We start from the raw sequence: 72,089 nt of genomic DNA, 5'->3' as shown, positions 1-72,089 counted from the left end.
ACCCAAAACAGGATCATACTCCATGTTAACCTTGATAAAATTATGCAAGTATGTGCAAGCCATCATTACCATGTCGTGGGTCTCAACTGGATAATATGAATTACTACGTAAAATGGCCCATAAGCCTTTTAGTTGTCCAAACATACGCTCAATAACAATCATCGCCTTAGCATGTTTCATGTTGAAATACTCTTGGTAATGTTGAGCTACTCTTCGACCGGCCTCCCATTCTCAAATATGGTATCTAAATCCACGAAATCCTTCACAATTTGTGTAACTAGCGTCACACAAATAATAAGAATCTAAATAAAGCCAACAATGATTGAAACTACTATCTTAACTTGTAGCTATGTATAGGACAGATAACTATGTTATAGTCTAACCTATTTACTAGTTGGGACTTTTTAAACCATTCTCTCTACAAATTGCATCTGTCAACACACGCCCATTAGATGCAGACCCTTCCCGTCCAGTTAATCCGTGCACAAACCGCTCATTCCTATAACATACGGCCAAAACATTTATTGCAATATGACCTTTTCTTGAGCGATATCTAGGCTTATCTACTGTCGGGACTAGTAATTGGATGTATGAGCCATCAAGTGCACCTAGGCAACCATAAAAAATGAATACCAATTAAACTTTTCAAACATCCTAGAAGAAAAACTTTTTTCTATCTACAAAAGGCTTGATAGTCTTACCTGAAAATATTTTCATGTACTATCTCTTGAACCGTCCTTGATAAGGCCCATTTCATGCATCGGTTATGGGGTTACATTCTGTGAATTCCATGAGCTAGCACACGTTTTTAAGCTTAGGTGCGTAGAGAATCTGCCAGGCCAAGAAAACAGATGAAAAATCTACCAGGTAGAAGAAGTCAAGGGAAATCAAAGTGAAGAATGCTAGTTCGCAAACTGACCGGGGAGATGGAGGGAGCGATGGCAGAAGTAGCAGCAAAGCAAAGCATCTTTTAAAGGATTTTCTAGGAGGGGCCTAATTGACAAATCAGCAAAGAAGATACCCTAGAAATCTGAGCCTCACCTATAAATAGAGACACAACATGAAGAGAGGCATCATTCATCAATCATCCTAGCTTTGCTCTTAGCTCACTTCACACACATTCTCTCTACGCACTTAGCATATATGGGGTAAATTCTGGGAATTCGTGGTAGTCTAGTTCAGTTCCATGGTGTAACACCGTCCTTACGAAGGGCGAAGATACAATTATTTATTTTCTGTTGTTTTGAGCTGAGACTTCATCGTTTTGGAAGCTCGGCGTTTAATATTTCTGTGTTGAACCTTAATTTCATGGCTATGGAATGTTTCTGTTTTCTATTCAGTTGATTCTGATGTTTGATTGTTGGTTTTTACTGATTTGGATGCTTTTCACAATTGATGTTTGATTTGGAGTTGAGATCAGGTTGATTGGAGTTGATTTATTGTTGAATCGGTTAAATCTGAATTGAGGAGTATGGATCTGAAGTATCAGAGTTAGTTTTTGTTGATCTGAGTTGGATTGAAGTTTGGAGTTGTGGATCTGAGACGTGGTATTCTGATCTGCATGGTTATGGATGTTTACAATTGTTTCCCTGTTTTGCTCGGCCTAGTAGTTTAGATCTAGTAGTTTTGTGTTTAATCGTAATGTTTGAAGCCGGATTTGAGATTGCTCAGTTTTCATGTGTTTGATGCTCTGTTTTCGTTTCTGTTTACTTAGCTCGTTGGAGAAGATGAATGTAGAAGTTAGTTAGAAGTCCGTTCTGTCATTGGCTGTTGTTTACTTTCTGCAGCTTTTCTGTCACAGTAGCTAAAAAAAGGAAAATGGTCCCCACTGCATGTTTACGTATTGTTTAGCTGTTTTTGGAAACCCGTTTGCTTGACCCAGTAGTGTAGTTACCTCATTCCTTTGGTTACTTCATTTTCGTCAATAATGCATGCGTACGTACTTTTACCTGTTTCCCTGGTCTAATAGATAGATTAGTCACATTTCAATTCCCATGAGTCTAGTAGTTAAACAAGTCTTAACCCATGAGTTGCGTGTCAGCAACCAACCCCTTCCAAATCCTCTGAACACTTGCTAATCCCTTCCATCTCTGTGGGATTGATCCTTACTATCCTATACTAGCCAATAGTAAATGGGTTAGGGTTTTGATAGTGATTGAGAGTACCCCAACGAACGGTCAGATAGTTTAGGGATTTCTTAGGCCTAGCGGTTGAGTGAATTCTCTGGACCTATGTGATCTGCACCTGCACACACCCAGAGATCCAGTCACTTCAAATGGCACCGTTGCCGAGGATGGATGGCGTATTTTATGTTTGTGTTTAGAGTGATTTGGTGTATATAGTTTTTGATATGTTTTTATTTTCTTCTTTTTCGTTTTCAGTTTATGAGCGGAGGCTCGAGGTACGGGTACCGGAACGATACATCAAATTGGAGGGATAACCAGACTAGTTGGCGGGCCAAGGAAACAATAGCCCCTGTTACTTCTAGGTCCGGATTAACCACAACAAACAATACCTTCGAGTTCAGAGAATGAGGCAGAGCCAGCCTCGCCCGTAAAACTAGGACCGGAATTACCTCCGGAGTTTGAAGACGAGCAGCCAGAAGTTATGGCAGAGATAGTTGATAATGATCCAGAGATAGGATCGCTGAATGCCCACCTCAATGGTGAGCCAGCCCAGGCAATAGTGGTCACACCAGCAAAGCCGGTGATGCCACACTATTATGGGCGGCCGATTAAGTGTCCATGCCAACTCTGCGGAATCCTGAAGAGACCCGCTGGGTCAACTGAAGAAGATTATAGGTTGCGTGCTCTCCCTTTCGCTCTCAGGGGGAGGCAGACCCATGGCTACTAAGGCTTCCACCAAACTCCATCCGTACTTGGGCGGATTTCCGATTGATGTTCTTAGACTACTTCTTTCCTTCCACCAAGACCAATGCGATTAAGGAAGAGATTTAGGGGGCTAGGCATGACTACGATGAGACTCTTAGCCAATACTGGTTGTGCTTCAAATGATTGCTAGACTCATGCCCAAATAACCGTATGGCTGAAGTAGAGATACACAACAATTTTTATAGTGGGATGACTCCAGAGTGCAAGGATCTTGTAAACACATCAAGCGGAGGAGATTTTGGTAGGAGGCGTGTGAGTGAAGCCAAGGATATCTTAGAGAGACTTATTGGAGCCAAGAAAGCGTATGGTTCCTCTCGTACCACTATTCTTAGAAGGGGAAATGCGGATGCAGTGATGGTGCAAGTTGACTGTCACGACCGCCCTTACTAAGGATAGTAAAGATGGGGAACTCGTGACTATAGGGAAACGATAAAGAACAACATTTAATATGAAAACTCAATTAACTTCAAGAGAAAGTGTTTTAGTCTATAAAATGGTTAAGCAGCGGATAAATGTCTCAAATACTTAGTGACATAAAACTGTATAGAGTAATGCGAAAGACTGAAAAAAAATAGTTTCAAATAAGGCAGTGGAAAACAAGTATCAAAGGAGAGTCATAGGATGACGCCCATGTATGAAGACACGAAGCATCCGGGAATTCCTAAAGCTCGACTCAACATCCACCGCAACATCCCGCTCAACCTGCACATAGGTAAAACATATGCAGGGCTGAGAACTTGGTTTACTCAGTGGGCTCATGCCGAAAACATTTATAACAGTTATGTCATCCATACCACAGTGAACTCAAGTTTTACATTTAAATAAGAAATATCATCGAGTATCACAAAAACAGTTTCATAGTCTGGCCAGAAAATCAATCTCCCCACTTTCTCAACAATCCAACAACCACATCATCTTTCCACAGTGCGACGAAAGTGTGGCCACACTATTTGCCCACGAGACCGGCCGACTAGCAAGGACGGCTCCCTATCCCACTAGTGTACACAGCCTGATAGGGTTTACGGCCCTTCTCAAACCCGAATTCGTTTCACACATAGCCCTATAGCCTAACGGAGCAAGCTCAAACGAACTAGGCATCAGGCAACAATCTCAACATCAAAACAACCATGGCATGACATAACACTTTAAACCACCCTTATAACTCCGTAATCATACTTTTGAAAAAGTAAAAGAGTTTAGTAAACGAAAGCCCACCACACTTGCTTATACAAAATTCACAACTTGCTCTTTGTACCCACGTACGCACCACAATCCTTGTCAACACCATAACACAATCAGTGTTTCAATCAATACATTTGTCATGCATGCCCTATCGTTCCTTCCATCGTTTTCTTATATTGTCCATCCCAACGTTCATCAATTTAAACGAAACGAACACTCAAGCATACCTCAACGTGCAACACATAACCACATCATAGGATACGTTCCTTATTCACATATGTATCATGTAATTCACTCAAACTTGTCAACAAAGTTCATTTCAACAAAACCAGAATCTAGCAGAATAACGCAGTCTTTTTGTAAAAATCATTAAACATCCATCCGACTTCATATGACCCTAAACTTTGGTCACCAAAAAGTAGATACATCAATGTTTATCCAGTTAAAATTTCACACCACAATCACATCTTTAGGTCGGTCAAATCAAAAACGAAACTCACTGGACGAGAACATAAATTCTGGCAGGACTGCGCAGTTCAATTGAAAAATTTGTTAAACATCTATCTTTCATCAATTGAGGCTGAAATTTTGATACAACACAGAAGACACCTAAAACTTCACTCAGTTAAAAATTTGTGCCAACATAAGATCGTTTGGTCGGTCAAACACTCGTCGGAACCTACTGTCCGAACACCACAGTTTTCATGCTCAACATTTACAAACTAGGGTTTGTCTATCATTCATCCACACTTACCTATTCATACTTTCAACACATATTCATGCTTCAAAAATGACCTCACAACCATGACCTCATATTTACACATAACATTCACCAATGAATCATCCACAAACTCACACGCACATACATACATACATACACGCACATACACATACTTCCTCATGCAAACATCCTTCCCAACCGATTAATTTTTAGGTCTACGATTTCTACACTCACTATATGCATGAGGGGACCAAGACACATGGATTCAATGGTAAGAATGAGAAAGATGATTCAATTATACCTTTCTCTTGCAAAAACAATCGGTAGGAATGACGAATGATGCGATTCTTCGATGAATCTTGAGTTTCCAACTCCAAAATGATGCAAGAACAAGGAATTGGTGAAGGATTTGTGGAGAGGGTGAAGAGAGGGAGAGAGGCGTGTGGGAGAGAGGGAGAGGGAGGAAAAACGTGTGAATATGGGCTATGGTTAGGGTTCCTCCCTTTTTTTATTCTAGGATTAATCCCACACTTAAATAAAATAATTATAATTGTGGAGGAATAAAATAGAGGTCAATGAATAAATCCCACAATTTAAAAATAGGCGTGTAGAAAAGGGGGCGTGTACTTTAGGGAGTAGCAAGAAAATTATTTAAATCCTCCAATAAAATAGGAATAGGATTTAAATTTGGTAATTTTTTTATAGAAAAAGACTCCCACAAAATAGGTAACAAATAAATTAATTCCCCAAGGGAATTTATAGGTATATGGGGCGAAAATTATAGGTCTTAAAGAATGAAAGAGTCAAATCCTAATTAAAATAGGATATGGAGGGATTTGACAAAATATGGTTAGATTTAATTGGATTTTAAATTCAAGAAGGAAATTAAACAAGGTACCATTTAAATCTACAAAAATAATTCATTCTCCTAATTAATAGGGGATTTTCGAAAATCTCCAACGAATAGGCTAAGGGTCGAAAAGCATGTAGAATAAATTAGGGATAATTTGGTTTGGATTTAATTTGGATAAATATCCCAAAATAATTAATTAAATCTAAAAAAGAAAATATTAATTCCAATAATTTGAAGGGGGCGAAAATTCCACATAAAATGGCTAGAACAAAATGCATGATCCCATTTAATTAATTTCCCACATTAGAAAATATAGTACATTATTCCACATAACTCACAACAATTAAAACTCACATCGTTAACTCAAACACATAGAAATTAAATTCCACGAATGAAATTCTAAATCGACAACCACATTAAAGAAAACAAAAGTCGCAATTTTCGGGGTGCTACACTGACGATAGGATGGACGCTAGAATGGACAAATTGGAGAAGGCGATTCTGAGTGCTATAGGAAAGAACAATCCACCGACCCCAGTAGAAAACGACAAGCAATTACCTTGTCCAGAGGAGGGATGTCAGAATTATGGTCCACAAGGAGAGATGGAATGCCAAGCCCAAGTAAGTGCAGTGGGTAACTGGAACCAAAACAACCAGAACAGTAATGGGAACCCTTGGAAAATCAAGGATGCTCCATGGAGAGACCATCCTAATTTCAGGTGGGCTGATGGGAACCAGAATCCACCTCCTCAACCGCAGAATACAAATCCATTTGGAGGGCAATCTAACTGGCCTAACGGCCAATTAGTATTAAACCTCAAAATTCTAAAGCTATCACCGATCAAAGATAAACCAATCAAAGCTATCACCGATCAAAGATTGACAATAATCAAGGTAATGGCCAATTAGTCGAACAAAAGCTCAAGAAAAATCAAGTGGAACGAGTTCTGAACATTAAACATAAAAACAACTACACAAAAAATCAATTACTATCAAACCTCAAAATTCTATTATTTAGCAATCCATAGACATGAAATACACAAACAAAACCCAAGGTTGAATCTTAAAGTCTTCATGCTCCTCTTGCCTTGCTTCAATCTCCAAGAATGATGGAATAATTAAAATATGGAGTGGAGAGGGAGGAGCCTTGGAGGCTTCCCTTTTGGGGCTATGGAAGGGTGAATATTATGAATTAGGTTATGGGGTATATATAGGCTTAAAAAGATTTAAGTTTGGTAAAAAGTTTCCTCCAAGCAATAGTAAATAAGGAATTTTCGTGCCCCATAGGTTAAGGAAAAGATTTAGCTTCACAAGGTAATGTCTTCTTTCATTCTTTGAATTTCCGCCTAAAATTCTGCACTTGATAGCTTTGTGCGACTTTGGTAGAACGGCCATAACATTCTCCACAGAACTCCAATTGAGATGATAAAGGTACCAACGCGAAGATCTTTGAAAGATAAAGAGAATGGTATATAGGAAGCCCTGATAGGACTTCAGAATCACTGGAAAACTGAGTTTGAACTGAAGCCGTCGTGCGCAAACATGCCCAGCGGGCGCTGGAGAGAGTCAGAACGTTCTGGATTGATTTTCAGCGACCGCTGGCGTGCGCTAGAGGTCCGCTGGGTTGCCTTCTACTCCAGGTTCAGAACTTTGACATTTTTATGCCATTTTTTAGCTCTATGTTGCACATTTTCACAAAACACGTAAAAATACCAAAATAGATAAAATATGCAAATAATGGACATGTAATGCAATTTGACACTCAAAACGAACCACGAAATGGCCTTAAAATAGTGCAAAACCCGAGCGTATCATACCCCTAAACTTGAATATTTGTTTGTCCTCAAAAAAATAAGAAAGAAACATAAATAGACGCACGGATTGCATAAAGACTAGACATCATAATTGCCTCAAAGTATGGAATATATAGATCAAGCATGTATTAACGCAATCAAATCAAGCAAGACTTATTAGTGCATTTTCATTACTAACTCGTAGAACACCTTTAATTCATGCACTCACATGTGACAAACTTCCAAAGATGAGAAGTGATTTATCTCCACTTTTCTAAAACCCAAGACACTTTTAACACTTTATTTTTCTCCTTCAACTCACTTTTCCAATCCTTTAATTTTTTCTTTTCTTTTCTTCACAACCTTTCTTTTTTTCTTTTTTTTTCTCTTTCTTTTCTTCTCATAAACATCTTTTCTAGATCAAACACATATTTTGAATTTTTCTATTTCACAACTTGCACTTTTCTACAATAAGCACACTACTTTTTATACCTTCCTCCTTATCTCTCCAATTCCTTTACAAAAGATATCAAAAGCTAACTAACCAAAGGAATTGTCCCCATTTATTTGGATTCCAAAGAATAGGATTAAAGGCTCAAAAGTTGGCTCCAAAGGGAAAATTTTTTAGAGGGTCGAAAATTTTTGGGTATAAAAGTAGCTTAGAAAAGATGACCTAACATCCTCCTAAATCAACTTAAACACTATGTAAACTTAGGCAAACTAGGAGCAAGTTCTAGAAACATATACATGAATGCAGATAAATCGCACAAGAAAGAATTTAGGCTCAAATCTCACAAGGTATAAGCATGATTCAAGGCGAACAAGCAATTTACTAATTATGCATCTTTTCACTAAACCATCAAATCAAGACGTCAAGCGATACTTAAACATAGATGAAATTAAATATCATTGGCAACTCGGTTTAATGTGTCCCTAAGCATGTGTGTTTCTAAGTTCTTCATGCTAAGTTCATGACATGGATTCACCTTCGGGTTTTTAAAACAAAAACTTAAACTAAAACCCTAAAAACAAATAACCTAAACTCACGGTCCACTACTTCATCCCCCCAAACTTATTTACAACAAAGTGTAAAATAAGTTTGTAAAGTCGGTAGAGACGTGAGTAAACTACTAAAAAAGAAAATGTACCTTGAAAAATTTCGCGTAGTGGCTGGATGGGGCGAAAATTCAAAAAATTCGAAAAATCGCGCTGGAAACTGCAATTGGGCAGCGGTCGCAGGGTGCCCTCCAGCGGTCACTGCGACGGATCAGAATCGTTCCTGAGAGTGACCACCAGGCCGATGCAGACACTGCAGCGGTTGCTGGTGGAAGTCCAGAAACCTGCGAAATTTTTTTAACAACACAAAAACAAAAATTAAACAAAAAAGGTACTAAAAAACTTAAGCAAAAATTGAAATAAATGGCTGGGTTACCTCCCAACAGGCGCTCTTTTATAGTCATTAGCTTGACTTTACCCCCTTTTTACTCCTTAGGTGGTTCTTCTAGTGCTACTTCATCTTCTACCACATTGTCCAAACTATAGTATTTCTTCACACGGTGGCCATTGGCTTTAAACAACGTCTCATCCGGAGCTAGCAACTCGACCATCCCACTATCATATATTTTCTTGATCATGTACGGACCGGTCCATTTGGACTTCAACTTTCCTAGGAAAAGAGAGAGTCTCGAATTGTGCAACAAAACTACATCCCCCAAGGTGAGCTCTCGTTGACTAATCATCCTATCATGGTAACCCTTCATTCTTTCTTTGTAAGTAGATGAGCTATCATAGGCTTCCATTCGAAATTCATCTATCTCATTGAGAAAGAGACGCCTTTCCTCCCCGACCTTTTGAAAATCTTGATTCAACTTCTTTATCGCCCAATAAGACCTATACTCTATCTCAAAAGGCAAATGACATGATTTTCCAAAAACTAATTGATAAGGAGACATACCTATAGGTGATTTGTATGCAGTACGGTATGCCCACAATGCACCATCCAAACGGACTGCCCGATCCTTTCTATTAGTGCTCACTGTTTTCTGTAGGACGAACTTGATTTCTCTATTTGCAAGCTCATTTTCCCATTGGCTTGGGGGTGATATGGCGAGGTGACTTTGTGCTTAACTCCATATTTGTCCAATACATTGTCTAGCCACCTATTGTTGAAGTGAGATCCTCCATCGCTTATGAGAGCGCGGGGTGTACCAAACCTACTAAAAATATTTTTCCTCACAAAAGCAGTCACAACTTTAGAATCATTAGTTTTGGTAGGAATTGCTTCCTCCCATCTAGACACATATTCAACTGCAAGTAAAATGTATTGGTACTCCCCTGATTTTGGGAATGGTCCCGTAAAGTCTATCCCCCATACATCAAATAATTCTACCTCAATGATGGCATTCACAGGCATCTCCTTCTCTCCTTCTTTAATATTCCCCCCGTGCGCTGGCATTCGTTGCATTGGAGCACAAAACTGGCGGAGTCACGGTAGATGGTTGGCCAATAGAACCCACTTTGTAGTATTTTGATGGCGGTCCTTTGCACACCAAAGTGTCCTCCAGTTGGCGACGAGTGGCACCTTTCTACTATGACTTCCCAATCTTCTTGAGGTACACACCTCTTATGTATAGTATCTGCACATCTCATAAACAAGTAGGCCTCATCCCAAAAATAAGATTTAACATCTCTATAAAATTTCTTCCTTTGATAAGGAGTAAGATCGAGAGGGTGTACCTAGGCTGCTAAAAATAATTAACAATGTCGGCATACCATGGAAAAGTGGCTTGAGTGAAGAATAGATGCTCATTGGGGAAGTCCTCATTAATTTCTCGTGATAGATCTTCTCCTTCCACCGGGTGCTCCAACCGAGGCAAGTGATCCTCCACTACATTCTCACACCCTTTTCTATCTCTTATTTCAACATCGAATTCTTGGAGTAGTAGGATCTACCGGATGAGTCTTAGTTTTGCATCCTTCTTTGCAAACAAGTTCCTAATAGCTGCATGATCAATGTAAACAATGGCTTTAGTCCCAACAAGATAAGCTCTAAATTTATCAAAAGAATAAACTATAGCAAGCATCTCCCTTTCCGTGGTCGTATAGTTAGCTTGTGCAGAATCTAAGGTTCTACTAGCATAATAAATGACTCTAAAAATTTTATCTCTTATGCCCCAATGCGAAACCAATGGCAATGCCGCTTGCATCACACATGATTTCAAATGGTTGGCTCCAATCGGGGGTGATGAGAATGTGAGCACTCACTAAATAAAGCCTTCTTCAAATCTTCAAAAGCCTGCAAACAATCAGAAGTAAAATTAAATTTCACATCTTTTTAAAGTAATTTACAACGAGGCTTAGAGATTTTTGAAAAGTCCTTGATAAATCTTCTATAGAACCCTGCATGTCCCAAGAAGCTTCTCACAGCCTTCTCGTTGGATGGGGGTGGCAATTTCTCAATGGCTGCAATCTTGGCTCTATCAACCTCTATCTCTGCAGAAGAAACTTTGTGACCTAGAACTATACCTTCTTTCACCATGAAGTGACATTTTTCCCAATTAAGTACAAGGTTAGTTTCTACACATCTCTGCAAAACCTTAGCCAAAATATCAAGACAATGACATAGGATTTCCCAAAAACAGAAAAGTCATCCATAAAGACCTTCATCACATTCTCAATCAAATCATGAAAAAATGCCATCATGCATCTTTGGAAAGTAGCGGGAGCATTACATAAGCCAAAAGACATCTTCCTATAAGCATATATCCCATAAGGGCAAGTAAAAGCAGACTTGTGTTGATCCTCGGGGGCAATTGCAATTTGATTATAACTAGAATAACCATCTAAGAAACAATAGTAATCATATCCCCCTAATCTATCAAGCATTTGATCAATAAAAGGCAAAGGGAAGTGATCTTTTCTAGTGGCTGCATTTAACATCCTATAATCAATGCAAACTCTCCAACATGTGGCTACTTTTGTGGCAATCATCTCACCATCCTTTTCGGGCACTACAGTCATCCCCCCTTTCTAAGCTACTACTTGCGTAGGACTCACCCATTCACTATCCGATATGGCATAGATAATCCATGCATCTTGCAACTTAATTACCTCTTTCCTCACTACATCTTGCATAATAGGATTAAGTCTACGTTGGTTTTGCACACGAGGTTTATGCCCCTCCTAAGTAAAATCCTATGCATGCATGTGGTTGGGCTAATCCCTTTCAAGTCACCAATAGACCATCCTATAGCGGACCTATACTTGTTTAGCACACACAACAACATTTCAAAAAACAAATTCACTCAAGGCGGCGGACACGACAACAGGGCAAGTGTTATCTGACCCTAAAAACGTGTACCTAAGGTGTTCCAGGAGTGGCTTCAATTCTACCTTAGGTGGTCCTCGTGGTTTTCCCAATGTTTTCTTCCTCTCTTCTTCTTCTTCTAGGGTGTGCAATGGCAAGAATGTGTTCCCCTTTTGAGGAATTCTTTCGGGAAGAACCTCGAGTTCTGCAATCATAGCACACACATTAGCATCATAAGTAGATGGATCAGACGTAAGAGCGAAAGAATTTATTAGACAAGATTCTAAAGGGTCCTGAGTTTGGTGGTATGTGACTTCCACTTCCCCCACACAATCTGTGACCACTTGGATGACGTTACACTCTTGATAGCCTTCTGCTCCTTCCTTCCCATGGAATTTCAAAGCATCATAGTTGTTGAAGGTGATACTCTGATTATGTAATCACAATGTTAGCTCTCCCTTCTGCACGTCTATCATGGCTCCCCCGGTGGCTATAAATGGTCTTCCAAGTATCAAAGGCACCTTCTTGTCCTCCTGCATGTCCAAAACGACAAAGTCAGTGGGAAAAATAAATTCTCCTACTCTTACCAAAACATCTTCCACAATTCCCCTTGGTGTTGTTGTTGTTCTATCTGCCATTTGCAAGGTGATCGAAGTGGGGTGGAGATTTTCAATGTTGAGCTTCCTGTAGAAAGATAGAGGCATCAAATTAATACTTGCTCCTAAATCACACAATGTCTTTACCTTCTACATTATTTCCCAAAATACAAGATAAAGTAAAACTCCCTGGATCTTTATGTTTGGCAGGAAATCCTTTTCTGAATTATAGCACTGCAATTCTCTGTTAGGCCCACTGTCTCATATTTCCCCCACTTTCTCTTCTTGGCTACCACATCTTTCAAGAATTTGGAATAATTGGGCATTTGTTGCAGTGTTTCCACCAATGGTGTGTTCATGCAGACCTTGCTTATGGCTTCCAAGAACTTGGTAAACTGGGCGTCTAGCTTCTTGCTCTTCAATCGTTGGGGATACGGGATGGTGGCAGTGCTGGGAAATTGCAGATCTGGGGGCTGGCTCTCGGGTAGCGGCAGCTCTGCATCAATATCTGAATCGGACTCGGCTGGCTAGGGGATTTCCGGCGGACCGCTGCGCAGTGGTGCAGAGGACCGCTGGGATTGATCAACGACTGGTGTGAAGTCGGTCGGTGTAACACCCGTACTTTTTATAGTACTTGGAACAACATCAAGTTACGACGAGACGGATAATAAATTGTCTAGACGAAAGAAAACGAGCAAAAAAAATAAATACTCGGGCTTCTCAATTAAAATTTGGGGTCCAAATGTTTTATAAAAATGGCTTTGGGCCATAACAAATAAATAAATAATTTTACAAATTTGGGCTCTGCAACTAAGTGATCCCAAAGAATTTAATTAAAGTTGTAAGAGATGTCTTTGGGCTCAATTTGTTCTTAGAAAATTTTGTACAAACCCAAAATCTTTCTCTCTTCCCCTACGCCATTCTCCACTCCATGGAGACTCCCCATTTTCAAGCAACTTTTCACCTCCCAATCTTCCATCTTCCATCTTTAATTCACAATCTCTTTCTTAATCACTTTCTCAAACTCACAATCAAATGGACGAGAACAGAGAAGTCACCATCACACAACCCCTTTCAAATTCACCAATTCATAAACCAGTGCACCAAGAACACATCTTTAGGGAATGAGGATCACGGAGTTGGCTGCTCGGGATTCTCAGCCACGAGACGTCGCTCACGGCGGGGCAAGGATGCGGCGCTGAGGAGATTCGCGGAACAGCAGCGGTGGCTTAAACCGGGGCTGACGGAGAGACCAGGCTGAATAGCGACGGACGGCAGCCGTGTGCGACCGTTCAGGGACGAGCTTGGAGGCAGCGGCGACGGAGAGACGGGATGGCGAAAGCACCGCGCGGCTGCTCGACGAGTCTCGAACAGCAACGGGCTGATGAAACTCCGATCGTGCAGCGGTTCAGCGAAGGCGGCGTCGGACTTGGAGGGCGAGCAGTGAGCAGCAGCAGCAGCTCCTGCTCCGTCACAGCATTGGTGGCGGTGGTGCTGTTTTTACCGGCGACAACCAGCGAAAGAGAGAGAGAGAGAAAAAGATGGCTGCTTCGGCGGCGGCCGCAACAGCAGCAACGACGGCGGCTGAGCAGCGGCGTGATTGGATACCGGTGATGGTGGTGAAGCCTCCGTTGAGTCTGCGGAGGCGGCTGCGCAGCAAGAATAGTGACAGAGTTGAAGCATGTGAGGGAGAAACACGATGGGGTGGTGAGAATAGGTGCTGTGTGTTTTTAAAATTTGTTGGGCCATGCGAATTAATCATAAGTGTTGGGTAATGTGTTTTAATTAAGGAAATGGAACACATTAAGTCAATGGGTGACGTCATGCACGCTTTTCGAGAACGAAATGGAGCACAAGTTAAGGCTTTAAACGAACGAGGTGGGCTTTATTACTTAAACTCTTTTATTTGAAATGATATGTTATGGTGAAATAAGGGTGGTTTAAAATAGTATGTCATGCCGTATTTTATGTTTTGAATTGCCTATCTGATTGTCTACTGGGATAATATCCTACTAGACTTTGATAGTTAACGAATTCGGGTCTGACTAGGGAGTGAGTCCCTACTCGGACTAGTGCACTGATAGGGATCGTGAGCCATCCCCTAGGTCGACCGGTCCAGTGATCGAGATTGTGGCCACATTCTCGTTTCACACGATAGCTCAGATATGGTACATGATGGGGGATGATGATTGCCTGCAGGCACTATTTTTATTAAAGGAATGATTTAGTGTTTCTCGGCCTTTTTAAAGTAAAACCCGAGATTCACTCGATGATGGCTTGACATGTCTTAAATGATAAATGTATTTTGGGCATGAGTTCACTGAGTACATCAAGTACTCAGCCCCTGCATATGTTTTCCCTATGTGCAGGTTGAGCGTGGACGGGGGACGGAGGATGTTGAGCATTGGACATAGACAGTATTCATTAAATGATCCGGTTACTATTGTGTCTTCATACATAGTAGTAGCTAACTCTCAAATGCTTCCGCTATGTCAAGTTTTAAAATTATGATGTTTTCTGTATTCTGCAGAACTATGTCATTCACACTATGTTACTTCGTGATTTGAAACTTTGATTTGATAATGGAATTTCATCTTTTGATCGATATGTCGTACTCCTTTTGATTGTTCCCCCTTCTTTCCCGCTTCTTAAATCCCCCACGAGTCACGATTCCCCGTGCTTCCTATCCTTAGGAAGTGCGGTCGTGACAGTCGGCCCCTGTTATTTTTCTTTTCTTCCCCTGCCTAGATCCGCTGCATGTGGAGGCTGGTATGTGGTCCCGCTACGAAGTTGCACAACATGACAATTTCCTTTTGGATTGATATCTAGTAGGCTAGAAAGCGTCCCTGGAGTGTGCTTGCTCCCTATTGCTGTGGCCAAAACTCTCATGTTAAATTCTAACTCCCTCACTTGTGCGGCTAGACTTGCCAATCCTTGCTCCAAAAGGCCAGTGTTTCTTTTCCTGAACCTCGATGATACAGATTTCTAGTAGTTCCTCCCATTTGGAGCGGGGTTGTTCCTCCATACCTGCACATGTTTCAGAATTTTCATTAGTATAATGGTCTTGTGCATCGTATGAAAAATCAAAGCAGTCTAGGTCATAATATGATCCCCCTTGGTCGGGGCTATAGCACTCTTCGTAGTACCCTCCTTGCTGCTCATCACTGTAACTGTATGGATTCTCCATTCCTGTGGAGAAATCCATTAGACTAAAAAAATAAAAATAAAAATGAAAATAAAAATAAAAATAAAAATGAAAGCAGTAAAATCCTAATTAGCAAATTCGTTCATTTGAAGATATCAATCACAAAGTGAATGTACTCCCCGGCAACGGCCCCAAAAACTTGATGCACTTTTTATTAGCACTAAATAAACCTGCAAGTATACATAGTACATATAGTATAGCTAAAGGTCAGTACTGGATATCGACACAGGGATTAAAGTCACAGACTGACTACCTTCTATTAAGCTTTGTTCACTATTTGGAAAACCGAGAATTTTGGAGATTTTGAAAACTAAAAACAGTTTGAAAGCAATAAACAGCTAAATGCAAATAATTAAAGAGGTAAAAGTATGAGAGATAAGAGAATTCCAGGGATGTGCGTTCACAGTTATGGTTATATAAATTCCAACTACTATACCCTAGCACAGTTTATACTTCGATAGAACGAGTCACATATGTTTTACCCATGCGGTACAAGCGTAGATTACCAACACTAGGGTTGTCAATCCTTGATCCGTAACTCCTAAAAGCTCCTAAGACCCTTATAAATTCCAGCGGCCGCTACACTGTGTTGCAGCGGTCGCTGTGAATATTCCAGTAGCTTCGAAAACTCTTCGAACGGTCGCTGGGCTTGTTCTTCGTTTCAGCACAACTTTCTCCGGAGCGGACTGCTACTGGTTCGGCGGTCACTGGGCCCCAGCGGTCGCTGTGCATGTTGCAGCGGACCGCTGGGCATCTTTAATGCTCCGAATTTCCAACTTCGACTTTTTGCTGTCTTTTAGGCTCAAATATGCGCAAATCGCACAAAACACGTCAAAATACCAAAATAGAGAAAATATGCAAAATATGGACATGAATTGTTGTTTTGACATTAAAAACGGACCAAATAAAGGCCCTAAAACAGTGCAAAATCCGAGCATATCAGTATAAGCACTCAGATCATGCATCATGCAAAGTTTACCATAGGCTTGCTCAAAGTCTATGTCACGGCCGCCCTTACTTAGGATAGCAAGGACAGGGAAATCGCGACCAAGGGGAGGGACTAAGAAGCGGGAAAGAAATGGGGGACACAATAAAAGTTGACACTTAATTCAAAAATCTAACTAACTCCCAAAAGAACATTTGGTTTAGTCTACAAAAACATTTTAGTTTAACGAAATAAGCAGCGGATTAAAGTCTCAAAGTATTTGACATAATAAAAACCGTACGAAATAAAGTAAACTCTTGTGACATCAGTTTCAAAAGTAGCAGCAGAAATAAGTTATCAAAGAGAGTCATAGGATGACGCCTATGTATGGGGACACAACGCATCCAAAGTTCCTAAGCCGACTCAACATCCATCGCAACATCCCGCTCAACCTGCACATAAAGAAAACATATACAGGGCTGAGTATTTGATATACTCATTGAACACGTGCCAAAATATTTGATAAAAGTTATGTCATTCATACCACAGTGAACTCGAGTTTTACGATTATTTAAGAAAATATCACGAGTATCACAAAAACAGTTTCATATTCTGGTCAGACAATCAATCTCCCCACTTTTTCAACAATCCAACAATCACATCATCATTCAACAGTGCGACGAAAGTGTGGCCATACTATTCGCCCAAGAGACCGGCCGACTAGCAAGGACGGCTCCCGATCCCACCAGTGTACACAGCCTGATAGGGTTTGCGGCCCTACTCAGACCCGAATTTGTTTCACACATAGCCATATAGCCTAACGGAGTAAACTCAGACGAACTAGGCATCAGACACACAATCTCAATCAAAACAATCCATGGCATGACATAACACTTTAAACCACCCTTATAGCTCCACAATCATACTGTGGAAAAATAAAAGAGTTTAGTTAAAGAAAGCCCACCTCGCTTGCTTAGACAACACAATACACAACTCAAAAGCAACTCTCGTTCCTTGTGCTCACGTACGCACAACAACCCTTGTCAACACCACAACACAATCAGCCTTCCATCAATATAATTTATCATGCATGTCCTATCGTTCCTTTCATCGTTTTCTTAAATTACCCATCCCAAACGTTCACCAACATAAGGAAACACACCATAGTATACCTCAACGTATAACACATAACCACGCCATAAGATACGTTCCTTAATCACACATACATCATGCAATTCATTCAAACTTGACAACAAGTTATATTTTAACATGACAGAAATCTGGTAGAACTGCGCATTCGTTTTGTAAAAATCATTAAAACTCCATCCAACCTCCATTGGGGCTGATATTTTACCACAACACAGTAGACACATCAACAATCATCTAGTTAAAATTTCATATCAAAATCACATCTTTAGGTCGGTCAAATCAAAAACGAAACTCATTGGACGAGAATACAAATTCTGACAGAACTGCGCAGTTAACTTAAAAATGCATTAAATATTCATCTTTCGTCAAAAGAGGCTGAAATTTATACACAACACAGAAGACATCCCAAATATTACTCAGTTAAAAATTCGTACCAAAATAAGATCGTTTGCTTGGTCAAAAAAATGTCAGAATCTAATGTCCGAACACCACAGTTTTCATGCTTCACAAATTCGAATTAGGGTTTATCTATCATTCATCCAAACACATATATTCATGCTTCCAACACATAATCATGCTTCAAAAAGATTTCACAACCATGTTCTCATATATTCACATATCATTCTCCAACGAATCATCCACAACCTCACACATACACATACATAAACGCATATCCACATACTTTCTCATGCAAAACATCAATCCCAACCGATTAATTTTTAGATCTATGGTTTCTACACTCACTATATGCATGAGGGAATCAAGAAACATGGATTCAATGGAAAGGATGAGAAAGAGAATTCAAATATACTTTTATTGTTAAAAAACAATCGGTAGGAATGATAATTGATGCGATTCTTCGATGAATCTTGAATTTCCAACTCCAAATTGATACAAGAACAAAGGATTGGTGAAGGATTTTTGGAGAGGATGAAGAGAGGGAGGGAGGTGTGTGATTTGGTGGCTAGGGTTAGGGTTTTAGTTATTAAGGTTTAGGTTAAATTCCCACACTAAATTAGAATAATTAAATTGTGGGAGAATAAAATAGAGGTAAATTCCCACAATTAAAAAAAATAAAGTAGGCGTGTAATGGAGGGAGAGGATTTTTGAAAATTGCTATTTAATTAGCAAGGAATTGATTTGGTATTTACTTGGAGAGAAATATATTCACAAATTAGGCAACAAGATAATGAGTATTTCATAAACAAGGTAACAACATAATTTAAAATCTCCAAGTATAGCACAAGGGAGGGGGAGGGGGCGTGTACTATGGAAGCATGGAAGGCAACAATATTTATATCCTCAATTAAATGGGAATATGATTTAAATTTGGTAATTTTTTTGTAGGAAAAGACTCCCACAAAATAGGTAACAAATAAATTTATTCCACAAGGAAAAAAAAGAAGGCATATGGGGCGTGTGATAGGGAGAGAATTAAAAGGAAAATATTCACATTCCCAATGAATTTGACATAGGAAATAATTTGGTATTTATTTGAATAGAAGGGATTTCACAAAATAGGAAACAAATATAAATTCCTCTACAACAAGGGAGGGCCGAAAATTTGGGTTATATTCCCACGAGGAAATAATTCAAATCTTAATTTAATTAGGGTAAGGAAACAAAATGTGGCAAGATTTAATTGGATTTAAATTAAATGACAGGAATCAACAATGCACCAATTAAATCAAAAATAATTCATCCTCCTAATTAAATAGGGGATTTTTTGAAATCTCTCAAGAATAGGCTTAGGGTTCGAATTCCATGTAGCACAAATTAGGGATAATTTGATTTGGATTTAATTTGGATAAATATCCCAAAACAATTAATTAAATCCAAGAAAGAGAATATAATTTCCAATAATTGAAGGGGCCGAAAATTACCACTAAAATAGCTAGAACAATATGCATGATCTCATTTAATTATTTCCCCACCTTGGAAAAAAAATATGACACTTCATTCCACATCACTCACGACAATTTATTTCACATAATCAACTCAATCACATAGGAACAAATAAATTCCATAAAAGAAAATTTTCCACTCGACATCCATATTAAAACAAAAGTCGTAGAAATTTTTGGGATGCTACAGTCTAATCTCTCCTCTACTAGATGTGATTAAGCATCAAAAGTCCGAAATGTCTTTATTTTTTGTTGTAATGTAGGCTCTTTGGTAGGTGAGGAATATTTGCTAAAAAGTAACTCAAAAATAAAAATTTCCCAAGTAGAGTTAAATTAACTCCACTTTTCTAATAACCAAAAATACTTTTAACTCTTATTTTTCTCCTTCAACTCACTTTTCAATCCATTGATTTTTCCTTTTTTTTTTCATAAGCATCATTTCTAGATCAAGCACACATTTTGAATTTTCACTATTTCACAACTTGCACTTTTCTACATTTAAGCACACTACTTTTTATAAATAAATACTATACTAACCCAAGGAATTGTCTCCATTGATTTGGCTTCCAAAGAATAGACTTAAAGGCTCAAAAGTTGGCTCGTCGAAAATTTTAGGTATAAAAGTAGCTAAGAAAAGATGGCCTAACATCCTCCTTCATCAACTTAAATATTATGTAAACTTAGATAGACTAGGAGCAAGTTTTAGAAACATATACTTGCAGATAAATCACACAAGAAAGAATTTAGGCTCAAATCTCACAAGGTATAAGCATGATTCAAGGCGAGCGGGCAATTCACTAATTATGCACCTTTTTACCAAACCATCATATCAAAACATCAAGCCATACTTAATCAAATATGAAAAGAACTTAATATCATTGGCAACTCAAGTAGTGCAAAATCCGAGCGTATCAAGTAGCATGATGGTGTGAGGAAATGAATACTCAAGAATTGACAGATGAGGAGTTAGCAGAGGCAATCGAGGAATTTTGCAAGAATCCGACGTCTGCCAGGTCAAAGGGATCTGCCTATCTGGCCAATGTGGAGAAACTGCCTGACCTAGAGGATTTGACCATGAAGTAAATGGAAAAGAATCCACTACCCCAGGGGGCAAGTTCACCAAAGAATGAATTGAAGACATTTCCCCCGGGTCTGAAGTATGCTTACCTGGAGAAGAATGAAACATTCTTTGTTATCATCAACAACAACTTGACCCGAGAGCAGGAGGAAAAGTTATTGGATGTGCTTAGGAGGAATAGGAAGGCTATAGGGTGGACGTTGTCAGATCTGGTAGGTATCGGCCCCGACCTCCGCATGCATCATATCCGTTTGGAAGAAGGTGCAAAGGCCCACCGGGATCCACAAAGAAAGTTGAATCCGAACATGAGAGAACAGGTCCTGAAGGAAGTGTTGGAACTAGTATCCTTGGGAATTATCTATTCGATCCTAGGCAGTGAGTGGGTGAGTCCGGTACACATGGTGCCGAAGAAATCTGGAATACAAGTGGTGAACAATGAGAAGAACAAACTGGTGCCCACGAGATTAGTCACGGGATGGAGAATGTGTATCGATTACAAAAAGTTGAATACAGCCACGCGGAAAGATCATTTTCCCCTACCTTTCATCGACCAGATGCTGGAGAGGTTACCTGGGAAACAATACTTCTGTTTTCTCAATGGTTACAGTGGCTATTTCCATATTTATGTGAATCCAGAAGAACAAGACAAAATAACTTTCACCTGTCCGTTTGGCACGTATGCTTATCGGAGAATGCCCTTTGGACTCTGTAACGCACCTGGAACCTTCCAGAGGTGCATGATGAGCATGTTCTCCGACCTACTAGAGGAGTGTATAGAAATCATCATGGGCGACTTCACTGTATATGGGGATTCATTTGAGTCGTGTTTGGGGCATTTGGATGTTGTACTAAGGAGATGTCAAGAAAAGAACCTCGTCCTCAACTTTGAGAAATGCCATTTCATGGTCCCTGAAGGCATCGTCCTAGGCCATGTGGTATCTTAGAGAGGAATTCAAGTGGACAAGGCGAAGGTGGATATGATCTCGAGCTACCTTACCCTACAAATCAGAGAGAAGTAAGAGGGTTCTTAGGCCACGCTGGGTTTTACCGGAGGTTCATTAGAGATTTTGCAAAAATTGCACAACCGCTTACCCGTCTCTTGCAGAATGATATAGATTTCGTCTTTGACGAAGCATGTCAAGGGGCTTTCCAACTTTTGAAAGAAAAGCTAGTATCAGCCCCAATCATCAGAGCTTCCGACTGGAATCACCCATTCGAAGTGATGTGCGACACCAGTGACTTCGCAGTTGGAGCAGTGCTAGGTCAAAGGATTGACGGGAAAAGCTATGTAATTTTCTATGCCTCAAAGACTCTCAACCAGGCTCAGAAGTATTACGACACTACAGAGAAAGAAATGCTAGCTGTTGTATACTCATTCGAGAAGTTCCGACCCAAGGGTAATTGTGTTCACATATCATGCAGCTATCAAATATCTGTTGGCTAAGAAGGAGTCTAAACCGAGATTGATCCGTTGTGTCTTGTTACTTCAAGAATTCGATTTGTAGGTCAGACACAAGAAAGACACTGAGAACGAGGTGGCTGATCACCTAAGCATGATACTTCAAGGTGATAATGAAGAAGATATACCAGATGTATTCCTAGAGGAACTTCTGTACTATGTGGTGGAATCTCCTAGACCTATCAGTTGGGCGGCAGTGTTAGCGTTAACCGGCCCAGGGGATTCAGACAAAGGAAAGTATAAGTTGAATACGTAACCTTGGGTTGATGACCTAGAAAATTACTTGGTCACGGGAGAGTTTCCTAGTACTCCAGAAATTTCCCGGGCCCAGAGGATGAAACTAAAGAGTGAAGCCCGGTATTATATCTGGGACGACCCTTACCTCTGGAGGATGGGTTCAGATCAAGTGATAAGGAGATATATCCCTGAGTGGGAGCAAAAAGATGTTCTGACTCATTGCCATACATTGGCGTGTAGTGGTCACTTTGGACCAAGAAAGACGGCTCGGAAAGTTTTAGATAGAGGGTTTTACTGGTCCAACAGACCGGGGAATTTCTGCGAGGGATGAAATGCCGCAGGTTCCTATAATTGTCTGTGAGATTTTTGATGTTTGGGGGATGGACTTCATGGGTCCCTTCCCATCATCATAAGGCAACACCTATATACTGGTTGAGGTGGACTATGTGTCCAAATTGATAGAGACCAAAGCTACAAGCTCGTGTGAGTCGAAGGAAGTAGCGAAATTTCTAAAGGCCAATATACTCAGCCGATATGGAGTACCCCGAGCGATCATCACAGATCAAGGGACTCATTTTTGTAACCGGACGATAGAAGCTTTAATGAGGAAATATGGTGTTCACCATCGGTTGTCTACTCCTTACCACCCCCAGGTAAATGGTCAGGCAGAAGTCTCGAGCAGAGAAATCAAGGCTATTCTGGAGAAAATAGTGAATCCATCAAGGAAAGATTGGAGTAAACGGCTCGATGATGCTTTATGGGCCTATCGAACTGCGTTCAAAACTCCCATTGGAATGTCACCCTACAGGCTTATATTCGGAAAGATGTGCCACCTTCCTGTCGGAGTTGAGCATAAAGCTTATTGGGTTGTTAAGGAGATGAACATGAAGCCCTAGGCCTGTGAGGAGGAGAAAACTACAACTGCAAGAGCTGGAGGAACTTAGGCTTGAGCCATATGACACCGCGATGTGGTACAAGGAGAAAACCAATCTATGGCATGATAAAAACCTCCGGGTCAAGGAATTGCAGGTCGGTCAAAAAGTGCTTTTATTCCAATCAAGGCTCAAACTGATGCCCGGGAAGCTAAAGTCCAAGTGGGTAGGACCCTACACAGTTGTTGGCCCCCGAGCGAATGGAGCCATATAAATTCAAGGAAGTACCCCTAATAACTCTATCCCATTTCTTGTTAATGGTCACAGAGTTAAGGTGTTTAGGGATGGTTCAGAGATGTGCGTAGTGGAAGAAATTCCACTACGTATGCTCTCCACTATTGCCTAACTGGTCAAGTTGCTAGGTATTCTTCGGGAATTGGTGGGCCAGATAGATAGGAAATGAGTTTTTAAATATGTAAACTGAACTAGCACACTCCCAAGAATACCTATTCATATTTTAAAAATAATGTAAATATGTCTTTTCTGAAATTCCTTATTAAAAATCCAAACAAAACAAAAAATTTAATTTTCCAAAAACATTTTTTGAAACATCGAGCATATCTGGACGAGCCGTTTGAAATTGAAAATATTTTGGATTCGCATCCACTTGGCCAGGTTGCTCAGATGTCTCGTTTTAGTTTAAATTTTCTCTAAGTGTGGTTATGTGAAGAGTGAATGTCGAATTCTGCGAAAAATAAGGGAGAAGTAATTTTCGGTTGGAAATTGGGGGGGGGGAGTTTCAAAATTTCAAAATTCAAATTTTAAAAATATGGGTGATGAGGCGTACGGTTGCTGACTGCTTGCATCAGCATGCAACTGTCGCTCTTCCATCTTTTCCTTTTATTTTCTATTTCCTTATTTTCCTAAAATAACTTCCCACATACTCTTTTAACTTCCTCCCTCACAATATTTTCTCTCACAATCAAATTTCGAAACCCTCAACTCACCGTTCCAATTTCCCTTGTGACAGTTTCCGGTGAAACTACCCGCAACCACCACCAAACTCTGATCAATCAACCATGGAGAACAAACCACCACAACATAAAGCCCAAAGAAAGAACCCCCACCCGATCAAGTCCACGGCTGACGAGTCGTCATCAAAACCGCCACAGAATTCGCCAGCGAAGAAGCCACCGTCTGCTCCTCAGACAGAGGCGGTGGCGACTTCATCGTCTCAAGCTGTAACAGCGCAACCAGAAACAAAAGCTACGGCAGCGACAATCTCTGTCACTCCGTCTACAACCTCTCCCGCTACACCTTCAACCACAGCCCCACCACCGGTTGACGAGTCCGATCAAGACCAAATAATGAAAGAGTTTATGAAGAAATTCGATAGAAGGGAAAAGGCTAGCGATTTGTTCGCTCGAATTGCAGAAAAACTCAAGAAGGAGGAGGCCGTTTCTACCTTAACTCCACTCGAAATTCCACCCCATCCCACAACTTTCACAGAAACACCAGCATCACAAACCCAATCCTCTCCCGAAGAAAACCCCCAAACTTTACCAGAAACACTAACCGAAACCCCAGCCTAGACCAAACCCATATTATCTGATCCTTCTCCCACCATACCACATACATGCACCGCTGAGCGCATCCAAGAGGAGGAGGTAGTGGAGAATCAGGAGGTTCAGGAAGAAAATGGGAGGGATGAGAAGCAGAGTGAAGCGGGGGATGATGAGGAGGGTGATGATGAGGTTGTGGAGAACGAGTCTGTGGGTGTGGAGAATACTGAGAATGAAGAGGGCGACAGTGAGGGCGAGGGTAGACAGGTGGTGCAAGAAGCGAGTGATAGGAATGTCGAGGGTAATGATGAGAGTAATGAGGGAGATATCCATGAAGAAAAGGTCGCTAAGGAAGAGGAGAGCGTTGATAAGGACAATGGTGATGATGTTGAGGGATAGAAGGTTGTTGATATGGAAGTTGATAGGCCCGTAGTTTCTGGAGGGTTAAAGGACATAGTAGTACTGGAGGATGGGCCGGAGTTGGAGGAGACACCAGCCGATGAGAGGACAGCAAGAAGGAACACTAGGCGAAGTACGATTTTGGAAGGGACACGGACGTCTACAAGGTCTAGGCCTAGTTTTGCTCTTAGCTCACTTCACACACATTCTCTTTGCGCACTTAGCATATATGGGGTAAATTCTTGGAATTCGTGGTAGTCTAGTTTAGTTCCATGGTGTAACACCGTCCTTATGAGGGGCGAAGATATAATTGTTTATTTTCTGTCGTTTTGAGCCGAGACTTCATCATTTTGGAAGCTCGGCGTTTAATATTTCTGTGTTGAACCTTAATTTCGTGGCTATGGAATGTTTCTGTTTTCTATTCAGCTAATTCTGATGTTTGATTGTTGGTTTTTACTAATTTGGATGCTTTTCAAAATTGATGTTTGATTTGGAGTTGAGATCGGGTTGATTGGAGTTGAGTTATTGTTGAATCGGTTAAATCTGAATTAAGGAGTATGAATTTGACGTATCGGAGTTGGTTTTTGTTGATCTGAGTTGGATTGAAATTTGAAGTTGTGGATCTGAGACGTGATATTCTGATTTGCATGGTTATGGATGTTTACTATTGTTTCCCTATTTTGCTCGGCCTAGTAGTTTAGATCTAGTAGTTTTGTGTTTAATCGTAATGTTTGAAGTCGGATCTGAGATTGCTCTGTTTTCATGTGTTTGATGGTCTGTTTTCGTTTCTGTTTACTTAGCTCGTTGCAGAAGATAAATGTAGAAGTTAGTTAGAAGTTTGTTCTGTCATTGGCCGTTGTTTACTTTCTGCAGCTTTTTTGTCACAGTAGCTAAAAAAAGGAAAATGGTCCCCACTGCATGTTTACGTATTGTTTAGCTATTTTTGGAAAGCCGTTTGCTTGACCCAGAGTTACCTCATCCCTTTAGTTACTTCATTTCCGTCAATCATGCATGCGTACGTACTTTTACCTATTTCCTAGGTCTAATAGATAGATTAGTCACATTTCAATTCCCCTAAGTCTAGTAGTTAAATAAATCTAAAAACCCATGAGTTGCGTGGCAGCAGCCAACCCTTTCCAAATCCTCTGAACACTTGCTAATCCCTTCCATCCCTATGGAATCGATCCGTACTACCCTATACTAGCCTATAGCATATGGGTTAAGGTTATGATAGTGATTGAGAGTATCCCAACGACATGGTCAGATAGTTTAATTATTTCCTAGGCCTAGCGGTTGAGAGAATCCTCTGGACCTATTTGATCTGCACCTGTACACACGCACATCACACACACCCAGAGATCCAGTCACTTCAGTCCTCAACTGCTTGAGGTGTGACTAACATATACCAACGCACAGTCATGACAGCCCACAAGACATTTTTAATGTATTTACTTATCGTGTCGTATGACCTCATGTAACAAAAACCTATTACTCAAATCTTAGAGCATCCACAATAGCGGACGTCCGCGAGGATGTCCGTCGGGTGAGCGGCGAGCTAACGAAAATGACGGACGAGAGGTCGTCCGCGGGTGTGAGCGGATGTCCGTCGGGTCGTCCGCTATTGTGGTGCGATGACGGACGTCCTGGCAGACGTCCCATTTTCTAATTTTTTTTTTCCAAAACTCTATATATACGGCTCGTTGCACTTTATTTCATTTGCACCATTTGTATTAACGAGTTTCTCTTCTTTCTCTCTACGTTTCTCATTTCATCGGTAGATCCAATAATGGCTTGTGGTAGTGGTGCGGGTGGTTGTGGTGGGGATGCTGATGACATAAGTCAGCGAATTAATGAAGAGTTGCGGGCTTATACGTCCGTCGAGATAAATCGCTTGATACAAGAGCACTTGCAGCAGCAGCAACAACATCCAGCGGTACCTCACCCCATCCATCGTCGCGTTGTAGTACACCAGGACCACATCACTGCACACCAACGGTTGTGGATAACTTTTTCCGGTAAGGTTTTAGGATGCACCGTCCGCTATTTATACGTATCACAAACTCTTTAGTGCGTCGATACATGTATTTCAGGTTCAGGAGCATGCGAGTGGTAGACCCGGCCACACGCCTATATAGAAGTGCACAGCTGCAATCAGGCAATTGGCCTACGGAGGCGCGACCGACATCGGTGAGACGACTGCCTGAGAATGTCTCAAGTATTTTTTTCAGGGCGTATTCAGGGAGAAGTATCTTCGGAAGCCTACCCCCGAAGACTGCCAAGCTCCAATGGATATGCACGGGAATGTGCACGGTTTCGGGGATGTTGGGCAGCATAAACTGTCTACCTTGGGAATGGAAGAACTGCCCCACCGCCTGGAAAGGGCAGTACACTATCGGCTTCAAAGGCAAGAACCCCACGATGATCCTCGAAGTCGTAGCTGATTACCGGCTATGGATTTGGCATGCGTATTTTGGGGTAGCCGGGTCGACCAACCACATCAACGTCCTCCAGTCATCGCCTCTTTTCAACGAGCAGTGCATAGGCGTTGGTCCAACCATCAATTTCGTCACCAACGGCAACCAACACGATATGGACTACTATTTGGCAGATGAGATATACCCTAGGTGGCCCGTCTTTGTGAAGACGATCAGATTCCCAATAGATCCAAAGAAGATCTACTTTACGCAACGTCGGGAGGAGGCGCGCAAGAATGTGGAGTGGACATTTGGTGTGCTACAGGCTCGATGGGCGGCAATGAAGGGTCCAACACGGATGTGGTATACTGACTGCATTGCTGATGTCATGTACGCATGTATTATCATGCACAACATAATTGTTGAAGATGAAGGTCCAGAACTGACTGATTGGACCAATGAAGATGTTGATGCTACATGTCCAAGCCATGTCATGACCACCGCCAATGTACGAATGGGGACACCTCATGGGGACGCCGATCTGGTTCGTGCATTTGCCGATCTTCGACAACAAGAAGCCCATATTCGACTCCAAAAAGATATAGTTGAAGAGTTATGGGTGCGGAGGAGTACACATTGAACTATGCATTTTTTTTGGTTAACTATGTATTTTTTTTAATTTAAATATGTATGTTTTTTAATAAATGGTTGCATTTTCCCCGTATTCGTGTCGAAATTTTAATTCCCCGTAAATTGCATATTTGTGAATTTGGGAATTTTTATTATTGTGCATGTCCACCGGGATGTCCTTGGGGATGTCCGCTATTGTGTAGTGGGATGTCCTTATGATGTGGCAGTGCAGTGGGATGTTCTTATAACGTGGCAGGAGGTGTTTTTGGGATGTCTGTGGGCTTGTTCGCCTGGACATCCGTCCCTATTGTGGATGCTCTTAGTATGATGAGCTATAACATTTAGAAATATAGCCACTTGTTCTTGAATAGGAGCATATTTGGAATAACGAGGTTCACCATGAGTTTGAAGTAACTTACACAATCTATTAAAACAACTGTCCATACAAAGCATAATGATGCATACAAGATCACTAGTTTCAATTAGGTTGTGCAAAAATATCTTTAGGGCAGCATTTGCTTTATTAAGCTATACCTAATTTGAGTTTTTTTTTTAGTACAGAAGCTTCTTCCCCATATAAAAAAATAAGCAAGCAATATCATGAAGAAGAATGAATTTTACCCTATTAGATGGGGAAAAACAAGAGTCCAAATACTTTCTCGTGTTGGTCCATATGTGACTACTGTGAGTTCCACACCCTACGCATATTTGAAACATCATGGTCAAGTAAAAAATATGAGCACTTGAACTAAATCAGTAATGCACAATCTTTTGTAGTGTGTTGATAGTGGATTATGAACTACTATGAAATAAAGAACAAATAATTTAAATCATAGGAGCTTAAAAGAATCAGCACAAGATAGCATCATAGAGGAATGAAAACAATCAAAGAAATCTGTAAATGCATATTTTGTCTTATCAAACGTATATATTGCACATGTTTATGGGATGGAATTATTACTAGTGTAATTCCCCGTTTTTCTAAACCTAATTTTTGAACCCTAAAGTACTTGCTTTTAATGCTATTAATATTGCGAAGTCCGTGAATTAATTGTTGAGTGGAATTGTGGCTAGACTGGGGATTTGTGAAATAAATTACTGCGCGGATTTAAAATAATTCCTTTCTGTGAGGAATAAATATATTGGCCTCAATCCGCGAGTTGGATCGGATAAATTGAATAAATGATATAAAAATTTAGTTCGTGATAAATAAATTGTGGGCTACACAATTTAAATAAAATACAAAGGGACCGCGAATTAAACTAATCTAACTAAATCTTCTCCATGTTGACTTGGTCAACGGGCTGCATTAATTCAAATTTCTAATTAAAGATTCTGCAGAGTTTTTCCTCGAGTTTTTCCTCCTCCGTGATAAGTTTTTCCTCTTCCGTGATCTGCAAATAAATACCAAATAAATTTAATAAAAAAAAATAGGGAAATTCGAATTTCACCCATCAACCCACTTCTACAACCGTTCCTTCTCTCCCTCCCTAAGTCTCTCCCACGACCAAACAAAATCATCTTCCACAGCCAAACCAAATCATCTTCCTCTATATTGTTCACGGCACAATCAAATTTCTCCTATTCATTTTCTGCAACAAGAAAAACAAGCTTCATTCTCTTAACTTCAACTCAAGGTAATTCTGCTGAAGTTCCCTCTATTTCTCATGATTCAAACCAACTCATTTAATCTTCTTCCGGCAGAAACCGATAACCCAACGCGAAGGAGGGAGCTATCGATTATTCTTTCGAAACTCTGTTCAAGGTATACTCCCTCCCAACTCCAATTCCTATTTAGTATATATCCTACGGAAGCATACCATATAGTTGGAAACTCAATATCTGCTAGAACTTATCACTTTGTTGCACCAATCGAAACTCGAAATCGAAGTAAAATAAATAAAAGAATTGAACCTTGTTTCATTAAATCAAAAAGTAAGAACTTTTCTGCAAGATTTAAATCGGGAATTTTTGGGGTAAATCAAAAAGTACGATGGTTGGATTGGACGGACAGCAGCGGCTGCTCTCAAACCCAGGCGAACGGCGGACCCAGGCGAACGGCGGAGTTCAGCGGGGACGCAGCGGCGCTGACGGCGTGTGCAGGGTGACGACTTGGAGAGACAGTGGACTCCGGGTGTATTCAATTTCGTGATGTTGGTGCGTGTGTGTATTGTCTGCTTTGTTCATCAAAAGAAATTGGGTGTGCTCCATGTTTGAAGAAATTACAGTAGAGAGAGAGAGAGTCACGATAGGTTGGGGAAAGGAAGTACTTGAATTTTTTTTTGTTACTTTTTTTTAGTTAATCCCTTAATATATTGAAAGTGAATGGGAGTGTACGTGTGTTACATTTGAAAACTAAGAGTAATTCTTTTAATTGTTTTGGGCCAATTAGTTGAGTGGTTCTTTTTAAAAAAAAACTTGGGCCTCTACCCATTTTCTTGTTTTGAGAAAAGGAAGTGTATGTGTAAATTGTTTTTGAGAAGGGAGTATACACAATATCACATATGTGGGATGGGAGTAATTGTTTATTTCTTGTTTACTATAATTTCTATAATTTGAATCGTGATACCAAGGGGAAGAAAGTACTTGAGAGTTAAGCAGTCGAGGTGGGCTTTCTTTTAAATAAGGACGATGTCCTAAATATTTTATCGATGGGAATGAAACTGTATTTATCATGCCGTGATTTGATTTTTACCGTGCCTATCTGATGTGGCTTTATGCCATTATTATAGAAATCGAATTCGGGTCCTCGTAGGGCCGCAAACCCTACTTGGACTAGTGTACACCTATGGTAGACTGTGTGCTAGCGTACGGGCTGGCCGGTCTAGTGACTTGGTTTGTGGCCACATTCCAAGTCATGTATTGGCAGATATGGCTAACGTCTATGGGAAAATGACTGATTAGTCGACTTTTATAATGGGAAATGATTTTGAGTGCCTCGGGCCTTTCTAAAGCTAAACCCCGATGGTTACTTATGTATGGCATGATAAATAATATTTTTATTGAAAATGTTTTCGGCAAGAGCCCACTGAGTATATTTTATAGTACTCAGCCATGCATGTGTTTTCCCTCTGTGTAGGTTGAGCGGCGACGAGCAATTGGTGGTGTTGAGCAATTTAAAATTGAAGTATTGTTTGATTAGTTGTGAACTACGAGTGTCGTTGTGTCTCCATACATGACGTCACTCTTTCTCTTGAACGCTTCCACTGAGACATTGTTTTTACTCATCATTCGTTTAGCTTTGAACCTAATTATTTGGATAATGTCAACCTCTTGGCCCTTTTATTTTATTTTATTTTTATTAAATATTAATTGTTGGTCAAACTCTTTATTGAAACCCTAGTTTTCTTCGTCTGTTTATTAATTCCTTTTAATCACGATCGCCCGTATTTATTAACCCTAAAGGGCCGTCGTGACAGTTTGGTATCAGAGCCAGGTTTCTTTCTGCTCTGGACACAAGAGTCTTTTGAGTTATCGTCTACCCTTGTATTGATAGACTAAACTGTTAAACGTCGAAGGCTCAACACCACAACTCGTCACGCCCAACCACGAAAGAAGAGTTAAGAATATTTTGGCGACTTTTTAAATGAATTACTTAAATTTTTGAAATTCGATGGAAAAAAATGGTTCCTTGGGAAACTCGCAATTTTGGACCTATTGGAAATTTAAAGTAAATGCTATGGCTCTTGGAAAATGTTGTGGTCATACGAGGCGTGAGACACTATGGGAGTATGTGATTGAAGGTGTTGAAGGTTATGGATATTGAAGTGTGAATATGAATCGCATGCTTGAGGCGGAGACTTGTTATTACATGTTTGAACTGCGAATTTAACTTGAAGGACATACATGTTGATTACTTGAACGACAAATTATTTTTTTATGCATATGTGGTCGAAATTGCATGATTACGAAACTGTGAATGCAAAGCATGATGAGTGCAAAGTTGCAATTTTGTGATTGTGATAAAGATGTCCATGAACTGTATGATTTACGAAATGTGATTCCATGGACGATGGATTGACTGAGTTACTATTTTAAATATTAATATACGCTGGATGAAATGCTATGGAATGCCAAATGGTTTATATGGATAAACTTGTTTGACTGTGCAATATATGAATGACGTTTTATGTGATGATAATTCATGATTGATGAAGTATGAGGTATCGTATAGAATCATTATGAAGGTGAAATGTGGAATTTTGAACTTTGTTGCAAACGTAGAATCCATATGAAGCTTGAATTAAGCAACGATCGAATATATGTTGAAGTATGAGACTATGAACTATGTCTGGAAAACATAGAGTGCCTAAGAAGTATGCTAGGCTGAACGTGCTCGAACATAGTTGTAAACTGATAACTACAATATCACTTTCCTGAGTGATGGGACAAACGAAAACATATACTTTGAACTAGACGTATTTTTTTTATAGCTGCCTATTGTTTTCCCTGGATGATAAGGACAAAACGAAAGGAGATTTCTAACGAGATCAAGACAAGAAGAAATGGTAGGTGATGTATCCTTACAACGACGAGAAATTGTGCATGCCATCAGATAAAGTGAATGCAAACGTGCATAACATGTTAATGCGACGACGCGTTACAAATAAGACAACATTTGTGACACGTTAAGGCCAGGAGGGTTATTACCATGTTCTAATGAGAATGACCGCTATGGCGTGCAAAAAACAGTATGAAGATGTGACCTTCAAGGACAGTTAATTGTTGTAATGACACCAGGAATCTTGACTTAGAATCTAGAGTATTCGAGAACGCTTCTATTATCTTCGGGAAATGACGGAGTGCCACCTTTGTAGCTAGAATGGATGAATTTAATTGACATTACTTACTTGGATTCTCAGAAATTTCTTTCTATAAAGCTCCTTAACAATGATATTCTTTTCCTGCATTAAAAACTTTTGATTGACCTGCAATTTGCAAGTGATGCATCACTGTTTCCTTTTAACGAAAGTAGTGACTCATTCTTATTCCTCTTGAGTCATTTTCGGAGCCATTCTAATCGAGGGCAATTTCAATAGTGCTCCTCATGTTGAAACTCGTTCTGATCCAAGTAAGACTGTTAAATAGATTTCTAAATTCTTGATACAAGACTCTCAAGAAAGACAATGACTCGATCTCTACAAACACATATGAGGAATAAGTTTCAAGAGACACATACAAAAAGATGATACACCAACAACACGAGGAGTTGAATATTTTTGCATCTATGCTTAGTTGTAGCAAGCGGCCGAAGAATCAAACGTTATTCCATACCTAGATATTAGGTCTTGAGAAATAGAAAGTTGAGAGAAGCCGTGTACACCAAATTATCACGTTTTAGGGCTCAGAATTTATGTAAGTGGTTGATCAAGGGATATACGGATAACAACAAAAAGTTGTGAGTCAGAGTATTCAAGATCGTCGCATAAGAACATCACTGTACGATAGTATTGGAATGAAAGTACGAGCACCCTGATAGATTAAGATATACGAATGAAGGTCGTCGACGAGAGGCAATCATCTAGCAAGTGGCAAAATTGAATCAACTAAAATGTGAAACAATCGAAAGGAGAAACGCGTGCAAGCACCATCACCATCACCTCCTCCACCTAAGCCAGAATGGCATATTGAATAGTTTTTGCTAAAGCAAAATCCTCCTATCTTCGATGGGATAGGAGAGCCAGTAAAGGCCGAGACTTAGATACGCGCAATGTAGAGGATCTTCAAATTCTTCAAGTGCACTAAGGAAGAGCGTTTGATTTGTGTAACCTACCAACTCACGGATTCGGCCGACTTTTGGTGGGACAAGCAAAGGACCATGACCACTAAGCAAGTGGATACATTGACATGGGAGGACATTAAGGCGGAGATATACAACAAGTATGTCCTAAAAAGTTACCGAAAGGCAAAGACGGCTGAGTTTTACAACTTAACCCAAGGACGCATGTCGGTGACGGAATATGATCGCGCGCTCTGCGATATGATCCAGTATGCACCTGAACAAGTTGACACTGAGTAGAAACTGGCCGAAAAGTTCCGTGAGGGTCTAAGGCATGAGATAAAGATGTCATTAGCCAGTCGTGGAAGACTTACATGCGCTGGATCGTTGACCTGCGTACTAGACGTGGAGGAAGCTATGTCCAAGGAGAGGGCGATGTGAAACACTACACTGGCACTGCCTCCACCACATTCTTCTCGAGAGAAGAGAAAATGGGATGAGAATAAGGCTCCCTATGAAAACAAGGGATACTAGCCCACCCAAAACCAACCAAAGTATAGGGGAGTACAGGCTGCACCGAGTCAGATGGGTGATTTTCAACCCAAACCCCCTCAATGCATCGTTTGCTCATACTATCATTTTGGGAAGTGTAGAATTCATAATACTATCAAGTTTTTTTAACTGTAGTAGATATAATCACTTTTCTAGAGAGTGTCCAAGCTAAAATGTGGGGACGGAGTTAAGGGAGAACAATCAAGGACCCCGTTAGCAGTTAAGAGGGGATATTGATATAATTTTGGGAATAAATTGGTCACCCTTGTATTTTGCCACTAATTGTTGTAAGGGGAAACAAATATCATCACAAGCCCCGGGAAATGAATCATGTGATGCATTTTGGATTAACAAATGCCCCGGTTGTATTTATGGACCTTATGAATCATGTGTTTCATCCATACTTGGACAAGTTCGTCTTACTCTTCATAAACGATGTCCTTATCTACTCAAAGAACGAGGAGGAACATGAAGAACATTTGAGGACTACCTTGGAGACGTTAAGGACCGAGAAACTCTACGCCAAGTTCAGTAAGTGTGAGTTTTGGCTCAAAGAAGTGAATTTCCTTGGGCACATAGTGAGCACAGATGGAATTCGAGTAGACCCCGCAAAGGTAGAAGCTGTACAGAAATGGAAAACACCAACCACACCTAATGAAATTCGGAGTTTCCTAGGACTGGCGGGATATTATCGGAGATTCATCGAAGGATTTTTAAGATAGCAAGGCCAATGACTCAACAACTCAAGAAGGGGGTAGAAGTCAATTGGACCCCAGAGTGTGAGGCAAGTTTTTGATTGTAAGGAAAAGCTAACTAGTGCACCGATTCTAGCTATGCTAGAACCTGCAGTGAACTACGTGGTATACACTGACGCTTCGAATGTGGGACTTGGATGTGTGTTGATCCAGAACAACAAAGTGATTGCTTATGCATCACGACAATTGAGGCCACACGAGTTGGACTATCCAACCCACGACTTGGAGTTAGCAGCGGTAGTACACGCTTTAAAGATTTGGAGACATCACATCTACGGAGTTCGATGTGAGATCTTTACGGACCACAAAAGCCTGAAGTATTTCTTCGAGCAGAAAGATTTGAACATGCGGCAACGAAGATGGATCGAGTTGGTGAAAGACTACTACGATTGTGGTATCAACTACTACCCCGGCAAAGCAAATGTAGTGGCAGATGCTTTGAGCCGGAAGGACCATTCCCAACTGGCTACTTTTCTCACCAAAGAAGAAAGCCTGATTCGTGAGTTTAGCAAGATGCGTTTGGAAGTGGTGAGGGCACCTGTGAAACAGTGGAAGCCTAAATCGCCACTTTAGCTATTGAACCTGATCTAAGGTCGAGAATCATTGAAGTACAACGGATGGATGCGAAATTGGAGGAAATTCGTGTAGAAGTGCGAACCGGTGAATCTGGGAATTTTAGTGAAGAAGATGACAATACCCTTACTTTCGAAGGAAGACTATGCATACCGAATAACGAGGAACTCAAAAATGAAGTTATGAGTGAAACACATGAGACTCCTTACACCGCCCACCCAGGAAGTACGAAAATGTATCAAGATCTAAAGAAGTCCTTTTGGTGGAACGGTATGAAGAGGGACATAGCGTCATTCGTCAAAAGGTGTTTAGTCTGCCACCAAGTAAAGACTCTACGTCAACGGCCGTATGGAAAGTTACAACCGCTAGAGATTCCTGAGTGCAAATGGGAACACATCGCCATAGATTTCATGACGGGATTGCCGAGGATTCTGAGAGGGAATACCTCTATTTGGGTAATTATAGATCGACTTACCAAGAGTGTGCACTCCATACCGATTCTCATAAGCTATGGATCCAACAAACTGGCTCAAATTTACATAAAGGAGATAGTTCGATTGCATGGAGTCCCAGCGACTATCACGTCCGATCGTGACCCGAAAATCACCTCAAGATTTTGCATAAGTCTACAGAAAGAGCTTGGAACCAAATTGAACTTTAGCACAACGTTTCACCCGCAAACCGATGGACAGTCTGAAAGAACGATCCAAACTCTCGAAGATATGCTGGGAGCCGTGGTGCTCGACCGAGGAGGAAGTTGGGTGGCAGCACTACCACTAATTGAGTTCGCCTACAACAATAGCTTTCAGGCAACGATAAACATGGCGCCGTATGAGGCATTATACGGAAGAAAGTGTAGATCGTCGCTTTACTGGGACAAAGTTGGCGAGAGAAGAATACTTGGACCCGATGCAGTTGAAGAGATGGTGGGAATCGTGCGGCAAATTCGTGAAAGGATAAAAAAGCTTAGGACAGACAAAAATCATACGCGGATGTCCGACGAACTGACTTACAATTCCAAGCTGGCGACAAAGTTTTCCTGAAGGTATCCCCGTCAAAAAGGATAACACGATTTGGCGTCAGGGGCAAATTGAAGCCGCGATTTATTAGGCCTTACGAAATTCTTGAAGGAGTGGGCCCCGTCGCATATCGACTGACGCTACCACCAAGTCTTGGAAATGTGCACAACGCTTTTAATGTGTCGCAGGTACGAAAATACGTGTCCGAACCGAAGCACGTGATCCATTACGAAGAAGTCGCCTTAAATCCAAACTTGAGTTACGCGGAGAGACCCCAATATATTTTGGATCGAAAGATCCAGAATGTGAGAAATAAACCTGTTGCTTGTGTGAAAGTACTTTGGGAAAATCATTGGCATGAAGAAGCCACGTGGGAGAATGATGACAAGATGATGGAATTGTACCCAGAACTCTTTACTTGAGGGTAACAAATTTCGGGACGAAATTTATGTTAAGGTTGGTAGGATGTAACGCCCCATTTTTCTAAACCTAATTTTTGAACCCTAAAGTACTTGCTTTTAATGCTATTAATATTGCGAAATCCGTGAATTAATTGTTGAGTGGAATTGTGGCTAGACTGGGGATTTGTGAAATAAATTACTGCGCGGATTTAAAATAATTCCTTTCTGTGAGGAATAAATAAATTGGCCTCAATCCGCGAGTTGGATCGGAAAAATTGAATAAATGATATAAAAATTTAGTCCGTGATAAATAAATTGTGGGCTGCACAATTTAAATAAAATACAAAGGGACCGCGAATTAAACTAATCTAACTAAATCTCCTCCATGTTGACTTGGTCAACGGGCTGCATTAATTCAAATTTCTAATTAAAGATTCTGCAGAGTTTTTTCTCGAGTTTTTCCTCCTCCGTGATGAGTTTTTCCTCCCCCGTGATCTGCAAATAAATACCAAACAAATTTAATAAAAAAAATAGGGAAATTCGAATTTCACCCATCAACCCACGTCTACAACCGTTCCTTCTCTCCCTGCCTAAGTCTCTCCCACGACCAAACGAAATCATCTTCCACAGCCAAACCAAATTATCTTTCTCTATATTGTTCACGGCACAATCAAATTTCTCCTATTCATTCTCTGCAACAAGAAAAACAAGCTTCATTCTCTCAACTTCAACTCAAGGTAATTCTGCTGAAGTTTCCTCTATTTCTCATGATTCAAACCAACTCCTTTAATCTTCTTCCGGCAGAAACCGAGAACCCAACGCGAAGGAGGGAGCTATCGATTATTCTTTCGAAACTCTGTTCAAGGTATACTCCCTCCCAACTCCAATTCCTATTTAGTATATATCCTACGGAAGCATACCATATAGTTGGAAACTCAATATCTGCTAGAACTTATCACTTTGTTGCACCAATCGAAACTCGAAATCGAAGTAAAATAAATAAAAGAATTGAACCTTGTTTCATTAAATCAAAAAGTAAGAACTTTTCTGCAAGATTTAAATCGGGAATTTTTGGGGTAAATCGGGGCTACCGATCTCGACGGTACGATGGCTGGATTGGACGGACAGCAGCGACTGCTCTCAAACCCAGGCGAACGGCGGAGTTTAGCGGGGACGCAGCGGCGTTGACGACTTGGAGAGACAGTGGACTCCGGGTGTATTCAATTTCGTGATGTTGGTGCGTGTGTGTATTGTCTGGTTTGTTCATCAAAAGAAATTGGGTGTGCTCCCTGTTTGAAGAAATTACAGTAGAGAGAGAGTCACGATAGGTTTGGGAAAGGAAGTACTTGAATTTTTTTTTGTTACTTTTTTTTAGTTAATCCCTTAATATGTTGAAAGTGAATGGGAGTGTACGTGTGTTACATTTGAAAACTAATAGTAATACTTTTAATTGTTTTGGGCCAATTAGTTGAGTGGTTCTTTTTAAAAAAAAAACTTGGGCCTCTACCCATTTTCTTGTTTTGAGAAAAGGAAGTATATGTGTAAATTGTTTTTGAGAAGGGAGTATACACAGTATCACATATGTGGGATGGGAGTAATTGTTTATTTCTTGTTTACTATGATTTCTACAATTTGAAAATGTTTGATTAATGTAGAAAGTGGTGGAAGGGTATGTACGTGTGTTAGTTGGTGTGGGAGTGTAATTGATTTATTTTCCTTCCTCCTAGACCATCTAAATTATTTGGTTTGGACATGTTTCTAATATAATTTGTTGGGGCCTGAGTGGCCGGAATAAATCAAAAATACCGTAGCCTCTAATTGTGGAAAATTGGTAGTCTTGACCGAGGAAAATAATTGGAGACTTAGGATGCATGCATTTTTTTATTTATTTATTTGAAAAGTGTGTTGATATATATTATCTAAATGTTAAAGGTGAATCATTGCAAGTGAATCCTGATACCAAGGGGAAGAAAGTACTTGAGAATTAAGCAGTCGAGGTGGACTTTCTTTTAAATAAGGACGATGTCCTAAATATTTTATCGATGGGAATGAAACTGTATTTATCATGCCGTGATTTGATTTTTAACGTGCCTATCTGATGTGGCTTTATGCCATTATTATATAAATCGAATTCGGGTCCTCGTAGGGCCGCAAACCCTACTTGGACTAGTGTACACCTATGGTAGACTGTGTGCTAGCGTACGGGCTGGCCGGTCTAGTGACTTGGTTTGTGGCCACATTCTGTCACGACCGCCCCTAGGGTTAATAAAAGCGGGCGATCGCGACTTAAAGGGGCTTAATGGACAGGCATAGAAGACTAGGGTTTTCAACAAGAGTTTGACCAAGAATTTAAGTTTAATAAATAAAACAACCAAAAGTATTTATGTTCAACAAGTAAATGACTAAGGGTTTAGCATTTATTCAAAATAAGTAACGAGTTTGCAAATATCCCAAATGAAACAGTTTTTGAATTTAAATAAAAAGTATGTAAAGCAAACATCACAGCGGAAGCATCCAAGAGAAGAGTGATGTCATGTGTGAAGACACGACGACACTCGGAGTTTCAAAACGACCATAGTTTATTATTAATTCCTGCTCAACACTACCAACCGCTCGTCGCTGCTCAACCTGCACATAGAGAAACCATATGCAGGGCTGAGTACTTTTGAAAATACTCAGTGGCTCACGCCGAAAACAATTTTAATAAGAGTACATATTATCATGCCATACGTAGGTAACCATCGGGGTTTGAGCTTTATAAAGGCCCGAGGCACCAAAATATTTTCCATTGTTCAAAACAGCGACTGCGCAGTCATTTTTCCCCATCGTCATCAACCATATCTGCCAATACATGACAAGGAATGCGGCCGCAAACCAGGTCACTAGACCGGCCAGCCCGTACGCTAGCACACAGTCTACCATAGGTGTACACTAATCCAAGTAGGGTTAGCGGCCCTACAAGGACCCGAATTCGATTTATATAACAGTGGCAACAGCCACATCAGATATGAACGTTAAAACAAATCACGGCATGACAATCACTTTAAACCACCCTTATAGCTCCACAGTCATACGTAAAAGATTTTAGTAAAATAAAACCCACAAAAATGTAGGGTAGAAAAGAAGCCCACCTCGACCATTAAGATTTCGACTACTGCTTTCCCTTTGTTATCACGCTTCGCGCACGAGTTATTACCTTTAGATAATATATATATCTTATCAGTCACAACCATCGACTTAATATTATGCATGTCCCTAACTTTCCTTTTTCCCCATCAACATATGGAATTAATCTCATAGCATACCTCTTTGCATATCACATCACTCCATCACATATATAATTCATGTATGTCATTCATAACATAATAATATAGTTGTTTTTGTAAAGGTAGAAATCTGGCAGTACTGCGCAACTATTTTGTAAAAATCATTAAAGATTCACCCGACTTCCGTTGGGGCTAAAACTTTACCAAAATACAGTAGGCTCATCTAATAACTTCCATTTTAAATTTAATATCAAAATACCCCTTTTTGGTCGGTCAAAAAGGACAACGTAACCTACTGGTCGAGAAAACATTTTCTGCCAGAAATGCGCAGTCAACTTTAAAATTTCACCAAAAATCCATCTTTTATCGAAATGAGTTGAAATTCACACACAACATAGATGACATCAATAAATTTACTCAGGAAAAAGAATCTATCAAATCGGAGTTCATTTGGTCGGTAAAAAGAATCTATCAAATCGGAGTTCATTCGAATTAGGGTTTATCCCTATTTATTCAAAATCAACCTTTTCATGGGTTTAACACACAAACATGCTCAAAAGGGTCCTTATACTCATGCTCTCATAACATCATACATCATTCACCATAGATTTATTAATTCATCAAACAAATTCATTCAAAGCGCAATCAAACATACACACAAATTCCCACCGATTGAATCCCTTAGATTTGAAATCCCTACACTCTCTACATGCATGAGGGAGTCAAAGAATGTTTAGATGGGGAGGAATGAAGAATAGGGTCTGATTTTTACCTCTCTTGGACGAAACATACGGTAGGAACGAATAAAAATCTTGCTTCTTCAACAATCTCTTGGAAACTTCGAAAGGATCTTGAGTAGAGTAGAAGAACAAGTGTGGGAGAGTGGAGAAGAGGGAGGGGGCGTGTGATTGAGGTGGGAGGCGTGTAATTTGAGGTAGGGTTTAGGGGTCTTTTATTTATAGAGTTTAGGGAATAGAATATCTCCCAATTAATTAGGGAATAATTGGAGAATAATCACAATAATGATGGGAGAGATTTGGGGAGATTTGATGGAGGTAATTGGCGTGTAATTGATGGAGAAATAAGGAGGATATTTCGAATATCATGGCTATTTAATTAGCCTTTGATTTAAATTTGGTGTTTTCACGGAACAGAATAAATAATACGGAGCAGGAAAATTAATAAAAATCCTCCCAAATAATATGATAGTAGGCGTGTGAAATATTCCTCCCACAAGGAATAATTTCGAAATCTTTAATAAAATAGAGTAGGGAAAGATTTGCTAGGACATTCCAATTAAAACATGGAAAGAAATAATTAAGGGATCAAAATAAATAATGAATAATTTCCTTCTCCTACAAATTAGGAGATTTCGAATCCCCCTAAGAAAATAATAGGGGTCGATTTTTATCAAGAAGGAAGTAAGGTAATTAGGCTTTAGGATTTAATTTGGATAATTATCCCAAAACAAATAATTAAATCCAAGAAATAGAATTTCTCTCCAATAATTTGGTAGTGGCCAATATTTCCACAATAAAAGGACAAGGTAATTATTTATGATTCTATCTTAAATCTCACTCCCCTTAAAAATATAATTCACCGCAATATATTTCATTCCACATCAATTAATTTAAGCCACGCCATAAAATCAACGAAATTGACTAGGTCAAATCAAAATTAGGTCATCGAATCAATCACATAACAGTTCATCATTTAATTCGTGACAATCAAAGCAATAAATGCAACGTCTTAGGGTTCCAAAATTAGGGTTCGAAAAGTGGGGCGTTACATCCTACCACTCTTAAAAGAAATTTCGTCCCGAAATTTGGTACTCTCATGAGAAGAGTTCTGGGTATAGATCCATCATCTTGTCCTCAAGCTCCCACGTGGCTTCTTCGTGCTCATAGTTTCTCCACTGCACTTTCACGTACGCAACTGGTCTATTCCTCACGTTCTCGACCCTTCGGTCTAGAATCGTTTGGGGTCTCTCCTCGTAGTTCAAGTCTGGGTTCAACGCGACTTCTTGGTAGTGAATCACGTGCTTTGGGTCAAACACGTATTTCCGCAACTGCGACACATGAAAGACTTTGTGCACGTTCCCAAGGCTCGGGGGTAGCGTCAAACGGTAAGCAACAGGACCCACTCCTTCGAGGATTTCATAAGGTCCAATAAATCGCGGTTTCAACTTTCCCTTGACACCAAAACGCGTTATCCCTTTCGACGGGGATACTTTGAGAAAAACCTTGTCGCCAGCTTGAAATTGTAAGTCGGTTCGTCGTACATCCGCGTATGACTTTTGTCTGTCTTGAGCTTCTTTTATCCTCGCACGAATTTGTCGAACGATTCTAACCATTTCTTCGACTGCGTCGGGCCCGAGTACCCTTCTCTCACCAACTTCATCCCAATAGAGTGGGGATCTACACTTTCTCCCGTACAAGGCTTCGTACGGAGCCATGATTATCGTTGCCTGGAAACTGTTGTTGTAGGCGAATTCGATCAATGGGAGTGCGGACTCCCAACTCCCTCCTCGGTCCAACACCACGGCTCTTAACATATCCTCGAGGGTTTGGATAGTTCTTTCGGATTGCCCGTTCGTCTGCGGGTGAAAAGCGGTGCTGAAGTTCAGTCGAGTGCCTAGCTCACGTTGTAGGCTGATCCAGAATCTCGATGTGAATTTCGGGTCACGGTCAGACGTGATCGTCACGGGGACTCCATGCAGTCGTAATATTTCCTTTATATACACTTGAGCTAGCTTGTTTGATCCATAGGTTATGGGTATCGGTATGAAGTGTGCACTCTTGGTGAGTAGGTCTATAACTACCCATATGGCAGTATTCCCTCTTTGCATCTTTGGCAAGGCTGTCACAAAGTCCATGGCAATGTGCTCCCATTTTCACTCGGGGATTTCTAGTGGTTGCAACTTCCCGTAAGGTCGTTGATGTAGAGCCTTCACCTGTTGGCAGGCTAAGCAGCGCTCCACAAATGCCGCTATATCCCTCTTCATACCATTCCACCAGAAGGACTTCTTCAAGTCTTGATACATCTTCGTACTTCCTGGGTGGGCGGTGTAAGGAGTCTCATGTGCTTCACTCATCACTTCGTTTTTTAGTTCTTCGTCACTTGGTACGCAAAGTCTCCCTTTGAAGGTAAGGGCGTTGTCAGATTCCTTGTGAAAATCCCCCGATTCGCCAGTTCTTACTTCGACTCGAATTTCCTCAAATTTCGCATCTTTTCGTTGTGCTTCTATAATTCTCGACCTTAGGTCAGGTTCAACAACTAAGTTGCGCTTCCACTGTTTCTGGTGCTCTCACCACTTCCAAACACATCTTACTAAACTCGCGGACCAGGCTTTCTTCTTTGATAAGCAAAGTGGCCAATTGGGAATGACTCTTCCGGCTCAAGGCATCTGCCACTACATTTGCCTTGCCAGGGTGGTAGTTGATGCCACAATCGTAGTCCTTCACCAATTTGAGCCACCTTCATTGTCACATGTTTAAATCCTTTTGCTCGAAGAAATATTTCAGGCTTTTGTTGTCCGTAAAGATCTCACATCGAACTCCGTAGAGATGATGTCTCCAAATCTTTAAGGCGTGTACCACTGCTACTAACTCCAAATCGTGGATTGGATAGTTCAACTCGTGCGGTCTCAATTGTCGGGATGCATAAGCAATCACCTTGTTGTTTTGCATCAACACACATCCAAGTCCCACCTTCGAAGCGTCCGTGTTTACCACGTAGTTCACTCCAGGTTCTGGTACAGCTAAGATGGGTGCACTAGTTAGCTTTTCCTTCAAAAGTTGAAAACTAGCCTCGCACTCGGGAGTCCAATTGACTTTCACTCCCTTCTTGAGTTGTTGTGTCATGGGCCTCGCTATCTTGGAGAACCCTTCTATAAACCTTCGGTAGTACCCCGCCAAACATAGGAAACTCCGAATCTCGTTTGGTGTTGAAGGTGCTTTCCACTGTTGCACCGCCTCAACCTTAGCGGGATCTCCTCGAATTCCTTCTTTCGACACGATGTGACCAAGGAAATTTACTTCCTTAAGCCAAAACTCACACTTGCTGAATTTGGCGTACAACTTCTCGCTCCTCAAGGTGTCCAAGGTGATTCGCAGATGTTCCTCGTGCTCCTTCTCATTCTTCGAGTAAACTAGCACGTCATCAATGAACACCAAGACAAACTTATCCAAGTAGGGATGAAACACTCGGTTCATCAAGTCCATGAATACCGCAGGTGCATTCGTCAAACCGAACGGCATTACGACAAATTCATAGTGACCATATCTCGTTCGAAAGGCCGTCTTTGGTACATCTTCTCGTCGGACTCTCAACTGATGATATCCGGACCTTAAGTCAATCTTTGAGAATACACCGGCTCCTCGAAGTTGATCGAATAGGTCATCTATCCTTGGCAGTGGATATTTGTTCTTGAGAGTCATCTTGTTCAGCTCCCGATAATCGATACACATTCTCATTGATCCGTCCTTCTTCTTTACAAAAAGCACAGGCGCGCCCCATGGTGAAACACTGGGTCTAATAAAACCCAGGTCCATAAGCTCTTGGAGTTGTATCTTGAGTTCTTCTAACTCCTTAGGCGACATTCTGTATGGTGCCTTAGACACAGGTACCGACCCTGGTGCTAGATCGATGGTGAACTCCAATTGTCGATCTGGTGGTGGTCCAAGCAAGGCTTCGGGAAAAACGTTCGGAAATTCCCGTACGACGGCTACGTCTTCCATTTTCCTTTCTCCTTTCTCCTCTCCTTGTAGATAGACAAGATAAGCAGAGCGTCCTTTCCTCATCATCGTACTAGCTTGGAGCGCGAAAATGACAGAGGTTCGCCGATTCATCGAGATTCCATAGCATAAGGTGAGTTCCTTGCCCGGGGCTTGTAGAGATATCTGTCTCTCCTTACAACGAATCATCGCAAAATTCGAGGTCAACCAATCCATTCCTAAAATTATGTCAAAGTCCCCAATCGCCAAAACTTGTTGATGATGAGCGACTATCTTAAGGCTTCCCATCATAATTTCTACGTTCGGGCATGTTCGTGAGATTTCTATTGTCCCACCCACTGGTGAAGACACTATCATCTTATGTTCAGATTTGTTAACAGGCAAGCTCAAAGTATCCACACATAAGTCAGATATGAATGAATGCGATGCGCCCATATCAAACAACACAATGATAGAAATGTCGAGAATTTTACCCATACCTGCCAGGTTTCCGTTCTCCTGGTTCCCTTGTTCGATCTTGGGTTGTTTCCGACTCAAGGCATATGCTCTAGCCTGAGGAGGAAGTCTTGGGCGGTAGGGTTGATGCTGTCGCGGAGGTTGATGCGATTTCCCCTTGACTCTGTTTGTGGTGCTCTTGGCTGCATGCGGGGTCCTTGAGTGTTTTGCCTCGACTCCATTGTTACCCTCTTACTCGGACATTCTCTAGAGAAGTGACCGTTTCCTCCACAGTTAAAGCACTTAGGGGTGCTCTGGATTCTACACTCTCCAAAGTGGTACTTGGAGCACACGTTGCATTGGGGTGGCTTGGGTCGGAAGTCGCCTCTCTGGTTAGATGAGTTTTGCCCTCCCCCATATTGCAGTTGGTTCTGGGTGTGCTGATACCTCTTCTTGTCATATGGGATTCTGTTTCCCTCCCACTTCCGCTTCTCTCGGGAGTGGTGTGGTGGAGGTAGTGCCAAAGTAGTGTTTTCCTTCGCTTTCTCCTTGGGCATAGCTGCCTCAATGTCTAGCGCAAGTGCCAGTGCTTCCACATAGGGAAGTCTCCCACGACTAGCCAACGACATCCTTATCTCTGGCCGTAGTCCCTCACGGAACTTCTCGGCCAGCTTCTCGTCGGTATCAACTTGTTCAGGTGCGTACCGGGTCATGTTGTTGAGTGCACGGTCGTACTCGGTCACAGTCATGTGTCCTTGGGTCAAATTGTAGAATTCTGCCGCCTTTGCTTTCCGATAGCTCTTGGGCACATACTTATTATACATCTCGGCCTTGAAACCTTCCCATGTCATCCCCGTTACTTGCTCTAGGGGCATTGTCTTCATCCGTGTGTCCCACCAGAAGTCAGCAGACTTGGTTAGTTGGTAGGTCACACAACTCAACCGTTCTTTGTCATTGTACCCCAAGATTGTGAAAATGCGCTCCAATGAGCGTATCCATGATTCGGCCTTGGCCGGCTCTCCCATTCCATCAAAGACGGGAGGTTTCTGACCTAAGAACAACTTCACTATCTCACGGTCAACCGGAGGTGAAGAAGGTGGTGGTGGAGGGATGGGTTGCGTCACACTCTCCTCCATCGCCTTCGGGGTAGGTTCGGGGTTCCCACGTCTTATGTTACGTCTTGGCGGCATTCTGATTTATCACAAGAATTATTATTGTATTTATTCGAAATCCCAAGAACAGTTGTGTGGTATAGTTGAAAGGTGGAAATCAAAGGGAAATTGCATCATAGAATAATAAGGAGCTTTTGTAAAACACTGTATCGAATATAACTGCATAAAATGATAGCAAGAGAGCAATCACCGAATGGTTTAGCAAGAGGCAATTGCGTCGCGAGGTAGCAAATGAGTGATTGCTCAACAAGATAGTAAAGGATAGGAGACAATTTGTACAATAGGGTGGCAATCATAGGCTTTCAATAGAATGGTAAAAGACAACGATAGTAGGATATGATTGTGCAATAGGACAACAAAAGACAGTTGTATAATGAGATGGTTAGGATGGTTTCAAATTATGGCAAGAAACAATTGTACCACAATTGTACCATCGAGTAGCAAAGATAGTATGTCACAAATAATTGTGCAATTAGAAAAAGGACGATTACAATGTAGTATAGCAAAAAGGTAATCGCACAGTTTGAACAATAAGAAATGATATCAAGTTATTGCATAATAGAATAGCAAAAGGCAAAAATTTACAAAGAATTATCAAACGTTGCCTCCAAGAGGTCTTAGTTCCATCATCATCAAAACAAAAGGGTAAAACAACGTGGAAAGAGAAAAACTAGAGTCAAGCAAAACGGTAAATTATCAAAAACGTGGGAAATCGAAATAAAATATTCCAGAATTATTATGTTTAATCTTTTCCATCCTTATCCTCCTTCGCCCCGGTCTCTCCAACGCTCTCTCTATTTGGGTCCTCCTCCTCCTCGGGTTCCTCCTCCTCGGGATCCTCCTCTGGATCCTCTTCCTCACTTTCTTCCTCGACACCTACGGGTGGAGGTACTATCCTAGGCATCCCATCGACCTCTCTGTCGATTCTTAGAGGGGCTGAAACGCGCATCCCGAGTCTCATTCTCTATGGAACACGGGAGACATGTGGCTCCCTGTCGCAGCGATTCCTTCGCATGCGGGCTTGAATAGACGGATAGATATGTGGAGGTGGAGCACGTGGCGGTCCGTCAAAAGCAGCTGTCATAGCCGGAAGTAGCACCTCTATAAGGCCAACCAAATCACCCCGCGCGGTGTAGTCAGGCGGGCTATACCATATGAAAAACCGAGATGCCTGAGCGGTCCACTCGTCCCAAGGCGGTGGTAAAGTGTGGATGAGCTTTTGGATCCCCTCATGATGGGTGGCTCCCCCATACGCATAGGCGTTCATCCACTTATCATAAAATCCGATGACATAGGACATAAGGAAAAGCTTCCCATCCCACTTGTAGTCTTGGTAGCGCTCAACTGGGTGGTCCCTATTGCTGGAGTAACGATTTCGCATCGGGGCATAATACTGATGGACCATCTAAAGGGGCAACAAAGAAAACTCAGCATCAGTCCAACGATAGAAGGAAGTAATGGTGTTTAAGTTTCAAAAAGAGATGCTGAGAACATGATGCCTATGAAGATGGCTATGTATAGCAAAAGATTTAGGTATGTAAGTAGCATCATGTCAAAGTTTTGAATATTCCAAGGTTATTGGTTCGTGTGTTTTCGCGTTTCGTCGAGTCGTAGCATGCCGACTTCCCCATAGGCTACTTGCCTTGCACTAAGCATTTCACATCTCTACGTTCATTATTATCGCAAAGTTTTGCATTCATTGCACCAATTTATAACTAGGTATAGTAGCATGCTCAAGTTCACCATCATAGATATTGTTTCACAATGTAATCGCATAAGCATCATCATAAAATTTCATCCATTTCATAGGTTTAACGCATATTCGAGTAACATATACAAGTTTATTTTCATAACAACATTTGTCATCTCGGCATAAGCGCAAATATCAATTTCACATCATATCAATTCATCAACCCATATTCCAATCAAAATTTTCAACATGATATATAATCTCAAATCCCCATAGAAGTACTTTCATTCATGCAAGGGTAATATTCCCATCGATATTCCCAACATTTCACAGTTCATATCAAAATTCCATCAACATACTTGTTACCTCATTCCTCGTGGTTGGGCAGGGACGAGTTGTGGTGTTTGAGCTTCCGATGTTTATCATTTAACCAAATTACACATGCACAGATTTTGACTCAAAAAGACTCTTGGGTCCAGAGCGGAAAGAACTGAGGCTCTGATACCAAACTGTCACGACCGCCCCTAGGGTTAATAAAAGCGGGCGATCGCGACTTAAAGGGGCTTAATGGACAGGCATAGAAGACTAGGGTTTTCAACAAGAGTTTGACCAAGAATTTAAGTTTAATAAATAAAACAACCAAAAGTATTTATGTTCAACAAGTAAATGACTAAGGGTTTAGCATTTATTCAAAATAAGTAACGAGTTTGCAAATATCCCAAATGAAACAGTTTTTGAATTTAAATAAAAGTATGTAAAGCAAACATCACAGCGGAAGCATCCAAGAGAAGAGTGATGTCATGTGTGAAGACGCGACGACACTCGGAGTTTCAAAACGACCATAGTTTATTATTAATTCCTGCTCAACACTACCAACCGCTCGTCGCTGCTCAACCTGCACATAGAGAAAACATATACAGGGCTGAGTACTTTTGAAAATACACAGTGGCTCATGCCGAAAACATTTTTAATAAGAGTACATATTATCATGCCATACGTAGGTAACCATCGGGGTTTGAGCTTTATAAAGGCCCGAGGCACCAAAATATTTTCCATTGTTCAAAATAGCGACTGCGCAGTCATTTTTCCCATCGTCATCAACCATATCTGCCAATACATGACAAGGAATGCGGCCGCAAACCAGGTCACTAGACCGGCCAGCCCGTACGCTAGCACACAGTCTACCATAGGTGTACACTAATCCAAGTAGGGTTTGCGGCCCTACGAGGACCCGAATTCGATTTATATAACAGTGGCAACAACCACATCAGATAGGCACGTTAAAACAAATCACGGCATGATAATCGCTTTAAACCACCCTTATAGCTCCACAGTCATACGTAAAAGATTTTAGTAAAAGAAAACCCACAAAAATGTAGGGTAGAAAAGAATCCCACCTCGACCGTTTAGATTTCGACTACTGCTTTCCCTTTGTTATCACGCTTCGCGCACAAGTTATTACCTTTAGATAATATATATATCTTATCAGTCACAACCATCGACTTAATATTATGCATGTCCTAACTTTCCTTTTTCCCCATCAACATATGGAATTCACCTCATAGCATACCTCTTTGCATATCACATCACTCCATCACGTATATAATTCATGTATGTCATTCATAACATAATAATATAGTTGTTTTTGTAAAGGTAGAAATCTGGCAGCACTGTGCAACTATTTTGTAAAAATCATTAAAAATTCACCCGACTTCCGTTGGGGCTAAAACTTTACCACAATATAGTAGACTCATCTAATAACTTCCAGTTTAAATTTCATATCAAAATACCCCTTTTTGGTCGGTCAAAAAGGACAACGTAACCTACTGGTCGAGAAAATATTTTCTGCCAGAAATGCGCAGTCAACTTTAAAAATTCACCAAAGCTCCATCTTTTATCGAAATGAGTTGAAATTCACACACAACATAGACGACATCAAGAAATTTACTTAGGAAAAGAATCGATCAAATTGGAGTTCATTTGGTCGGTAAAATGCATGTTAGAACATACTGTCTGAACTTACAGCTTTTCATGCCTTTAAAAATTCGAATTAGGGTTTATCCCTATTTATTCAAAATCAACCTTTTCATTGGTTTAACACACAAACATGCTCAAAAGGGTCCTTATACTCATGCTCTCATAACATCATACATCATTCACCATAGATTTATTAATTCATCAAACAAATTCATTCAAAGCACAATCAAACATACACACAAATTCTCACCGATTGAATCCTTTAGATTTGAAATCCCTACACTCTCTACATGCATGAGGGAGTCAAAGAATGTTTAGATGGGGAGGAATGAAGAATAGGGTCTGATTTTTACCTCTCTTGGACGAAACAAACGGTAGGAACGAATAAAAATCTTGCTTCTTCAACAATCTCTTGGAAACTTCGAAAGGATCTTGAGTAGAGTAGAAGAACAAGTGTGGGAGAGTGGAGAAGAGGGAGGGGGCGTGTGATTGAGGTAGGAGGCGTGTGATTTGAGGTAGGGTTTAGGAGTCTTTTATTTATAGAGTTTAGGGAATAGAATATCTCCCAATTAATTAGAGAATAATTGGAGAATAATCACAATAAAGATGGGAGAGATTTGGGGTGATTTGATGGAGGTAATTGGCGTGTAATTAATGGAGAAATAAGGAGGATATTTCAAAAATCATGGCTATTTAATTAGCCTTTGATTTAAATTTGGTGTTTTCACGGAGCAGAATAAAATAATACGGAACAGGAAAATTAATAAAAATCCTCCCAAATAATATGATAGTAGGCGTGTGAAATATTCCTCCCACGAGGAATAATTTCCAAATATTTAATAAAATAGAGTAGGGAAAGATTTGCTAGGACATTCCAATTAAAACATGGAAAGAAATAATTAAGGGATCAAAATAAATAATGAATAATTTCCTTCTCCTACAAATTAGGAGATTTCGAATCCCCCTATGAAAATAATAGGGGCCGATTTTTATCAAGAAGGAAGTAAGGTAATTAGGCTTTAGGATTTAATTTGGATAATTATCCCAAAACAAATAATTAAATCCAAGAAATAGAATTTCTCTCCAATAATTTGGTAGTGGCCAATATTTCCACAATAAAAGGACAAGGTAATTATTTATGATTCTATCTTAAATCTCACTCCCATTAAAAATATAATTCACCGCAATATATTTCATTCCACATAAATTAATTTAAGCCACGCCATAAAATCAACGAAATTGACTAGGTCAAATCAAAATTAGGTCATCGAATCAATCACATAACAGTTCATCATTTAATTCGTGACAATCAAAGCAATAAATGCAACGTCTTAGGGTTCCAAAATTAGGGTTCGAAAAGTGGGGCGTTACACATTCCAAGTCATGTATTGGCAGATGTGGCTAACGTCTATGGGAAAATGACTGATCAGTCAACTTTTGCAATGGGAAATGATTTTGAGTGCCTCGGGCCTTTCTAAAGCTAAACCCCGATGGTTACTTATGTATGGCATGATAAATAATATTTTTATTGAAAATGTTTTCGGCAAGAGCCCACTGAGTATATTTTATAGTACTCAGCCCTGCATGTGTTTTCCCTCTGTGTAGGTTGAGCGGCGACGAGCAATTGGTGGTGTTGAGCAATTTAAAATTGAAGTATTGTTTGGTTAGTTGTGAACTACGAGTGTCGTTGTGTCTCCATACATGACGTCACTCTTTCTCTTGAACACTTCCACTGAGACATTGTTTTTACTCATCATTCGTTTAGCTTTGAACCTAATTATTTGGATAATGTCAACCTCTTGGCCCTTTTATTTTATTTTATTTTTATTAAATATTAATTGTTGGTCAAACTCTTTATTGAAACCCTAGTTTTCTTCGTCTGCTTATTAATTCCTTTTAATCACGATCGCCCGTATTTATTAACCCTAAAGGGCGGTCGTGACAACTAGAGTTATGATAGATGCATTTTTATTTCATTTATTCTATTATAGAATTTTTATATCAAGAACCACTCCTCAAGAATTTTCCATGCTTTAATCTATCAACATTGATATTCATGTATTATTCTAACTCAAAATCTATTGTGCTATAACTTTTTTCGGTCATAGCTCATTATAATTCAACATAGCTGGAAACCAATATTTCCTCAATTGTTCAATGAGTAGAATATGCATCATTTATTCTACTTTCTCCAAAACATTTGAAATATAATTCAGCTATTTAGGCTATCATACATCAAAAGATATGTATAATTAATCAATCAAAATAAAAACATTAGCCCAAATAGAAGTTGTAAGTTGATCATATAAAATAAATTAAAGTGGGTGAATAAGTATAAAGTTGTTCTTATAAAAATTACTCCAGTCAATTCATACATTCGCTGATAATTGGCTTCTAGCATATCAACAGTTCAGAAAACCATGTCATGGCCTTTGGCTCTTTCCTATGCAGTGATTGAAACTTGAAGAAAAATGAGATGTCACCAACTAACTAAACTCAAGTATCAGTAAAATTTTACTTCAATTTGGAAAAGAAGACGAGACTTATCCTCTAAAACCTGTATTGGATCACAAAATTCTAATAGGCAAGACACCATGGAACCAAATTTCTACAAAATATTCACCCAATATTTTATAACGATGATGAGAAAATAGCCAAAATGATGCTGATAAATATCAAACATGTGAAATCATTCCACGTACCAATCAACTAAAACCTTAATTTCTACAAAACGTTTACCCAGATTTTCATATATGAAAAATTAGAATTTATCGCACAATTCGTTAATCACATAATTTGAAATTACCAATGCACGAATTCGTTCATCATTTTCCTCTCTCTCTGTCTCTTCCCAAATCTAATAGCTTTTTTCCACTCTCTCTTCTCAAATCTAATTCTATGCTGCCGATCTTGTAAAATGGAGAATGGCGGTCATAATTGAGAAATTTCAGAACATGAGTTTAAATTCGCTATCCTTTCGAGATAAGGGATTAAATTCGCTTACTTTTGAAATATGGGTCCGATATATACGAATTTTTCGAAATAAGGGTTTTACACCTTTTTATATTTATTCTCTTCATTTTTCTTATTATTTTCTATCCAATAATTATAGATTTACTAAAATATCCTTTAACCAATCTCTCAAATATTTCATTTTACCTCCCTCCAAACGATTTACGCACGCCGCCTCCGCCTCCGCCCCACCTCCACCTCCACCTCCACCCTCCACTTCGCCGCCGCCTCTTCACTGCCTCTGCCTCCGCCCTTCGCCACCTCCGCTTCCACTCTTCGCCGTTCTTCATCATTTATGTTTGGAAGTGGAAGCGGAGGTGGAGAATCACCAGCCGGAGAGGCCTCCGAAGACCGAATTTGAGAGCATCTCGCATCCAGCTCCTTATCTGCCGCAAGACGGCCGCGATCGCTGCCCTCGATGCAGGACTCTACTCCGAAGCCGTTAGACACTTCACGAAAATCCTTGACGGGCGCCGGGGCGCGCCACAGGGGTTTTTGTCAGAGTGCTACGTCCACCGCGCCTCGGCCTTCCGATCGGCCGGACGAATCGCAGAGGCCATCGCCGATTGCAACAGAGCCCTAGTAGCTCTGGACACGTCTTGCATCGAGGCGCTGGCCATTAGAGCAGCATTGTCGAATCGATAAGGTGCTTGCCGGACAGCCTCCACGATCTAGAGCATTTGAAATTATTGTACAATTCGATTTTGCGTGACCGGAAATTGCTAGGGCCTGCTTGGAAGCGGCAGAAGGTTCAATACAGAGAAATTCCGGGGAAATTGTGCTCGTTGGCGGCTAAAATCCAGCAGCTGAAGCAGAGGCTAGCCGGAGGAGAGAGCAGAAACGTGGATTATTACGCGTTGATGGGATTGAGGAGAGGTTGCTCGAGATCGGAATTTGAAAGAGCGGCGAAGAGTGGAAGCGGAGGTGTTGAAAGGTGGAGGTAGAGACGGTGAAGAGGCGCCAGGAAGAGGTGGCGGCGAAGTGGAGGGTGGAGGTGGAGGTGGAGGTGGAGGCGGAGGCAGCGTGAACGTGAGAATTTGAGAGAGAAGATTGACTTTTAAGATTGGAGCGCAAATAGTTTGGAGGGAGGTAAAATAAAATTTTTTTGAGAGATGAGTTAAAGGATAGTTTAGTAAATCTATAATTATTAGAAGGGAAATAATAAGAAAAATGAAGAGAATAAATATAAAAAGATATAAAACCCTTATTCCAAAAAATTCACATGTCACGGACCCATATTTCGAAAGGTAAGCGAATTTAATCCCTTATCTCGAAAGGTCAGCGAATTTAAACCCATATTCCGAAATTTCTCGTCATAATTTGATGAATTAGTAAATGGTACATATGGAAAGTTAACTATTTGTACACCATGATTAATTTTGTCATAGGGGGCCGGCCCTGATGACTTTCTAGTGACTGTTCATCATGGACTTAATCTGATATTAAGTCAAAGGTATAATACGACCAACCAAAAATGGACTAAACCTAATCTTGAGATTAATATACACAACGGAACTGGCCTTATAGTATTATTTTATCTAGAAAATTGAACACCACCATACTTGATACTACAACATTCTAATTTAATCGTTACTAATATTAATAAATATATGTAACTTAAAATGTTAGTGTTATTTTCGAGCAATAGATCATAATCTATTTATATTAGAGCTTTTAAATACTTCATATATCTCATGCTAGTTATATTTTTCAATTAGGTTTTTAACTAAAATATACTCTATCCGTCCGCAAATAGGAGTCCCGTTTTTTCCTTTTTAGTCCGTCCGTGAATAGGAGTTATGGTTCATTTAAAACTAATATATACAAGTATGACTCATATTTCATTAACTTTTTTTCATTCACTTTTGTTAATATTTTTTAAAACCTGTGCCGCTAAGAATTGGGACTCCTTATGGGGGACGGATGGAGTATATTTTTAGGTTTATAGTAAAATTATATCAAAACACTTTTTATATTATGAATTACTACGTTCAAATCCAATCATTCTATATTTATTAAAATAGAAAAAAAAAGGAAGGAAAGAGAAATAAAAATTCAAGAAGAAAAACACAAATGGCGGGCGATAGAAATGAGGAAGAAAATGAGAAATAATGTAATTGGATGGAATGATCAAGCACAGAGCGAAACAGCAAGAAATGTAAAGCACAAAAGCATATACGTAATTCGGATGAATACTACGTCCACGGAACAGACTACAAGATGAAGAACAAAGCGCAAGAATACATACACCAATTTCTAAAGCTCAAAATCCCACGGCTTTCTGTCCTTCTCACTCAGCTGATTGTGATCCGCTTGAGAGAATGTAGAATGTGTGTGTGCAATTGTGTGTCATCTAACCTGCTCCAACAACTTAACTCACTCCCTTAGCCAGCTCACACCTTTTGCTTCCCAATCCTCACTTTATTCCCAACAAATAATAACCTAATTAATTCTATTAATATTAGGTTAGTTATAGTTATTCCCAACAAATAATAGATTTCACAGTTATGTTAATTAATAAATTTAAATATATAATTTAATTTAAGTATAGACAAATTGTTATACTTGGAATTAGTGTGTAATTTTGATAAATTATATAGGTATGATTAAAAAGTATAAAAAATTAGTGAGTGAGAATATTCTTTTGAATTTGAGTTAAATGTTAATGGTTGAAATAAAAGTAATTATTTGATGTGATATTTCCACTAAAATTAAGTTGAGTTTAATGTAAATGGTTGGTGAACACTATTAAAATTATAAATATATATAAATCCATTTAATTGTACTTGGTTGTGTTATATTTTGATTATAGAGATAAGAACACTATTAATTTTATAGTGTTGAAGTTTTATTAATTTTTTTGTGAATTTTAAGTTTTGAAATTATAATTTTCGATATACAGGTATTCGATACGATATCGATATTTCGATATATCGTATCGAAATTTGATATATCGATATATCAAAATTCGGTACGATATATCGAAATATCGATACGATAACGATATTGATATTATTCATATCGAAAGCTCGATATATCGAAACTTTCGATACGATAACTATATGAAATTCTTTCATATCGATATTTTCGATACGATATACGATACAACGTTTTCGATACGATATTTCGTATCGACCCACCCCTATGTATAACTGTCTTCATCAAAGACAAAGGAACATTAAGGCATGGAGGGGCATTGGGCCCACTAATTTTAAGATAATGTAAAGATATTTTAATATTTTCATAATTATTATCAATTCAAAAAATGAAAAGAGACACGGTTTTTTACTGTGTGATGACGTTGTTGCTCCTCCTCTACTAAGCCGGAGGTCAATCGGATACAAGGTTCGCTCCTTTACCACTTCACTACATCAATTGTATTGCAGTAAAAATAATAACTTTATTTATTCTTATATATTATTCCATCTGTCCCATAAAAGAAGAAACATTTTCATTTTACGTCTATTCCACAAAAATAGTTTATTTTCATTTATAGAATGTTTTCCTCAACTCATTACCCATATACATAAATTGTTGAGCATGCTTGTGAATTTCTTAGGGCAGAGTTCTCACCTCTAATTAAATTATTTTTTAATAGATCAAAATTTATCATTAACTTTTAACTGAATATTCTTTTCACATTATATATTTTTATGTATAAAGTAATTCTACATTATTAATATGTAATTAAGTAAGCTGTGTGAGGCGAGTGTATGCGACGTGTCTCGCGTATTTGCGCGAATGTGTTGTATTGTGTTGTTGTGTACATAGTGTGTTCGCAATGTTGCCGCGTGTATTATGTGTTTGTAGTGAAAGTGTGAGAAATATTCAATTTTATATTAGATCCAATACTAATTCAATTGTAGAATCAAGAGCCTTTATAATTATAAATTTAATTTCAAAGTGAAACATGTTTTGTGTATACTAAATAATGAATTTGGAATCGAAAGTTACAATTTCAAATCCAAACCTTCAATCCCATGATATCAACGTAAGACAAAGAAAATTTAGATATTAAAATATTTGATGGACATGATTATTAAGTTGAGAGGAAGCAAAGAAGAATACAATTTAAAATTCGGAGAAACATAATAAGAATTCTATTTGTCAATTTGATTAAGCTTGCCAAGACCATTGCAGCGAGCGCATACAATTTGAGTCTGATCTTTTCTTGCCGCATTTGCCCTCAGCGCCGCCCCTCCTTTCCTCACAAATCCCGCTCCGTCGCATTCTGGGCACCTGATAATCATATTACAATTACAATTACAATTAATAATAAAAGGACAAAGTTAAACACTCAATAAATATAAAATCCAATGACAAAAAAGTGTAATTTTTAATTTATGCTGACGTGTCTTTGCGGGAGAAGAGGATGGGAAAAGCAGTTCCGAGCAACGCCACCGCGGCGGCGCCGGCTATCAGATACACAGTCCCGTCGGCCGAGACATCTCCGACAGCAGCGACCACCGTCAGCTGCTTTCTCTGTCTGATTTTCTGAATTTCACGGCGCAAAGAGATTGATGAGCCGAAGAATGCGTTTCCGCCATTCAAGGATGGTTTTTTGATAGAGTTTGAGGGGACGAAGAGAGCCTGGAATTGAGCGACCGACGCCATTTCAGCTTGTTTTTTTATTTGCAGAGATTGACTCGGAATTTTATATTAATAGTGACACAGATTTTGTGATCGGGGATGTAAGTGGACACGCGATGAACAACACATCATCATATGAAATTGAGTTTGCAATTTGGATAATGTGGCCCCACCTTATCCGGAAATTTTACAACTTTTTCTTCACCTCCCTTTTGTCCACTTAATTTTAAGAAATGTGAAGAAAATAGTATTAAAAATTGATACGAGTTTACAGAAATGTAATAAAAAGTTAGTAGAACGTGAGTCATAATTTTATCTATATTAATTTTATAATAAAATTTGAGTGAAATAATTTAGTGGAACGTGAGATCCATTACCAAAAGTAGTACTCCCTCCGTTCCATAGTAGTAGAGTCGTTTTGCAATTTTGTTACGTTCCATAGTAGTGGAGTCATTTTCATTTTTAGTAAAAGTCAACACATTTTTTACTTACTTTACTCTCGCTTCATTTATTCTCTTCATCTCTCTATCTTTTTCATTTTCTACTTTATTCTTCTTTTACCTAACCCACTTAACACATTTTTATTAAATCTCGCGCCGAAAAGAAACGCCTCCACTACTATGGAACGGAGGGAGTACGTCAGTCGCACGTTACTTGAGGCGTTTCTTTTCGGCACGGAATTTAAGAAAGTGGTGTTTAGTAAGTTAAATAAAGATAAAATAAACTAAATGAGAGAATAAAGTAGGAGAAAGTAAAGTAAAGAAAAAATAAAGTAAGTGAGATCAGATATTTTGTATGAGAAATGACTCAAATAACTTGGGATAACCCAAAATGAAATATGACTCAAGTAATTTAGGACGGGGGGAGTACTAAAAAGTAAGGGTTCCAATTAATTGAAGGCAGACAAAAACGGAAATTTGCCAATTAATGAGAAATAAATGGAGTATTAGTTTTATAAGGTTGTGTTCGATTTCCTAAATAAAATAATACCAAGATATAATTTAGGATTGAGTTGTGAGATTATTTTAGTCATATGAGATTAGCTATAACTAATTATCTCATGATTATTCATATGGGATTGAATTGTGAGATTGAATCTCATGAACAAAACACACTACACATTTAATCTGAGATACAATATTACAAATTGAATACTTATAATAGTATATGAGTGTAATAAGTTAGTGGAAAATAAGATAAATCTACTAAAATTGCATAAAAGTAAAGTGGACAATATTTTGTGAAAGCACGTAAAGGACAACTTATTAACGGAGGAGGGAGTAAATGAATTTTCGTAAAATTTATGTGTATTTCTTGGTCGAACATTTAAAATTAGGGCCCAACAAGTTGTAGGTTTGGGCCCCAGCCCACTTTCCGCTTGCCAAATCTCGATTCTTCAAGGGTATTCGAGAAGCCCTCCACAAATTCTCCCACGAAAACTATAAATTCACCGATAAATCTAATGTTACTGCTGACTTTTTATCAACGTTAATCCTTGTAGTTTATTGATTGTGAAGCAAAACCATGGCAAGAGAAGGCCCTAATTGGGAAGGTTTGCTCAAGTGGAGTCTTTCCCACTCCGACGGTACTAACACTTCTCGCAATTTGAGGTATTTTCATATTTCCCCAATTCTTTTAAACCTTTTTTCTTTGCCAATTTGTTGTCTGTTTTTAAAATTATTACTTAATTAGTTGATTGAAAGTATTGTTTCGATAGTAATTAATTTAATTTTGGATTCAGCGAGGAGGATAGAAGATGGTTTATGGAGGCGATGCAAGGGCAAACAATCGATGTTATAAAGCGAATGAAGGATATTACACTTGTTATGAAAACCCCAGAGCAGGTTTTGGAGTCTCAGGGGGTGACTCCTCAAGATGTTGAAGGTGTTTATAGTTACAATTGACAATTTCAGTGTTGGATTTGTATTAGGTTCAATTCTGAATCCTTTTCAATTTTGTTGCTTGCTTGTGTAGATATGTTGGATGAACTACAAGAGCATGTGGAATCTATAGACAATGCTAATGGTTAGTTTTTATATATAATAATCTGTTTTGAAGAATTCTTTGATGCAAAGATACAGTTGATTTTTACTATGTTTTTGCTCTTGGCTAGATCTTCACTCCATTGGTGGTCTTGCTCCTCTCCTTGACTACCTCCGCAACTCGCACCCTAATATTAGGGCGAAAGCGGCCGATGTTGTTAGCACGGTCGTGCAAAACAATCCCAGGAGCCAACAGTTGGTGATGGAAGCGAATGGTATGGAGCCACTGCTTACAAACTTCACTTCTGATCCAGATGTTACGGTTCGAACGAAAGCACTTGGGGCAATCTCTTGTAAGCATCATCTTGTTTGTTATGTGCATTGTACATTCATGTTATCGAGAGTCGAGATTAACAGTTTTTTTTTGCAGCTCTGATCAGGCATAACAAGTCTGGAATCGCTGCGTTCCGGTTGGCTAATGGTTATGCTGCACTAAGAGACGCGTTAGGATCTGAGAGTGTCAGATTTCAAAGGTATATTATTCGAACAATTTCAAGAACTGTGGTTTAGCCCAAAGTTGAGGCTGATTATATCTTGTGTAACTCTTGTGCAGGAAAGCCCTTAACTTGATCCATTACTTACTTAGCGAGAATCATTCAGACATTGGTGTCATATCCGAGCTTGGATTTCCTCGCATCATGATGCACCTTGCATCGAGTGAGGATTCAGATGTGCGTGAAGCTGCACTTAGGAGCCTTCTTGATCTAGCTCGGGAGAGAGAAGAGAAGCCTGATACCTCAAGTGAAGATGACGATAAACTGAAGCAGATCCTACAAGACAGGGTCAAAGGGATTAGTGAGATGTCTCTCGATGACCTAGGAGCTGCGAAAGAGGAAAAAGAGCTTGTGGACTCTCTTTGGAAAGCCTGTCTCAATGAGCCATCACCTCTTTTTGAGCAGGGTCTTCTATCCCTCCCCGGAGAAGACGCTCCTCCTCCAGATGTAGTGAGCCAGTATTTCCAGCCGCCTCTTAGAGCTTTAGCTGCAAACCGAAATCCGGATCCAAAACCAGAGAATGGGAAGAAGGAATCACCATTGCTATTAGGCCCCGGATCATCAGCTTAAGGAATTGTGCCACCAGAATCATTGTTTGTGGCTTGGTCCAAGATCTTGTGCTATATTTGTACTTTCCCTATTTTCAGAAAATACTAGCTTTTTTTCTCAATCAGCAACAGTTGATTGTTTGCATCAATATATTTCTAATTTATTTATCATTCTGATAGTGTCACCAAATCTTGTGTTAAGACAGTTTGTATGAGTTGGGTTGATCGGTTTTAAACAATTGGCATGCTAGAATAACACCATTAAATTCTCAAGCATCTACAACATAAGATTTATACAGAAAGAAATGGACGTAAAAAATATGCCAGAAACAAAAAATGATTAGCATATGTAATTGCTACCATAAGCTCGAAACTCCAAATAATGTCAACAATTTAAGAGTTTTCGCAATTAACATACTCCTTTAGCATGTGATTTTTATTATCACGTAATACACCAAGAACTTTACATCATCATTGATGCTGAAAGCAAGAAAAACATTATAATTTCCGACGAGGAGAAGTGAGAAATCATCAAGCGACATTCATGTCAAGGAGCTCTTATCCTAATTTCATGCATCGGTTATGAGGTTAAATTTAACAATTTGCGGGGTCTAACACACTTTTTAAGCCAGGTGTATAGAAGAAATCGCCAGGTCCAGGAAGGAAGGAAGATAATCACCTGGCGAAGGAAATTGAGGAGAAAGTGAGCAGAATGAAGAAAAATTGCCAGACGAAGGAGATCATTAGATGGAGGGCAAAACGGAGAATTCAAGAGAAAGCTTCTAGAAGATCGCCTCCATGTCTATAAAAGAGAGAGCACGCAACATACATGAGAGAATTTTTTTGGAAAATGATTTTTTTTTGGAAAAGGATTTTTTTGGAAGAGGATTTTTTTGGAGGGGATTTTTGGGGGATATACTTTTGGCTCTGAGCTCACTTTCACACACTTCTACACACACTTGGGGTGATCGAGAATCTATAGGGGTTAGGTTCATTTTCAGTTGGCTATTGTGTACCACCGTCCTCGTGTAGGGTGAAGAAACAATTTATCCGCTTTCATTTCGTTTTTCTGTTCAGAATTCTACCGAGTCTTCACTGTTCGAAGCTCGGCTTTGGTTATTTGTTGAACCTTGCTTATCTATCTATGGAATTTCTATTTTCTGTCATGCTGATGTTTGATTCTGAGTTTGGAGTTGTTTACTTGAATGGATGATTTTCGCACTTGATCTGGTGAATTGGAATTGAATCGTGGTTGGATTGTTGTTGATCGGAGTGGATTTGTTAAATCGGAGTTGTTTTTTTATCGTAGTTGGGTTCGGATTGCTTGGATCTGGAGTGGATTAAGCGTTCGACGTGTGGATCTGAAACAGAGTTGGTTGATTTTGCATGAATTTGATGACTCGTTTCTGTGTTTCTGTTTACTTCGTCTAGTAGAAGTAGATTTGTTCGGTTTCCGATTAATCGCCAGTTTCCGACGTCCGAATTATTATGTTCTGTTTGAATCTGGGCTATTACTCTGTTGGTTAACGTTATTGGTTACAAGATTGAATCAGGTGACGAGATGCATAACGTTGTTGGTTAAATTCATCATAGTTAGTTATTTGCAGCTTTTCATCCGTACTTTACTGTTTTCGGGAAATGGTCTGCACTGCATGTTTGATTCATGTTTAGCTAGATTAGGTAGCGGTTTGCTAGGTTTGTTGAGATATTGAAGTTAAGATGATGTTCCATGATTGCATGATGTTCTCTGTTTCCTAGGTCTAGTGTCAGCCAATTTTCATTCCCCAACCTAGTTATAATTTTCTCAACCCCAAAATTGTGTGGCAGCAGCCAACCCCCTTTCCAGAGTCTTTTAAATGCATTCTTACGCATCTGTCTTCGTGAGATCGATCCCAACTTCCCTGTACTAATTCATAGTATAGAGGGTTGAGGGTTTTGAACGCAGAATTTGTGTGTCCGACGACCGAGACTTCCAGGATCCTCTGAGTTCCTAGACCTTGTGATCTAGAGGATTCTCTGGGTTTGAGGAGCTTGACCAAGCACAAAAGCGTACACACAGTTTCCAGTGAGAGTTTCAAGCTCTATCAAAGGGTTTTGTGTCGTTATAACAAGTACTCCACACAGCTTCAATCGCCTCCTTTGCTGCTACTTCGGAGCAGTATGGGTTTGCAGTTACCGACTGCATCGCTCCTGGCTTCACACATTCCTATAAGCCAAAAACACGTATTATATCGATAATTCAGAAAACATAATGGCCATATATATTATATAGTGAAGATGAAACTCACAGGCTCATCATCTTTACATAACCACGGAGAAGCTCATAGTTTCCACTCAGATGATTAGCTCGAATCTGCTCCAACAAATTCAAATTCAAATTCAAATAATGACAAAGCAATTCCTAATAAAGTTTGTTTAAAAGTGAATGACCTCACTGCAGGCATGATGAGCGCGGTTGTTCCAGTGGAGATTAGCACCACGACAGTCATCGTATGCGTGAATAAGCTCGTGAATCATCACTTGCTCCTCCACTTGATCTTGAAATTGCAAGTGATTATGGCACAGTACAATCTAATCCAAATCACGATTCAAATTTGTTTCGATTCATACAGCAGCAGCAGTAGTAGTAGTACAGATTTCAAAATTTTCAATTGACATACATACCCCAGATCCCCTGGTGAATCCACCGGAGCAATCCTCCTCGCGCCTTTATGAAATTCTTTCCGATGCCGCATCCAGATTCCTCCAATTTCTCCATCAGAAGTTTCACCGTTATCTTATCGATGGTAATCGAGAGAGGCGATATTGTGGCAATGCATATTGAAGAGAGGAAAAGATTTGAGAGAATGAATCGGTAATTCTTATTGCTTTTTTGTATGTGTTACATATCTCCCAATATATAGGACAATATAATTCCTAACTAAGGAAAAATAATTAATGGCATATCAATCTATTTTAGGGTATTGTATCAATCCCCTAATCTTCTCTCCTTGATTCCTGTAATTTGACACTCCCCTCAAGTTGAGTAACGGTATCTCCGATATTCAACTTGCTCAATATTTCCTTGAAGATCTTTGGATGGACTGCTTTGGTTAGTATGTCAGCTAATTGTTCTTCAGATCTAACAAACGGGAACTCTATAGTACCCATTTCGAGTTTTTCTTTGATGAAGTGGCGATCGACCTCCACGTGTTTGGTTCTGTCGTGTTGTACTGGATTCTCTGAAATGCTGATTGCTGCTTTGTTGTCACAAAATAGTTGACTTTTCCGTGTAGGTGGGAAGCCAATTTCTGTCAACAGTCTCCTCAACCATATTATTTGAGTGAGTCCGCTCTTGATTCCTCGAAATTCGGCTTCAGCACTGGATAGAGCTACTACCTTCTGCTTCTTGCTTCTCCAAGTGACGAGGTTACCTCCAACGAATGTGAAGTATCCCCCCTGTCGACCTTCTATCTATTGGATTGCTTGCCCAGTCAGCGTCAGTGTATCCATGGACCTCCAGGTCTTTTCCTTTTGCTAGGAACACTCCATACCCCACAGTTCCTTTCAAATATCGAACGATTCTTAAGGCGGCCTCCATATGATCAACCTGTGGTTTGTGCATGAACTGACTAATTACGCCAACTGCATATGTGATGTCCGGCCGGGTATGTGAAAGGTAAATGAGCCTCCCCACTAATCGTTGATACCTTTCTCTGTCAGCTAGATCAGCTCCTTCTTCTATTTTCAATCCATGGTTTGAGATCATGGGAGTTTCTGCGGGCTTACACTCCAATAAGCCTGTTTCTACCAACAGATCCAAGACATATTTTTTCTGCCTCAAGAAAATCCCGCATCGGGACCTTAACACTTCAATTCCAAGGAAGTACTTCAGTGCTCCAAGATCTTTCATCTCGAATTCTCTGAACAAGTTCTCTGTTAGACTCTGGATTTCTTCAACATCATCTCCAGTGATGATCATGTCATCGACGTAGATGATCAGACATGTCACCTTATCATCTCTCTTCTTTGTGAAGAGTGTGTGATCGGACAGGGTTTGCTTAAATCCTAGTTTGAACATTGCTTGGCAGAATCTTCCAAACCAAATCCTCGGGGACTGTTTTAGCCCATACAACGTTTTCCTCAAACGGCATACTTGTCCGGTTCCAAATTCAACTGAACATCCTGGAGGGACTTCCATATATACTTCTTTGTCTGCCTCGAGTTCTCCATGAAGGAAGGCATTTGTAACATCGAACTGGTGTAGGGGCCAATCCTTGCATGCTGCTACAGACAGTAGAGTCCGAACGGTATCCAATTTTGCCACTAGGGAAAAGGTTTCGTCATAGTCTACCCCATATACTTGTGAGTATCCTTTGGCCACGAGTCTCGCCTTGTACCTCTCAATTGAACCATCAGCTCTTCTTTTAATTGTAAATACCCATCGACATCCTACTGTCTTTTTTCTTTGAGGCAATGTACACTTCTCCCATGTTCCATTTTTTTTGAGAGCATCTATCTCCTTTTTCATGGCTTCCCTCCAATGTTTATGTTTTACAGCTTCCTCGAACTTCTGTGGGATTTCTTCTTCCTCATACAGTGTTGCTTCGAATGCCCTGGCCATTTCTGAGAGTTGTCCCTGTGCAACATTAGTTATTGCATATTTGGCCTTTCTTCCCTTCCAGTCCGGTGAATACCTTCGGGGAGGAATTCCCCTAGTGCTCCGCATGGGCAAGTCATATGATTCCCTATTTCTCCCGCTAGTTTCACCAGCGTCTCCATTGTTCCTGGTTTCATTAGTATTCTCAGGAAGTACAATATCCATATCAGAACTGTTTACCTCAGGAATCGAAGACGGGGTTGACTGTTGATCGATGTCACCTAACTCCACGTTCTGACTAGTGGGGTTTGACGGCCCGGCGGTGCTGCTAACTTCCTCTGTTGGACCGGCGTCTATGACTGGGTTTGGCTCTGGCTGCTCTTCTCCTATTCGGTTTCTCCCTTGAGTGGGTAAAGGTAGCCAATTTAGTAGGTCACTATCGGGACTATTGTCTGGTTGGTTCTCCCCCTGAGCACTAGATTGGCTATAGAAGTACTCTCCCTCAACAAAGTCGCAGTTCATGGTGGTATGCATACGTCGAGTGGCTGGGCATCTATAACCTTTTTGGTTTTTTCCATAGCCAAGAAACACACATTTGAGGGCACAGGGTGAAAATTTGGTACGTTCCTGTTTGGGGATGTGGACAAAGACTAAACAGCCAAACACCTTAGGTTCAAGAGACAAGGATGATGGAAGTTCAAAATGTTTGGAGAAAACATCAAAATGAGTTTTAAACTCAAGAATTCCAGTGGGTAAACGGTTTATCAAGTACACTGCAGTAGCTATAGCCTCAGGCCAAAAAGTTTTTGGTATTTTGGATTCAATTAGAAGGGCTCGGGTTATTTCTAGGATATATCTGTTTTTCCTCTCTGCTACCCCATTTTGCTCCGGAGTATAGGCACAAGAGGTTTGGTGAACTAAGCCTTTATCCCAAAAGAAATCTCGCATTTTTGTATTGACAAATTCCCCCCCATTATCTGACCTTAGAATTTGGATGGAGTGATTATACTGAGTTTGGATTAGGCTATAAAATTCAGTGAATTTTTCAAAAACATCAGACTTATTTTTCAAAAAATAAACCCAAGTCATACGAGAATAATCATCAATGAACAAGAGAAAAAAGCAAAAACCCTGACCCCCAATAACCGGGGCAGGACCCCAAACATCAGAATGGATCAAAGCAAAAGGAGATTTCATACGAGTATTGTTCAACTTGAATGAATGTTTGTGGCTCTTGGCCAGTAAACAAGTTTCACAATGAAAAGATTGCATAGATATACCTAATTTAGGATAAAGAAGGCGAAAATATCCTATGGATGGATGTTCTAACCGACGATGCCAAAGCCAAGCCTGTCTGTCTGCCAGTCCGTGAGAAAGCATCGCAACACTCTGTTGGGTTATCTCGTCCACATAATACAGTCCGCTTCGCTCAGTGCCACGCCCAACTATCGTCCCCGTCTTGATATCCTGTAACATGCAAAAATAAGGTTGCATTAGTAATTTACAGTTAAGCTCTTTGGTCACATGACTAATGGATAGAAGCTTATGTGATAATGTAGGAACAAAAAGACAGTTAGATAGGCGCAGAGTTGGTGAAACATTGATTGTGCCTGCCCCCTGAACAGGAGCGAGGTTCCCACCGGCGGTTTGGACAAAGGTTTTATTTGATTTGGATATGGTTACGAAATCAGAGGCTTCGAATGAAATTGTGTCTTTAGCCCCACAGTCAAAAATCCAATGTGGATCCTTTGGACCGGATGTGGAAGTGGATGAACAGGCTAAGGTGTCAAATGAATTTTGAGTCGGGATTTGAATCTGGAAAGATATAGGATTGTGGGGTGCAATTTGCAAGGTCTTAGCAGCTTGGGGGTTATTTTGGGTATTATTAGAATTTTTGGGCCCTATTTCGGATATGTAGGTAGGGTAGGGGTCGGTTTGAAATTTGTCGAAATCTGGGGGTGTATTTTCGAAGGCTTTTTGGGAATGGGGTATTTTTGGTGATTTGGGGTGTGTTCTGGGGTCAGATTGGAATTTCCAGGGAGTATGGGTGTTAATAGATTGGAAATCCTCATTTGAGGATTCCGTCGCCGCTCCCCCCTCACAAACCCTCGCCGCCCCCATCTCACAAACCCTCGCCGCCATGGGAACCGTCGCCATCGGTAAATCGTCGCCGGTGGTGTTCGATTCCGTTGTCTCACCTTCCGACCATGTTCTAGCCACCGAAACTGAGGCTATAGCCTTCTCCTCCGATCTGTTCTCGCCGCTTGCGGTCGATAAGCCTTTGCTGCCCGCCGGACTTTCGGTGTAGGTAGCTTGGTTACCGACCGTGATCGCCGCTGCTTCCCGTCCGCCGCCGCTGCTGTTCCGATTGGCATTCCGGGCCTGTCGGGCCTTCTTCATATCCTCGTACCACTCTGGAAATCCGTGAATATGAAAGCATGTATCTTTCGTATGCTTTTTGCCTCCACAATGGGTACACGCTAGCTTGCTTTTATCTTCATCCCTTCGATAATTTGAGTTCCGGGACGGTGGTGGTGGCGGTGGAGGTATCTGTGTTTGATTTCGGTCGAAAGCCCCTAATCCAACTCCGATATCGGTGAGGGCTGTTGGCTCTGGATTCATCAATTTGTCATTCACAGCCTCTCGTCTGACCAGGCTGTACGCTTTTCTTGTTGTTGGAATTGGCTCCATGTTCAAGATTTCCCTCTTGATCTTGTCGTATTTATCATCGAGAGCCCATATAAATTGATACAATCGGTGCCTCTGGGTATTTTGATTGTATCTCTCGATGCTCCTTGGTGAATCCATCGGATTTGGATCTCGGCTATCTATGGAGATCCACAGATCTTGAAACTTATTCCATAAAGCTTCTAATGTCATATTACCTTGTTTCATTCCATATGCTCGTCTGTGCAGATCAGAGATTTGGAATGAGTCCGCTCCACTTCCATACGTGGTTGCTAGACCTTCCCATAGGTCTCTGGCAGTCTCGTACTGTGAAACCTCGTTCACAAGGCTCGTCTGGATGTTGTTGATGATCCAGTTGAAGCAACAGTTGTCTCGTTGCTCCCACTTCGGGTAGCTTGGATCGGTGGATGCTGGAGGGTCTGAAACTCCAGTAATGTGAGACTTCAAACCCTTTCCAGTGATTGCCCGTGTCATTAGCTTCGCCCACAGGGAGTAATTATCTCCGTCGAGCTTGGTTGACACATGAACGTCACCCAGTGATTCTGGCTGGGTTGCCGGTGGTTGATTTGGTGGTTTTTGAGACATACTCAGTCTCATGAATTCGGCGAATTGCGCCGCAAATTCGGGTGTGAAGTTCACACGGCTATTGGTTTCTGAATCGGATTCTGACATCCTCTTCTCCTTGTTGTTTTGCAGGATCTAAAAGGTCGGGAAAGGTCGAGACTATGATGATAATTTTCTGAGTCTCAAACCAAAACCTGCTCGGATACCATCTTAGCGATGGTAATCGAGAGATGCGATATTGTGGCAATGCATATTGAAGAGAGGAAAAGATTTGAGAGAATGAATCGGTAATTCTTATTGCTTTTTTGTATGTGTTACATATCTCCCAATATATAGGACAATATAATTCCTAACTAAGGAAAAACAATTAATGGCATATCAATCTATTTTAGGGTATTGTATCAATCCCCTAATCTTCTCTCCTTGATTTCTGTAATTTGACAGGATCTGCAACATGTACAAATATATATATACGAGTGTGGAGCTCACAAGCAGCAGCAATAAAAGTAGTAGAGAATTACTTCTGAAAATCAGAGCCTCAACTCCTCAATTACTACATTCGGATTTCATTTACATGTATTCTAAGAACGATTGTAGCAGAAAATCGAAAGATTGTATTGGGTGAGACCGAACCAAAACCTAGTGTCGTTGTAACTGATGCTTTGACTCTCAACTAATGGGTTAGAAAGTATGAGACTATAGCATGCAAATTTTCAAATTTTTATATATTTTCTTTTCTTTTTTCTTTTTCTCACAATATTTCAGAATGACCAAATTACCCTCTAATATTTTTACAAGAATTTTGATTATTTTTTACTCCAAATATTTTCACCACCGCCACTGCCCTATTTTTTCCAGTAGCCAAACCTTTCTCCATCACGTTCATTTCTTCAAACGACGAATTTCCTTTCCTGGAATCTTGGATGAACCACGATTTCCAACATGGATCTCTTCTCGTCGGGATTCCGAGAGACCGATTCAAGCCCTAATTTCCTCTCCTCCTCACCTGAGTTGAGGAGTATTATGTCGAGGAGATCACGTTGCTCCACCGGCTCTTCAGCACCAAGATCTTGTTGTTCAATCTGTGCAGCGGTGGCATGCTCTCCGGCATCGGCGTCCCTCGCTTCCGCCAATGCAGAATCTGGAGGATCCACGGCGGCCTCCCTTCGATGGGGGATTTGTCGAGGCCGGAGGCAGATAGGGAGAGGGAGGATGGTGTTGGTGGCGGCGGCGGTGGTGATGGAGACGAAGGCGAGGTGGTGGCAGAACTTGGCGTAGAGGAGGAGGAACAAGTTGAGGAAGAACATGACGACGAGCATAGCCAAATAGAATATGGAAGTTCCATGATTCTGTGACCGTGATCTTAGATCTGAAATCTGTAACCGCAGTCATAATACAATTTGTTCTCTGTTCTTGCCCGTGGATGTAGCCAATTGGCGAACCACGTAAATTCTGCGTCTCTTTACGTTCTTTCGTTTGTCGATTACACAATTACTCTATTCTGCCACAACAAATATTATAAAAGAAATAATATGGAAAAAGAAGAGATAACATATAAAAATTCAAAAATGCCTCGTTACGAAAAATTCGCATGCCATGATCCTATATTATGAAAGGTCAACAAATTTAATCTTAAATTTCGAAAGGTCTGCGAATTTAGCCCCTTTTTCCGAAATTTCTATTGCAGCCCATTTCATTCAGATGTACCCCCTCTCCGCGAATAGGAGTTCTTTTTTTCATTTTGGTCTGTCCGTAAATAGGAGTCCCGGTTCATAAGTATTATAAATGCTAAAAAGATCCACATTCCACTAACTCGTTCCACTCACATATCATTTAAAACTAAGTATATACAAATGAGACACATATTGTATTAACTTGCTTCCATACATTTTTCTTAACATTTCTTAAAACCCGTGTCGAAAAGAAATGAGATTTCTATTCGCGGACGGAGGGAGCAGTAGTTTTCTATAATCATCATAACCGCAGATTTTCATGATATTAGAAAAAGGGTTAATAGTCATTTATATGGAGTATAGAATTTGGTCAAATTATATACTGTTGCATAAATATTAAAACTGAGATATTAAATCATGAAGTTTCAGTTTTTATCTATTGTCTCATCTATATATAAAATGTCATCTTTTGATGATGTTAAAAATCACATTTTTCCATTAAATATTACCCCTCCATCCCAAGGAAGATGACCCTTCCTTGGACGGCACAAAATTTTACGAATCTTTATTTTGTGTGTTAAGTGGAGAGAGGAAAGTATGAGAGAGGAGTAGAGATAAATGTATTTCCAATTTTACTAATGTGTCATCATGATTGGAACAAACTAAAAAGAAAAATGAGTCATCTTTAGTGGGACGGAAGGAGTACTTCTTTTAGCAAAATACTTCATTTTGAACATTGTCAAAAGAAAATATTTTGTATATAGATGGACAATTGAGAACGTTTGAAACTTTATGATTTAATATTCTAATATAAAATTTTATGGGACGGATTAGAATTTCACTAAACTTTACGATTTAAATGAGTAGAATTTGCGATTATGATAATTATAGAAAAGTACATTAACTCGTTACCATGGAATTAGCGATGAATAACTATACTAAATACAAATGTAGAGCGCTTACTTCCATATTGAGATATGACCACAACTGTATCATACTATCATGGAATATCATATTGTAGTAGCAGCTTGGGAGAACATTCAATGATACTACTACTTAAGTACCAAAAACAGGCTAATTTCCTAGCAAGAGAAGTGAGATACCATGAAGCAGTAATGTTTGAGGTTGGGTCTCTCAAGTCGAAGGGTGCTGTGTCGTTATAACAACTACTCCACACAGATTTCATTGCATCCTCTGCTTCTTTCTCCGAACAGTACGGATTTCCAATCACAGCTTTCATTGCTCTTCGCCATACACATTCCTGTGGAATCCACTCAAACACACACATATTTGAGGCATTGCTCTACTCATTCTAATCAAACTATTTCAAAACTTGTAAACTCACTTGCTCGTGACCCTTTATGTTCAAATGAAGCTCTCGTTTCAAATGGCAATAACCACTGAGATGATTTGCTCGAATCTGCTTCA

General features: G+C 40.1%; 6 protein-coding genes and 1 long non-coding RNA gene across 7 annotated transcripts in view; 3 read left to right on the top strand and 4 right to left on the bottom strand.

Moving 5' to 3' along the window:
• Positions 1-180, bottom strand: part of LOC121796819 — a 324-nt gene extending 144 nt beyond the window's left edge. The window contains exon 1 of the mRNA XM_042195598.1: positions 1-180. This exon is cut by the window's left edge and continues 144 nt beyond it. Coding sequence (XP_042051532.1) covers positions 1-180 — 180 coding nt within the window.
• Positions 181-8,921: 8,741 nt separating this feature from the next.
• Positions 8,922-9,392, bottom strand: LOC121796818. The gene has a single exon (XM_042195597.1). The coding sequence runs from the start codon at positions 9,390-9,392 to the stop codon at positions 8,922-8,924; it is 471 nt and encodes a 156-aa protein (XP_042051531.1).
• An 11,216-nt stretch (positions 9,393-20,608) lies between these two features.
• Positions 20,609-22,318, top strand: LOC121796817 (uncharacterized protein K02A2.6-like). Its single transcript, XM_042195595.1, has 4 exons — positions 20,609-21,538; positions 21,709-21,858; positions 21,925-22,008; positions 22,109-22,318. Exons 1-4 carry the CDS (start codon positions 20,609-20,611, stop codon positions 22,316-22,318), a joined length of 1,374 nt encoding a protein of 457 aa, XP_042051529.1.
• Positions 22,319-24,250: 1,932 nt separating this feature from the next.
• On the top strand, positions 24,251-25,132 carry LOC121796816 (chromatin modification-related protein EAF7-like). Its single transcript, XM_042195594.1, has 2 exons — positions 24,251-24,628; positions 24,764-25,132. The coding sequence occupies exons 1-2, from the start codon at positions 24,251-24,253 to the stop codon at positions 25,130-25,132; spliced, it is 747 nt and encodes a 248-aa protein (XP_042051528.1).
• A 12,306-nt stretch (positions 25,133-37,438) lies between these two features.
• LOC121793456 lies at positions 37,439-38,751 on the bottom strand. The gene is made up of 2 exons (XR_006049115.1): positions 38,287-38,751; positions 37,439-37,690 (listed from the first exon to the last, which is right to left on the bottom strand). It is a non-coding gene; the product is annotated as an uncharacterized LOC121793456 (long non-coding RNA).
• An 18,718-nt stretch (positions 38,752-57,469) lies between these two features.
• On the bottom strand, positions 57,470-58,180 carry LOC121793844. Its single transcript, XM_042191878.1, has 2 exons — positions 57,835-58,180; positions 57,470-57,722 (listed from the first exon to the last, which is right to left on the bottom strand). The coding sequence occupies exons 1-2, from the start codon at positions 58,095-58,097 to the stop codon at positions 57,584-57,586; spliced, it is 402 nt and encodes a 133-aa protein (XP_042047812.1). The 5' UTR covers positions 58,098-58,180; the 3' UTR covers positions 57,470-57,583.
• Positions 58,181-59,518: 1,338 nt separating this feature from the next.
• LOC121797470 (hsp70 nucleotide exchange factor FES1-like) lies at positions 59,519-61,328 on the top strand. Its single transcript, XM_042196233.1, has 6 exons — positions 59,519-59,683; positions 59,815-59,957; positions 60,048-60,098; positions 60,187-60,408; positions 60,486-60,588; positions 60,669-61,328. The coding sequence occupies exons 1-6, from the start codon at positions 59,598-59,600 to the stop codon at positions 61,177-61,179; spliced, it is 1,116 nt and encodes a 371-aa protein (XP_042052167.1). The 5' UTR covers positions 59,519-59,597; the 3' UTR covers positions 61,180-61,328.
• Positions 61,329-72,089: the final 10,761 nt, after the last annotated feature.

Source organism: Salvia splendens, chromosome 3 (genome assembly GCF_004379255.2).
Source record: "Salvia splendens isolate huo1 chromosome 3, SspV2, whole genome shotgun sequence".
Classification (NCBI taxonomy): Eukaryota; Viridiplantae; Streptophyta; class Magnoliopsida; order Lamiales; family Lamiaceae; genus Salvia; species Salvia splendens.
Note: the sequence above shows the minus strand (reverse complement) of the source record. Positions and strands in the feature narration are given on the sequence as shown.

Excerpts from the sequence above, each read along its gene's own strand:
- LOC121796818 (XM_042195597.1), bottom strand. The coding sequence starts at position 9,392 with ATGTCTCCTTATCAATTAGTTTTTGGAAAATCATGTCATTTGCCTTTT.
- LOC121796817 (XM_042195595.1), top strand. The coding sequence starts at position 20,609 with ATGGAAAAGAATCCACTACCCCAGGGGGCAAGTTCACCAAAGAATGAA. Across the intron at positions 21,539-21,708 it reads GCATCGTCCTAGGCCATGTG|AATGATATAGATTTCGTCTT; the intron begins GTATCTTAGAGA and ends CGTCTCTTGCAG. Across the intron at positions 21,859-21,924 it reads GTGACTTCGCAGTTGGAGCA|GCTCAGAAGTATTACGACAC; the intron begins GTGCTAGGTCAA and ends ACTCTCAACCAG.
- LOC121796816 (XM_042195594.1), top strand. The coding sequence starts at position 24,251 with ATGGAGAACAAACCACCACAACATAAAGCCCAAAGAAAGAACCCCCAC. Across the intron at positions 24,629-24,763 it reads AACTCAAGAAGGAGGAGGCC|ACCAAACCCATATTATCTGA; the intron begins GTTTCTACCTTA and ends ACCCCAGCCTAG.
- LOC121793844 (XM_042191878.1), bottom strand. The coding sequence starts at position 58,097 with ATGGCGTCGGTCGCTCAATTCCAGGCTCTCTTCGTCCCCTCAAACTCT. Across the intron at positions 57,723-57,834 it reads CTCTTCTCCCGCAAAGACAC|GTGCCCAGAATGCGACGGAG; the intron begins GTCAGCATAAAT and ends TATGATTATCAG.
- LOC121797470 (XM_042196233.1), top strand. The coding sequence starts at position 59,598 with ATGGCAAGAGAAGGCCCTAATTGGGAAGGTTTGCTCAAGTGGAGTCTT. Across the intron at positions 59,958-60,047 it reads GACTCCTCAAGATGTTGAAG|ATATGTTGGATGAACTACAA; the intron begins GTGTTTATAGTT and ends TTGCTTGTGTAG. Across the intron at positions 60,099-60,186 it reads ATCTATAGACAATGCTAATG|ATCTTCACTCCATTGGTGGT; the intron begins GTTAGTTTTTAT and ends GCTCTTGGCTAG.